This window comes from Rissa tridactyla, chromosome 1 (genome assembly GCF_028500815.1).
Source record: "Rissa tridactyla isolate bRisTri1 chromosome 1, bRisTri1.patW.cur.20221130, whole genome shotgun sequence".
Taxonomy (NCBI): Eukaryota; Metazoa; Chordata; class Aves; order Charadriiformes; family Laridae; genus Rissa; species Rissa tridactyla.
Genome location: NC_071466.1, coordinates 94331877 through 94403965, shown reverse-complemented (window position 1 = coordinate 94403965; position 72089 = coordinate 94331877). Strand labels below are relative to the sequence as shown.

Here is a 72089-nt window from a genome sequence, read left to right as displayed (position 1 = left end):
GGTTTGCATGAACACCGTTAGCATAAGATAAATTACCCTAATCACTGAAAGTAGTTTCAGTAGGTAATTTTGAACACAAACTTCAACAGTTTGTCAGACACATGGGAATGGAGTCTTGAAAAAAAAAAGACTGTACTTACACAGAGAATTATCCACTAGAAACAAAAAAATATTTGAATAGCTTTATTTTGTTTCTAATAGTATTTCTTTTTATTATTTAGATATTGTTGTTGTTATTGTTATTATTATACATTATTATTAAGCATTATTATAGATTATTATTCGTTAGAACGTGGTCATCTAACAAGATTATCCATAGATGGATGTTTTTTCTTTCTTCTTTGGAGCCAATTGTGTTACCCTTCAGTTTCTGTATTTCACCTACAAAACTGGATAGTACCCTTAATTTGAAGGTTTCTGGGCAGCCATGTGTGAGGAAATATATTGGAAAAGATGCCACGTACATTTATGTAATCAGCACACATGGATAAGTGCCCCGATTTAGGCAGCAGGAGATGTACTGTCTACAAATGCGCAAGCCTCGCTTCGCTGGGAGAGCCATGCGTTCCTAATTTGGCAAGCTGATGGCAGCTCTATAATTACTGCCTCTCTCGGTGAGGGGGGTGACCACGGTGACTGGTGAGAGAGTGTGCTTTAGTGGTGCTGTTAAATCTGAAGTGATGTGTCAGCATCTGGGCCTTTATGAAGCTCCTCTAATTCTGGTAACACAAGTGAAAGGACAGCTTTTGGAGGAATACAGCATGTCTCTCCCTCTCTGGCTCCCATGTGGAAGGGTCAGGAGTGAAAAGGGAAGTGAAGACAAGTAACAGCCCCAAAGCAGACACTACACAGTTTAACATTTCAAGCAAAATATAAAGAAGAAAAAAAAAAAAAGAAAAGGAGGAAGAATGAGGAGGGAAGAGGACAGTGAACCTTGCTTCTAGCAGTCTGCCAAACAGTTGCCAGATTTGCATTTGGGTAATTGCTATCTGACATGAAAGGTTGCTTGATGCACTTGTGATGGACTTCTAGCTCAGCCCTTCTGCAGCAGAGATTGGTAAAATACTCTGCTAGTACTAGGAAAAAGTAGGAGCAATACCACAGGAGCAACACAATTAATGTACTTCTTTGAATCCCTGAAGCCAAACCATGAGTCTTACAAACATCATATGCAACTTGCTAAAAAAGTAATTATGTCAGTCTTAATGCAAGTAAGGTGCTACTACTTTCAAGGCTGAACCTTTAGCTGTCTGCACTGGGTTACACTAGAGCTGCTACAGTGAGTAGGGAAATATTGTGCCCAGTGTGTTCCGTTGCAGATATAAAGTGATGTTTCCCTTTATTCTTCGGTTTCTGCAACAGAGAAGATGATGTGGCCAAGCTCATAAGGAACAAATATTCATCATCAGCTTGAGGTATTGCCATTGATTTCCATCAGAAAAATATGACATGAAGAGGGAAACTTGCTTAAAATCGATGTCACATTTGAGCCCGGTATTGTCTCCAAAGCCAGGGATTCAAATCACCATGGCTGTGGCTGAGAGTCCTTTCAACTCCCTCCTCGGCTCTCAAGACCAGGCACGGTGCTGGGCTACACCGTGTCACATCCCGTTAAGTCACTTCACATATGACATGATGCAGCCTGACATAACATGTTTGGAGGGTTTAAAGAACGTTATCTCTGCGTCCACAGGTGCTGAACACCAAGCTACTAAGCCTAAGCATGTAGGCGGCGATTCAGGGAATCAGTGAATAGGGCTTTTCTTCTCTTTCAGGGAGATTACATTAAGGCATAGTCATGAATCATTTTTCACTTACTTTACACAAGTCATACTAGGAGTCTTAAAATTCAGATTTTATGCCTTTAGATACATTTTTGCACCTCCTAAGAATTAGCAACCATGCAGAGAACTCGAGCAAACCCCAGGACTCCAATGCCAGTACAGACATCTGGGTTTGGAAAAACACTCCTTTCGGTATTAGATTTATGAAATCTGGAGTTAGTGAATTTCCAATTGAGATTTTCTACTTATATTAGAAAGCGGTTTATGCTTATCTAACATAGACCCGAGCATAGGTATAGACCTATTTGTATGATGGGTGAGGAGGTTGCAAGGGACTGAGTGGTGACCTACTAAAATTAATAAACGTAGATTCTGTTTCCAACTTTGCCTGTGACTGTGTATGTGATGCTTATCAACTGATTTTTCTCTTTGGGCCAGAGACGATGAAGCAGTATCATACCATAAGATCAGTAGATGTCTACTGATTTAAAGTACAGGGATCTCTTGTCATATTTTCTCTGCATTGATTTAATTCTCACTATAAATAAGCTTCAAAATAAAAGATAATTTGATTTTAAAATAATCCAATTTTTTTCCTGTTCAGAAAATGACAAATCAATACACTTTGACAGCTTTGACATTTTTACGAAATGGAAATTAGATGAAATCAACCCTGTCAACTCATGTATTCTGATCCAAAAAAAAGAAAAGAAAACCAAAAGCAAAGTTCCTGGTCAAGCTTACCTGATAAATTGCTTGCAATGATCTATTTGTCTCCAATGAAGGCAATTAGCTTTACTAATTGTTGAACACATACTCCACTTGAAATTCAGTTGTTACAATACAATTGCATTGAAAACCCATGCAGAGGCTAAAATAGGAATATCTGCATCAGCCTCCCACCCCCATCCTCCCAAATTTCTTCCCTGGTAGTTAGGCGCATAAAGAGCACTTGCCAGCATTGCAATTGCTATGTCGAATCCTGTTTGCGGTGGGACTAGCTCCATGGCTCCAGGCCAGAGAGATGAGCAAAGTCCACGTGGGACACAGGTGTCAGGTGAAGGAGGTCCGCTGGGTGCAGCACTGGCCCAGGTATCTCCACCCAGAGCTCCTCAAACAGGCTCTGGGGCACCGCAGCCCCAGAAGATGATATGGTGTGGGGCGGACGAGGGGCTGGCATGAGGCTCAGCTGCCCCATATTCAGTTCATATTCTTGTCCCTTCTCTGTGCACAATAGCATGGGAAAGCTCTCGGCGGGGCTGCCCTCCCTCTCCTGTTCATTCTGCTCTGTCTGAGCCATCAGCCTAAGCGCTGGTCCTCGTACCCTAATTCCTCCCGTAGCTTCTATTTGCAATAAGCCTAAATGCTTCCATATCACCTGCAAGCAACCCCTCTAGCTACACGGGGTGAGAAACGAGCGGGCTGTATCACAGCTATAGGTGCCACGATGAAAACTGACCACTTCTTTATCACGGGACAGCAGACGGGTGCAAGCAGTGCTGTGAAGCTGTGGGGCATGACAGGCATCGCTCCCGGCCTCCCAAACACTTGTTGCTGGAGAAGTTGTCTCGCTCAGGTGGGAATTCAGAGGTTTTGAGACCCAGGCACATTCCCTGGTTGATTCTCCCCTCTCCCTCCCTCTGTGGTATCCATGCGTTTTCTTCTTACAGTGGTGAACATACTGAAAGCATCCCTCATTCAGAGTGAGATGTTTCAGCCCAGAGCATCCAGAAACTCACAACATATTTTGTTTAGATGCCTGCCTCTTTGATCAGCTGCAGTCACAAGCTCCCATGTGAATCTCCTCGAATGAGCAAGTGAGCGAATGTGCCTCAGAGACTGCCGTGTTCAGGAGAAGGTTGCAATTCCAGCTCAATCAGACCAATTTTACTGTCACCTTTTATTAAAGGCAGAAACCAAAACTTGTGCAGGAAACACAGGTAGGTGAGCTATACTATGCTGAAAGCGCATTTTTATATACATGCACACATTTATCACATGTAGAAGAAATATGGATATACCTATAGATCAGCTTCTCATAATACGTAGACATAAAATGGGTTTCTGTTTTCACTAGTTAGTTCTATTAATGATTTAAAGACAGTTACATATTCATGACCCCATGAATTTAACAGGTTAACTGCAAGAGATAAATGGTTTTAATTTCATTGAATCATGAATACCTCTGGTTACTCAGCTAGTGACAGGAAAGGAATTGCATTATTTTCTTTTAAAGATGAGGGGTTTGATGTGCTCTGACAAAACATGGCTAGTATTGTCACACTGAAACCATCGTTACCATATATTTTTTCAGTCTGCATTTCCATAACTGACAGCTCCGAAACAACCCATATAAAGAGCAGTCATAAATAATAGCCCCAGTAAGGGTATATATACAGTGCTATCACTGTCCCTTGTTAGTGGAGTATTCACTCTTTTATGAACAAGTAGAATAAAATACTTATAACTGTTGAATGAAGGCTTAATATTTTTTAGAATTGCCACGATACCATCATGTCCAGGAAAGCCAGCTGCGCGTGCTTCACACTTCCCTAATGCCTATACTGTGTTTTCCGAGTGGGTAAAACGACAGAAGGAAGAAACTGAGACAAGTTCCCACATACCGAGCTTCCCATCATCTGGCTAGATGAAAAAACACACTGATAGGTGGTGAAATATAGTTTTCATAAATTTTTTAACAATGAAGGCAGGAGACGCAATAGCTTTTAGACTACACTTTAACCTAACTTAGAAGCAAAATGAATAGCGCATTACTGAAGCAGGACGAGGAAAGAAAATGCAAATCCCCCAAACCCTTGGATAATTAGTAACTCACCCAGCTCTGCACTCTTTCTAAATGTTGCATTAAATATGTACATGGAATTCTGATTAACTGTTAGGTTGCTGCCAACATTTTTCTCCATTTGTATTCGCTTTGGACAGATTTCTGTCATGGAAAAAAATGTTTCACATACCAAATATCAGTCTCTGCTCTTGTAATTTTCTGCAATTATCCTAAATTGAGTGACTCCAAACTGATTTTGCTACATGAAAAAATATGGACTCAAAGGATGACAGCAGGAAAACATAACACTTAGAAATACAAGTAATCAACTTTCAACTGTAAAGGAAGTAGAGCAAGACCCACCTTTTGTGTATGGGAAAATCAGTCATTAAGTGACAGCAGATGCCCAATTTGCAAACGGAGCCGTTCCAGACATACCACAGTTGTTTCGTTTAGTTTTGGTTTTAATATGCTATTGATTTTCTAAACAGTTGAGTATGGTTTATAACAGCAATAACCTGCAGGAAGCCAGCCATTACACGGCATAACACCTAGTTTAGAGAACATTAGCTTTTGCCTCTAGTAGTTAACTGAGAAACTAGATTGAAAGGGGGGGTGTTAGTTTTTGTTTCTTTCTTTCTTTTGTTATTAGTAATGAGTGACACTAAGGTGAACATTATTTGCATATTTTCCGGTGCTTTTGGAGTGGGGGGAAGATAGGAATGGTCAACCATCCCTTTGTTTTAAAGACATTAACTTCCCAGTAGTTTTGCAAATGGATCACATACAGGCTGCATTTCATCAATTTATTTAAGCATGTGTTTACTCCCTACTGGAATTACATGCACTGAAAATTAAACATGCATTTAAGGGCTTTGGCTGAATTAGGCTGTTTAAAAGAGCTTTGGTTCCTAAATGAGAGGTGGCAAGGGATTATTTGTATGTATCCTAATGCAAAACATTGGAACCTGGTCTTCATGCTTTCCCCAAAAGCAAGTAGAATATTGCCCAATTTATCATGTGTGTTAGATGTGAATAATTTGGGGGTGTATTCAATTCTGATATTATTAAGAAGCCTTAAGAAAGTTATTCCTACCTTGTTAAAGGATGTATGAATGTTCAAAACTACAAAGTGCAAAAATTATTATAAAAGCATATTTCAAGTGTACCTCACTGCAGGCTGTTGCTGGCATCTTCTCATGCACTGATATCTGCCCTGCAGCATTATTTACTGGCTCCACCTCTCTTTCTCTGTTTTATCTTTTTTTTTTTACCTTCTTTTTAACAAGCATATTGTTTTGCAGCACATTTAGCATGCAAGCTTAGTGAAATGGTCATGTTAGTTATTGATGGTTGTAGCTAATGTATTATTATTCATCTTGTTACAGAGAGTGAAAGTCAATATTTTTTAATCCCGTAACCACAAGACTGTTTATGCTGTGGTGTCATCTCTTGTACTGTGTCCTAATCCATTTCCACAGAGGTTTGAAGTGTTCCAGAAAATTTTGTTGGTTTATCTCCCTACTGGTTGTTTCATTTTCGTATATATATATTAATATATATATATGTGCTAGTGTTCATAGTTTTGACAAAACATATACAGTCATTACACAAAACATAGAAAAATCTCATTTTCCTATTTTGTTTAAAATATGTTCAAGTCAACAGATAGTTAGTTACAGGCACAGACTGTGAAAACGTCCAGACTGGGATATGCTCTGGTCTGTAGATATGAATTACTACAATAGTAATAAAGATCATTTGCAAAAACCTGATTTCTGTACTTCAGTCTGAGGTGCTTGGTTCAGCCCTCTAAATTAATTTCCTTTTAATCAGTACGTGTAAAAAGCTATATGTTTAGAGGAGGCATTATTCATAGAGGAGGCTGTTCTTTTTCTTAGAAGCCTGAAAATTGAAATAACAGCCATACAATTCTCAGCATTTACAAAAGTGAAATATATTGTGTGTTGTTTGTGAGTAGGACTGTGTTTAGGGGTGGTTTTTTCGTTTTGTTTTTACCAGAATGCATGATATGCACAAGATGTACCATCCTTGGAGGATATATTGCTGAAAGAACTATGAAAGCAAAGGGGCTGTAAGCTTTTAGGCCATCTATCAAGTCCAATATTTTGACCACTGTAAATTGTAGTCTTCTACTTTTGACACTATTTTTGGTAACTTTTCAGTGATAATTCAGTGGATTTAGAAGAGAGCTCTAGCATTCAAATAACTGCTTCAAGGTAAGTGAAATCTAAGCTCTAAATAACTTCATACTGGTTGTAGAACACTTTATTACGACATCTCAAAAGCTGTGTTTGGATGAACTTAGTGGAGCTATTAATTACTTTCTGTACTTATTACTATTAATACCATTTCTATAAGCTCTGGAATTAAAAATGTAAATAAGATATTAAGCTGCCTAAGCATTCAAAAGGTTTAAAGGAAAAAAGGCTTGCATCACTGTTTAGTGTTCCAGTGACCTCCAAAGGACTGATAACAGTGAAGACCAGCAAAATCAGACATTGACTTCAAAAAAACATTAACTTGTTACTATCACATATTAACATGTCATATATCTCTCACTCTTCCAAATTCTGATTGTAATTATGGAAGCCGTAAAAATACCATGCATTTCTCCATATTTTGATTAGAATACAAATATATTTACATGGAATCATGGTAAATTGTTGGTGGATGGATATATTGATTTCTTTTAGACTGCAGAGTAAAAGCACAATAAGAAAGACAGGAGAGACAGCACAACAGAAGCTATGGTTTTGGAAAGAGTAGAATGCACTAAGCAAAAGTTGTATTGAGATGTCTAAATCTATAAAGCAAGCTCTGGTTAGGTCAACATCATATTAGATTTTGTTGCCAGCATAGCTTACTTTCCACATTGAATATATTTTTTAAATCTACCATTTTCTTCATAAAAACTATCAGCTTCCATATAAACTGTCCTAAAAATTAAAAAAAAAAAAAGTAAAACTTTAGTTTGAAATTCAGCCCTGCTGCGGCAATGAACAAGTGCATATTCTGCACCCATTTACTCCAGCAGAACTCCATACCTATCATATGGGGTTTGCCTTGTGCTGAGGTCTATTTGTATGTTCTCCGTAAGAGTTTTAGCATTTAATCACGGAATCACAGAATGGCAGGGGTTGGAAGGGACCTCTGGAGATCATCTAGTCCCACCCCCCTGCCAGAGCAGGGTCACCTACAGCAGGTTGCACAGGAACACGTCCAGGCAGGTTTGGAATGTCTCCAGAGTTGGAGACTCCACCACCTCTCTGGGCAGCCTGGTCCAGTGCTCTGCCACCCTCAAAGTAAAGAAGTTCCTCCTCATGTTTAGGTGGAACTTCCTATGTTCTAGTTTGTGCCCATTACCTCTTGTCCTGTCACTGGGCACCACTGAAAAGAGCCTGGCCCCATCCTCCTGACACCCACCCTTTAAGTATTTATAAGCATTCATAAGATACCCCCTCAGATAAGATCCCCCCTCAAATACCTGAGTACAAAGTTTTAGGCTTACTTGTTACCCAAAAAAAAAAAAAAATGCTGCATGCTGCATTTTTGAACTGGAGTCTTACTGTTCGTTGTTGAAAATATTTTAGTATTTTTTACACCTTTATTATTTCATTCAGCTTAGTTGTGCAGTAGAATGTGTGAAAAAACATGATTGCAGGCTGCCGCATGATATGCCACAGTACTGTTGCCCTTCTGGGCACCGTCTCCCCTTTGAACTGCCCTGTGGGCTGCATGGTAACAACCTCAAGAAATGGTCGTTTGTAGGGAAAAAGTGGAGACTGAATTGTGACTGTGTACGTCTTTGATCCCTGCCTCCGCCCGGCCTCACAGAAGAAGTAAGTTTGCAAGTCCACTTCCTGGCATTGGGTCCCTTCGTGGCATAAAGGCTGAGCTCCCCACAAGTTGCTAGCCCACACCAGAGCCAAGCCTCCAACCATGTTCTCCCCTTTCCACCACCCACTCAGGACTCAAATGGGTCCTGCCCACACCGTTGTTCTCACACACAGTAGAAATCATAGGGAACCAAAGGACTCTCCTTTTCCCCTTTATGCCCATACGTAGTGTAGCAAGATTTCATTTTCCCCTGCTCCCAAGGCTGAGATGGCTAACAGTGTGGTGGTCTGTGACACTCTGAGGTACATACGGTAGCAGTGAGTGGCAAAGCTTGAAAAGCAGTGGGCAGAGCTGCTCTGTAAATCATCCTATTCATTAGTAAATGGTAACTCTGATTGCACTTCACTTTACAGGCTCATACATCAGCTGCACACTGCAGCCACTCTTGGTGCTGGTTTGCCAAGTAAGGAACACCAGGGTTGTTAGACTGCAAAGCTGTCCTCTTTCTCCAACATCTGAGGGACACAGGGCTAGCAATCTCACCACTCTGACCCCTCATTACTGACTCATGGCAATAGGCAAAGTAGAAAAGTCAGGCTGCTTCTAGTCAAATGGGAATTTGAAATGTGTCTAGTGTTCTCCAGACCAGTCAACAACGTAAGGCATTGAAAAATGTGTGGTTTAGATCATCTACACATTCAGTCCAAAAGTCATGTGCACGTTTTACACCCCTGGTTCAGCTTTGGTACCTTGATTTGGGATAGCTCGGTTTTGTGTCCTGAACAGCCTGAATTTGATCCCCGGTTTGTTATCTAGGAGGGCACTTGTCGCATTAAAAGATGCTTTTCTACTATTCAAGCTTGTGTGAGTTTTGAGAACTTCTGTTGCTCAGAAGAAATATATGACCCACTGGCGGGCCTGTTTGACAGGCTCCCCCCAGCACCTACATGGCATAGGAGGTCCACTTGCACTTGCTGGGTTTCAGCAAAAGCCTGTGTTGGAAGAACATTAGTGAGCCATACCTGTACAGATGTCTTCTGTGCTGCAGCACGTTCACTACTCACAGCATCTTCATTAGAAGCAAATAATTCTGTGGCAATACCTCAGTCTCTTAGAAAATCAGCTAAAGTCATAACAGCAGCAATGTTTTCTTTACCTGTTTTATATGGAAAACATGAGCTGGGGAAGCTCTCCTGAACTGTGTTCACGCTGAAATCAAAGGTCTTCCTTCTCCTGATGCGTACCTGAAGGCTTCACCAAGAGAAGAAAAGCCCCTTGCGATGGCTGCACTCCAGAAATGCTCCATCCTAAAACTGGAAGGAAGTATTGCACAATCCACCTAGACTAAAACAGATTAAAAGACATACCTATTAAGTGGAACAACAATTGGAAGCAAATTTCAGGATAGTTCAGAAAGAGCTGCAGGAAACCCTGGTTGAAGGTCCATGTCATGCAAACCCAACTAAACCTGTGATGGTGAAGATACAGTGTGTACACTGGAACGGGCACATGATGCTACTATTAGGAATGCCTCCTGCTCCCCGGTTACAGTGTGGGAACTTGTATGTTCCATCACACCACCACCATTTTGCAAATGCACCATGCGTGTTTGGAGAAGCTTTGCTGTTGTACGGAGATGGGGACCAGGAGGTCATGAAGCAGCTAAAGACTTTCTTCAGCTGAAATTGCTTGACATAAACCTCTTGTGAGGTGTGGACTAGATGGCTTTTTCAACTGTCAAGTCTAGGAATGGTCATGTCGAGAGGGTATTGTGCAAAAACTTCTAGCTCTACAGGAACTAGAGTTCTTTGTCAGGTATCCAGCTCTCTTAATTTCACAAGCGCTGGTATCTATCTACAGAAGCTGTTAGAATCTTATGGATGAATGCCTTGTTCAATTTAACAGAAAATTCTAGTAAACCACTGATTTTGAAAACTTCTTGCTTCTGCTTTTAAATAGGAATATGGGGGTCTAACTTTGGATTCTTAATTTGAATGGAAAAGATTAAGAGATTTCAGATCTTACTTAGCTTTTCAATTTGCAAATCAATTTTTATTCCATATATTCAAATACTGATATTGTAATATTAGGTACTTATTTGTGATTTTAGAACTGGAATACTTACTGATTGCCACATTTGCAGCATTTGAATTGTTTTCATCTCTCAGCATATTAAGGGAAAAGGGAACATTTAGGACAGAATGGGAAAATTTTTACTGGGAATTATGCGCTTGCATTGAGAAACCAGAATGCAGTCTGAGAGCAGGGAAGACCAAGGCTGAAGTAAATTCCCTGATGAAGACCAAAAGAACTATACAGTTCTTTTAGCAATACAGTTATCTTTCATGAAACAGAATATTGCATCATATTGAATCTGATGCATAATATAAAAACCAGAAGATTGTTTTAGTGCCTGGATGATTACTATTCTCAGCAGCCACAAGAGAGACAAATCTTCGTCTCTTAATCTCATTAAGGACACTCCAGGTTTTGCTCAACCCTTGAGAAAGGAAATGTTTTAGGCTGCTCTGTAGTGATTGTTTTATTGTCTGCAAGAAAAGTTGCCGACGCCCCTACAGGATCTGCATGTGGGGAGCCCAAAATCTACCTGACATTATATCTTATACAGTCATATAAGGATATGGCAGAAGATACAACAAAATGTTGGAGACCTGGGATTAAAATCTGACCAGGTAAATAAATTGAAGCACATGGAGAAGTATGTGAAGTTGCACGTATGTCTGGAAGGCCCAGGCTCAGCTATGCATTTCTTTCATCTCTGTTTTGTGTCAAGCAGACTCTTAACACTCTTCATGTACTTCTTTGGAGGGTAAATAACAAGAAGTCAACATCAACCATCTGTTGCACATTAACAATTTTAATTTTAATGCAGCCGATGATGCCTGGTTCAATGGTCTTTCTGACTTAGTTGCCAATATCAGCAGGATGAGCTTGATAATTGACAAGAGTATGTAATTGATTGTTGCAGGTGGAAATGTACAACTTATTATTGTATACACTGAGATAAGTGCCTTCAGAGACTGCGGGTTTTGATCTCTAAAATGCAAATTGTTTTGGTTTTGAAAGATGAAATTTGGTCATTAAGGCACTGTCAAAGGCTACATGAAGGAAGAAGAAAACAGCCCATTCAGGAAAATCAAATCTGAGCTGTAAACTAGATATAAATTGCTGGCAAAATCTCTTTTCTGCAGATCAGTTTTCAGCAGCAGCTTTGACAAAGGACAGTGAGGAGCAACAGAAACTAAAAGCAGAACAGGTGCCCCTAAGAAAGTGTCACTGATGTCATCCAAAAGCAGTAACCAGGATCTTGTATCCGATGACAGTTGAGAATGCAGCATAGAAAAAAAAGTCTCGTCAACACTGGTATTGCTTTTAAGCATGATGTTTGGCTTGTTCCACAAGGATAGAGGAGAAATAGGCATCACTGCTCTTATCCTAAGCTGAACGGAAATGGGCAATTCTAGTACTTTTTCAGGGGAAAATACAGGCTTTAAACTCCAGTACAAAAAAAAAGGAATAACCATGCCTTATTTTTCTCACCTTCACAAATAAAAATTTGGAAGAGCAGAGAAGTAGTTGTCTTAGAAAAAAAAATGGCACAAATTTTTGCACCCACCTATTAAAATAGCATTAATCTAAAAGAATCAGACACGTGCTATGCCCTTTAATGTTGAATACACTTCATAATGTTCAAATGGCTGAAGGGGACCATCTTCAAGATTTTCGCCACAGACAGTTAACTTGTGGAAAACATCTCTCATGACTATTTGAAATTTCCTCTCACATAGCAACGTGGTATCTTCATGGTGGAATTCAGGAGCTACCAATTACAAGAGGAGACAGAAAAGATCCAAAGATGCCACGGAAGCATTTGTTCTGATGCTTGGAATAAGATATATGACCTTCCTGTCATATTCAGGAATGATAGATAAGTGAATTGGGCTAATGGAGCGACACAAAGGTGCACTGTAGAGCTATTCATCCAGAAAAATGTTATCTGCATTTTAATGTTATGGGTGGTAGCAACCTTTGAAGCTGGTTTAATAAAATAAGTTTTGGAAGTTTTGCCACTTCATTGTAATGGATGACTGTACAAGAAAGTCACAGCTATAACAATATCTGGTAGAAATACATTAAGTTGGGCAAATACAGCCTGCAGGTTTTTCCGAGCTTTTTCTTTCCCAGAGCTTTTGTGCTACTCATCACTGCAGTATCTAAGTATCCTCTGGTTAATTAGATATGCATGATAGGTTCCTTACTGGGAGCCTGCTTCCTAGTTTAGGAGGTTTTGCTTTGAGTAAACATGGCATTTTTACTCTTCTCCATCCTCCATTAATTTAATGATGGTGAGAAAGCTTCTCTCAAAGAGGCCCCTGCAGTGCACCCTGAATGACATCATTAGTCTGGAGGTTCATTTCTCTGCTAAATATTTCAGCAGAAATTAGAGATTTCCTGCTCTTGCATACTTTGATGTAGGCTCTTTAGCTTACCTTTTCCCACAAGATTGCAAAATACCTTGACAGATTATGGCCAAAGGCTTGGCTAGTTGGACCCTAACTTGCTGAAAGTGTTGAAAGTGAGCCTTATGTTGGTATTAAAAGTCTGCAAGAAGCTCGCCAAGCAATCAAAGCACAGCAGCAGCCCGGACCGTTGACGTGCCATGTATGAACTTGCTTCCACGTTCATCCCTGATACAGTAAGTGCCACAACTCGGTTTGGGACTTCTGACTGTGGGACATGGTCTTGGATGGGGCTCTGCGAGGCCTTCCCAGATGTGACTTTTGTCTGTGCTAAGTGAAAGATTAAGTCTAACAGAACCCCAGAGCTGGACATGTGTCTCACAAATACCATTCACTCAGAGCACAGGCACAACTCCACCAGACTATTGCCCTGTTGCAGCTCTTAGCGCTTCTCTCTTGCCCACATGAGGTTCTGCTCTGGTCTGTATAGGTTCTTACACTGTGTTGGTGTCCTATACTTTTAATGGCAATCCAATTATTTCTTTTTCTTGGGACATTTTTGTGGCTGAAGCCTGTGAATTTGCTTTGCTGAGCTTACCACTTTGATTATTTATCTATATATATTTATACATCATAATCTGCATAATAATAATTTTATCTAAATAGTCGTTTCCTACTCTAACTGGCCTCCAAAAATTGCTTTTGTCTGAGAATTTTGCGAACAGTGGAGAAAGGAAAAATCCTTTCTTTTAAACTGTAAGATGCCATGAGTGGCCACATTTTTATAAAAGCTGTCAGTTTTGTGAATCATGAAGAAATTAGTAAGACTGCAACCTGTCTGTCGATGGCTTGTAAAGAACTTTGAATACATTCATTTTAATGGCTAATTTTACCACTGTTAGCTCAATCAGCACAAGAATTATATTTCTGAAAGCTAAGACAACTTGGACACATTATCCAAATTTCTTTCCAACATATTGGAAGCAAAGCAAACTGCTGTGTTTACCGAAGAGGACAGCTTTGCTGTGAGAGTTTATTTTTATTCCTCTTCTTACTCAGTTACAGGGAAAGATCCTATAATTATCGACTACCTTTTAGTGGTGATTTACTTGCCGAAGATTGATTAGCACAATCAGTCACTCTAAAGCAATTTTCATCACCAAATATTAGATGGTTTCTGTTCCTACTTGATTAGCAGCCCTTCTGCAGGTTACATTGTAGATGTAATTCTATAAACATGGCTTGCAAAGTGTTGTTATATGGCAAATCCATACCTAAATATAGAAATTCTTAAATATTTATGGGTACTAATTGTGTGCATGCGCATGTGCACACGCGTGTGTGTGTTGGTATATATGCATATGAAGAAAATCTGAAAATATTGGTTATATTCTAAATATGGAGCTAAAGATTTGGATTCAAAGATTAATCTTCCATATATGTATATGAGTAATATTTTTGTTTGATCTTATCATCCTGCCCCAGCATAATCTGGGTAAAAAAAAATATAATAATAATACAAAAAAATAAAACCCCCTTAGATATGCTTAGCATTTGTCCTTAAAAGTACAGCTAGCTTAATACATTTTAACTCAGGAATTGCGTTCAGATTGTTTTGGGTTTTTTTATTTATTTGGAATGCTTGCTTTTTGAGCTATTCTGTTTTAAGCTTTGGACTTTAAAGGCTGCGGTGTTCGGCTCTGTTCTCTAGGGCTGACCTCACACGAACTGCTTCCCCAGCTGAAGAAATCATACGTAATTCCTACCCTAAAATCTCCCTCAGATTGAAAAGAAAGCAGAAACAACCATGTTCAAGTACAGATTCAGCAGAGCTGCTAAATTGTCTGCAACTCTAGGTTGTAAGGCAATGTGTATAGTATAGATCAAATAATAAAAAAATCTCTTACAGCCATGTAAATAATACATTTGCCTATAAAGATGTTATACGTGCATTAACAAAAACCCAGGTCTAATGAGCAACTGAACATCGTTGATTCTGCTTCTCGGTGCAATTTCCTATGCTATACAACCACGAGGGCTAGAAAACTGCAGGTATGTGCACAGGAGGCACAGAATATCTGCCAGATGGGAGGTTTCATTGCTTTGAGTAACTTCTTAACCTAGGGCCATCTAGAAAAAAGGAAAGATGCTTCTACCTCCAGACCATGGCCTGGGGCAGCAGTCGTTGCTCAGTGAGGAGCAGTGATTGTGCTGCAAAAGGAGAGGCGGAATGTGAAGCCTGTACAGGGGACGAAGGACTTGGGAGAGGGATGGGTCCAACACAGGCAGCTCTAGTAGGAGCCTGCCTCCCACCTGGACTAGCAGCCAGCGTGAGGATGTTCCCAGTCTCCTTCAGTGGCCGAGATGAAATTATTTCCTGATTTCCCAGAATTTTTTATTATTTTTTTGGCAGGGCGTGGTGGTGGTAGTAAATTTAGTATTTCATTTTGCCTTAACTTTTCTTGCAGCGCCAACTTGGCTACTCAGTTCCAACAGCGGATAGAGCATTTTAGACCAAAACAGGAGAAATGAACGCCTTTTGAAGTTTCAGCGGACTTTCTCAGTCTTCAAGTTGGGCAAGTCTTCCTGGCTTGGCACAACCCAGCCCACAGTTGTGCATAAGAGAATATACTCTCCTGTATCTCCTACTCCCCTGCAAGTCACAATGGCAGATAAAAACAGGAAGGCAATCTTGCACTTAAAAATTAAAACTGAGAACTACTTCTTAATTTTTCTTGAGTTGCTAAATTTGTAGCCCTGTTTTCACTGAAAACTTAGCTCTGTTTATATCTCTTACATAAACACACAGTCCCAGAGGTAACAGTTTAAAAAGGATTCCCCCGATCTAAAGACAAAAACCGCATGTTCACATAGAGGTCTAAGTTTGAATTCTTGCTTACCAAGTGGCAGAAAAGACTAAGTAACCAGGCTAGTACACACAATTCCTTTTTCTAAGCATGGTACCAGGCTGTAAAATAATAATAAAAAAAGTCTGAGGAAAGAAAGGCAGAATATGTAAGCTTTTAGAAAGGTAAAGGCAACTCTGTTGTATCACTGTAACACACACAAAAAACATGACAGTATCATCACAAGGAAATGTTATTATTCTGTGTAATTTTTGTATTCTTTCTAACAGAGAGGCTTTAAGTCACTAATGTAGATCCTAAGTTAACAAAAAGAATAGGAAAATTTCTTGAGTCTCCAATACTCCATTTTTTTCCTTAAATATACATATTTAGTTCTAAATGTATAGGATAATAGCAAATATAGCATAGAACTTTTTACAATGTAAGAGATGTTAGTAACAGGAATCGCTGGTATGCTAAACTTACGCTGTAGGCTCTTTGCAGACTTTTTCTGCAAACTCTCGCTGTTACAGGCAGTGATGGTAGCAGGCAGCATGCAGCGTGGTGAGGCGTTTCATGTCAGGTCATTTTCCATTTCTGGGTTGCCTCTGTGCTACTAGTAGTATACACGTACCACAGTTTGAGACCCCTAAATTTATGTCAGGAATCTGGCTGAAAACAGTGAGCTCATGTAGAAGGACTGCAAAAGTTTTTATTTAGCCAAATGGGAGATGCTGAGATTATTTTAAATAGTATTTGTGGCAAATCACTATATTCCAGTTGAACAATAATGAAGAAAAGTCACTGATCTGTAATGATTTCTGTTTCTTGTAAAACCTTTGATTATTCAGGTGGAGAAGATCTCTCAGATCATGCGGTATGACCTCCTGAGTGCAGCATGATATTCCTGTGCAGTAAGCCAACAAGAAATGTATCTAACTTATTTTTGATCTCCATTAATGAAGGTGACTCAGGTTCATCAGTAGAAAGCATTTTTTCCATTATCTAATTGCTTGTCTGCTAAGAAATGTTTCATTTTATCTAATTCTGATCTTTTAATTTTGCACCATTAATTCTGATTTGATTTCTAAAAAGAAAGCAAGCAGTTATTCCTTTAGCTTTCTTTTCAGATGTAAGCAACTGGTAAATAGTTTCAAATATAATTAGTAATGCCAACTTAGTGCTCCAAAATATATAATAATCACCTTTGCCATGGCTGTGTTTCAAATGAGACCAAAAAAGAAAGGGGGGGGGGGGGCAACTTAGATAGGTATGTGGTTTAAAAAATAGGCTTTAAAAAAAGATCTCCTGAGTAGCCAAGTCTAAAACATTAGTCACAGGAACCAAACCCAACCTTTTATAAATAATGTATTTCCTCCTGAAGTGAGGGATACATTTAGGTTTTGTTAGATCTGAGTGGATACTTTCAAAATACTCTGGCAGACAAAATATTGGCAATCATCTCAGTTATATATTTGCACTGAAGAACATACTACTGAATTAGATTTATTAGCACAAAATCCCATGATAAGCCCTCAAATCCATTTGAATGCTACCTATAACTATTACAATTTACAAAAGGAGTAATTAGAAAATGTATAATGAACCTTTAATTCAAATCCCTAAGCTTGCCTTTGAAATGTGTGCTGTAAATAGCAAATCATATAAGACATCAAATCAGGAAATAAGAAGTGTCTTCTATGACTTGTTTTCGTTACGATGCAAGCTCAAACTTTTGCAAGAAACCTTTTAAAAGATAGGCAGGAAGTGAAGGTTTTCTGCTGAAGAACATTGCAAATTCCCTTCTCAGTGAGTGATTATGAGCATTGCCTGATGTCAACAGCCAGTGTAGTTGCTTATACCCTATTCCACTCTCCTTTTAAGTCCCAGGCTTATATCACACTGTCTTCTCTAAACTCATTGTAGTTGGGACTAAAATGTGCCGATAAGTCATAACGTTTTCCTAGAGACCATCTGGCGTCCAAAGTCACGGGAATGTTGGCTGCTCTGCCTGACCTCACATGCAGTTAATCTTAAATGTGTTACTCTTCCTTTAGTGGAGGAGAAAATGAAGTCAAGAGTGTCTCCTTCGGTTACAAAGAAGACAAGTTTAAAAGAAAAAAGAAACATTTGAAATAGAGGCCAGAACAGTTAAGAGATAAAACCTAACCCTGTGGAGCTGAGGTTGAGAGCTTGAAAGCTCCTTTCTAATTTTCAGACGAAGGGCAATTATTACACAGCAAGCTTCAAATTCAAAAAAATAACAGTAAAAGTTGCAACACGAGAATTCAGACCACAGACGAGTGATGATGGAGAAACACCCCTTTGTTTTGGACACGGCGGAATTTTTAACGCAGGTCTTCCTTTCCAGGGAGTGAAAGTCCTGCCTGCTGCTGCTGTGAGGGGTTCAGCCCTGCAGCCCCTCTACCACCAGATGCTTCCCCAAGAGCTGCCTCCCTGCAGCTGGTGCCTCTGCTTGTCTAAGAGCACGTGAGGGACACATCTCCTCACCCTGCTCTGGCAGGATGCTCTGCGTTGTCCCTCCAACAACAGAAGCCAACTCTAGCAAGGGCAAAGAGGATTTATATCACCTTCAGGAGGTGTGACACCCTGAGCCTCGCCAGAGGCTGCATCCATAACCACCACCTTGACAACCAGCATCTGCAGCCTCTCCTGTCTGTACAGCTACATGGGGATGTATTCACCTAGCAGCATTCTCAGGTCATTTTTTCCTCTTTCCCTTCAACACAAGACTAAATCCATAATTGTAAAGCTGCTCAGAGGGATGGTGGAGAATTATTTCTTCCACGCTTTAAGGAGAACTCTAGCATGTAGACAATGCTTAGACCAAATCCTTTGACCACATTTATCCTCATTCTACAGGGAACTGAACAGAGCCCTTGTCTGCCAGAGTTTTCTGCCAGTTTATTCATATAATCAGACATGGTTACTTTATTTGTATTTACTTTTATCCACTGAAAGAAAATAGCATTCTTTTTTCCAGAAGAGATTAATTTTATTTCATTTTTTCCAGAGAAAGCAGCATACCCCAAATTGGAAGATATACACTTAAGGACATTATAACACTGAAAATAATAAAAAAAAAAGCAACCACAAATCCAGCAAGAAGTCTGGGGATTATTCTGAAAGGCAAATAATAAAACAACATTTTACTGGTGATGATGCCTATTCTAGACAGACAGTGACAGTTGAGTGTCAGTGATGGATGAAGCAATTCCTGTGTGTGTATACACAGGCACTAGCAAAGCCACCAGGACTTTGTGTTCTTTCCAGTAATGTTAATTGGGGTTTTGCCATTAAAATTAGCTTGAGCAGACTTAGGTCCCTAATTACCATGAGTCTAATTGTACATATCCACAAGAAAGAATTTAAATAAGCAATATTTTTAAGCCTCTTCAGCTATATGAATGAGTATTTGACACCCAACCAAACGATTTTAAAGTGAGATAGCCAGAGACCTCCCAAGCTCAGACCTAGCTGGAGACCGGGAACAAATTTCCTTCCAGAGGCATTAAGCATATCATTGCAGGGTGAATTGATGCCACCTGGATAAAAGAACCCAGATGATCTGCAGATGTCAGGTGTCCAGTCAACCAAAAAAAAAAAACCAACTCAACTGCACAGTACTGAAGATGGATATAGCATTGTCCCACCTTGGCTTTAGACAAGGTAAATGCCTGAAGAGATCATTAATGCTGGGGGATAAAAGAATGAAATATTTCTCTGTGAAGTGGGTGTTTTTAATCAAATGGCAGATGTATGAAGCTGCTATAAGATTTAGCACATTATAAACCTTGAAAAGATATATTAATAACCCTACCATTGGTAGTATATGTAACTACCACTGTTACATAAAAACACATGCACATCCTCTTATTTGCACAAAATTACTGCCATTAAAAAAACATGTGCTGATGCACCAGTGTTGTGACCCTTTTTACCTTTCATTGAAGTACTTGTTATGTCTTTGACTTACTAAATTCTAACATGGGGAAAAGCATTTAAAAAGTACTCTGGTCTGAGAGGCATAACTGTTTCAGAGACTGATGTTTAACATAAATGACAATTCATCTTTTCTACGCCAAATTTCATAGCTAAGCACTGTAATCTATTTCTTTATTGTAACCATTTGATAGCAATCTATGCACAATGCTCAAGTCTAAAACTATTAGATCAACTTTTATAAAAGAAGTTTGGCTGACAGACAAAGTCTGGAGAAGATAGCAGATTCCTGCTAATAGTTGTACTTCATGTGGGAAATACAACTTACCTGAGTGGGACTAGAGTACCAAGGTGTTCATGAGAAGACATATTAATAATGATTAATTTAAGGCACTGAAGTCCCTCTCAGGTAGCCCCATGAGATATGTTTTTCATCCTACACCTTTAAAATGAGCAGGGATAGCAGCAACGCAAAGATAATACCACTAAACTAAAGTTTACTTGGGTTTCAAAGTGATCTTAGGTATTTTGAAGCATCTGAGATTATTTATTTCAGGAGTTCCATATTAATACACAAAAGTACATATTTTATAGTCAATTGTGAAAAGTTTTGCCTTTATATACAGACCCATATCTTCTGATTTATTTATCCTGAGCTATATCAAGGTTAATAGGGTTATACTAAATCTCTTTACCTGTGAATGCAATTACCAAAAATTTGACATGTAGTTAAACAAGAACCTTCAGGAGGTCCTGCTGCTGGAGTTAAATCCAGTTGGTGTCCAGTCACAAGTGGTATCCCCCAGGGCTCGGTGCTGGGGCCGGTTCTCTTTAATATCTTTATCAATGATCTGGATGAAGGGATCGAATGCACCCTCAGTAAGTTCGCAGATGACACTAAGCTGGGCGGGCGTGTTGATCTGCTTGAGGGTAGGTTGGCTCTGCAGAGGGATCTGGACAGGCTGGACCGATGGGCTGAGACCAATGGTATGAGGTTCAACAAGGCCAAATGCCGGGTCCTGCACTTGGGTCACAACAACCCCATGCAGCGCTACAGGATTGGGGCAGAGTGGCTCGAAAGCAGCCCATCAGAAAAGGACTTGGGAGTGTTGGTTGATAGCCGGCTGAATATGAGCCAGCAGTGTGCCCAGGTGGCCAAGAAGGCCAACAGCATCCTAGCCTGTATCAGGAACAGTGTGGTGAGCCGGATTAGGGAAGTGATCATCCCCCTGTACTCGGCACTGGTGAGGCCCCACCTCGAGTACTGCGTTCAGTTTTGGGCCCCTCGCTACAAGAGGGACATTGAGGTGTTGGAGCGTGTCCAGAGAAGGGCTACAAAGCTGGTGAGGGGTCTGGAGGACAAACCTTATGAAGAACGACTGAGGGAGCTGGGGTTGTTTAGCCTGGAGAAGAGGAGGCTGAGGGGAGACCTTGTCACCCTCTACAACTACCTGAAAGGAGGTTGTAGAGAGATGGGGGCTGACGTCTTCTCCCTGGTGACAAGTGATAGGACGAGGGGAAACGGGTTCAAGTTACGTCAGGGGAGGTTTAGATTAGATATTAGGAAACATGTTTTCACTGAAAGGGTTATTAAACATTGGAATAGGCTGCCCAGGGAGGTGGTGGATTCACCATCCCTGGAGGTGTTTAAAAAAAGGGTAGATGGGGCACTTAGGGACATGGTTTAGAAGTGGCTCTTGTCAGGGTAGGCTAAAGGTTGGACTCGATTATCTTAAAGGTCCCTTCCAACCTCAGCAATTCTATGATTCTATGATTCTATGATTCTATGATACATGTTGCTATATGAGAACCTCCCTGTTCAAGTGCAGACATTAATTTTTACCAGTGTTTATATTAAATGTTTGATTCTGTGCCACAATAACGTAAATTGAGGGGAACAGTGGGGATCAGTGCTACTCATACTATGTCTATATTATGCATACATCTGGGGCTTTACCAAGACAGAAGGATACGAATTTCTGACAGTTACTCTTTTCTTCCTCCCCTTAAAATAAGTGTGGTATAAATATGTATTTATAGGCAGATTATGGTGGATAATTTAAGCATATTATATGTATGTTGTATGTGTTTTATATGCGTGTGCGTACATACGTTTGAAGGTAAAGTAAAACCATGAAATAAGAAATATTCCTTTTATTGACATTGTTTTCCATAACCAATAGGTATGTTAAAAGGTGATTAAAAAAACACTGCAATTCAAATAGATTATCAGGCAGTTCCCTCATCTAAATGAATGCCTATGTTTCTGGAAAAAGTTGCCTTTTTAATAGGATGAAGGTACCTTCTGCTGTGACTAATCTTATCCAACCATCTGAGAAAGGCATAGCAGGAAACAATTTATTGAGTGTAATTATTCAGTATGCAGGTAGCAGCAAATAACAAACACGAACTTCTTAGAGTTTACAGTCAGTAGAAGAAATACCTAATTACTCAGGATTTTTGCAAGTCTCTTTTTAGACCAGAGTCAACATCGAGCTCATGATCATCGATCATGATCTCCAGACCATGATGCACTATCTAGGAATAGTGCACCATGATCTGCTGTGGAAAGACTTTGGAACAACAAATCAGCATTGGATATTGTTGCTGTATTTCTGTGACAGAGATAAAATGGATAATATAGTAGAATATGGATAATATAGCAGTCTCATTTTATGAAATAGAAGAACTCATATTTACTCAAACAAGTTGGTAATACATATATAAAATAATCTTAATTAAATGCTTCTGCTGTATTGTCCTCTTCTCTGGCTACATAAAATGTATATTTTTTCAATTACAGTATTTTTGAATCTATCAATTCATCATCGTCTAGATGGCTATTATCAGAAATTATATGAGCTTGATATATAAGGTGGGTCAAAATGTCCTTTAGACTTCATAGTCCCTCCAAAAGGAAATCAAGTATTCATTACATTGATCTCTTCAGCATATAAAAAGGGAGCCTGAATGTGCCTTCCAGAAATTTGGCATGTGCAACGTACAGAATGCTAAAACTAATATTCCTCACTTCCTACTATTCTGCTCCCTTTTTGTCTTATTTGGCTGCTTCAAACAGCAAGATGACTATTCTGGTAAGAGGTTGGTTCTTATTTCTTGGCCTCATTCTCGTAAGATAAGAAGTTACTGGAAATAGACTATAGCTGTTGTTCCCCTGAGAAAGAAACTTATTTTTGGAATGGGTTCCTCCCTGTCCCTCACTCTATCAATGTCTTTCAATACTAATTTACCTTCCAAGGACCTGAAGATCCTTGAATTTTACAATTTCATTTTAATCCCACACATAGTTTAAACTTTTTTTTAAGTCCTTGGATATGTAAATGCATTAAAATAGTAATTTACAATTTTTAATTAAATATTTTTAAAGATATTTAATTTCCTAGTAATAAACTGCTATTCTAAGCATCTTTATTCTAAGCATTAAGGAAGTTTAAAGCAAAGACAGTGCCGGTAGCATCATCTCTGTTTTGTACTTCCTCTTTCAGAGCCTTGAAATATTTGCAAATATATCACCTGGGTTGTTCATTTTATACTGTCTTTTAGATTCTTTAGTGGATATGCAAAGAATTTGTATGGCTGATAATCCTATAGACAATGCCACAGTGCCTAGTGTTCTGAAAGCTTGACAAAAAAAAAAAAATTGAATGTGCTAAGGGGCTAGTGAACAGTCACACTGGTTTTGGCATATTTTTTTCCTTGTTTTATGATATTTTTAATAGTGGTAACAGCTGTTCCGATTGCAATTTTATATTTAAAATCAAATTTAATCACCTTTACCTAAATGCAGACTCAATTTTGTCTTCCTTCTTTATTGCTGATACCACATCAAGAAACATAGAATAATCCCCCAGTAATAGCATGTTATTCAAGAACGTTCAGTGGGTTTCTAGGTGACCTGGATGTGTTATTGCATGGTATTTCATCTCCTTCGTTCTACCTCTTTTGCTTGACACAAATATTATTTAAACTGTAGGCTGGTCTCTTCCCATATCTTCTGCAGTTTTCAATGTCTTTCCTCCTATAAATATTCTTTGCCTTCCCTCTTTATGGCTCTTCATTGTCATGGTATGAGCTTAGTCCCATTGCTTCTCTCAGTTTTGTCATTCTCATATTTACAGTATCGGTGTTATTGGATGTGGTATCTCCTCTGATGCTAGCATATACATCCCAGCGCTGCTTTTTTATGGTTTTTTTTGGTTTGGTTTTGTTGGTTTTTTTTTAATGCTTTGGATTGGGTTATAGCTTCACTAGTATTAGACTTTGCTCTGACAACTTAACATGCCTTGCATCTATTATCTGTCCCAGCCTAATATTCTTTGTAAAGCCCTGTACTCACAGTTTGATCACTCTATGAACTGCATCAAAAATAAACTCCATTTTTCCTTTTGCTCTTTCCATTCTCGTTTAAATGTTACTTTTTTAATACGGTATGCCTAGTAAATAGCATCAATTTTTTGTGTCTTTATGTGTAATCCATCTTTTGATGTCAGTCACAGATAGCACATAGACTATCAGGTGTCCAAACCTTTGAATTCAGTAATACATGACTGCATCTGAGTTTCCACGACTGATTACTCTTAACGTTGTCACAGGGATTACAAATCCCATTGTATTGCATTGACATTTCCGCAGTTTCAGTTTAGCAGTTCAACCTTGCTGCTGTTTCTTGCACATTCTGAATACTTCTTTGTACATTATCATTTCCTTCATCATTTTGCAGGTATTCCTGGTGTTCTATTTTTTTTTTATTTTTACAATTTCTGTTCAGGATCCTTGACATTTAATCCCCATCCTTCTTGAGCTTCCACTCCAACCTTCTTAACTCTCCGCTGCATTTCTTCCTATTACTTCCCCAACTTTTCATCAGCTTTCCTCACAGCTAGCAGTTCAAAGGCATTTGGAAGACCGTTGTATTTTTTTTTTTAATTTCTCTGTACTTTCTTTCTGAAGAAAAAGCACATAGTTCTGAAGCAAGGAAAAGGCAGAGTTCCCAGCCTCCTAAGTATGAAAGGTCAGCCTGATCCAGGAGCTTTCAGAAAACCTTATTAAACTCTGTCTCCACATTACATTGTCTTTTAAAGTTCCCGAATGCAAATGTGTAACAGCCACCAAAAGCAAGAACAAATGCATATGGCTCATTAATACAAGAAATAAACCAATGCATAGAGTGGAAGTCAGAGTCATCATTTGAAAGTGCTTTGAGATAGGAAGGCTGCTGAATATTTGACAGAAATTATTGTCTCCAAATTACATGGCTATTTCTAATTCTCACAACAGTCCTTTGTGTCCTCCCCCCGCTGGGAACTATTATTCTTGTCACAGAATTCATTAATTTTAATTAAGAAATCAATTTGAAAAAAAAAAACAACCAACCAACATATTTTGCTACAACATTTTGAAATTCACATTCTTCTTTCTTCTTTCTTGGAGTGTGAAGAGGAGACAAATTCAGTATGACAAACGTTAATTTGCATAGTTTTGAAGCCAGGGACATGTAGTCACTCCAAGTCAATATGGAGACGCTAGCTTATCGTGTCCACGTACACTTGTTCATACACAGCACCATCTGATGCTTATGTGCTAAACAGAAATACAGGCGTTAAGCTAAAGTTGTCACACAAATTCAGCAAGGTTTGAAAATAATTATGGCACAGACAGTTTGGATCTGATCCCAGCCCTCAAAGATGTCACACAATTTCCATAAAGTTGAAACTTAAAAAAAAAAAAAACCCACAAAAAAAACCCCAAAACCCCATAAATTTAAAACTTGGGGTGGCTGTAGACAACAAAACGGAGTTAACTCACTTAAAATAGCAAGGAGTGGAGAATTATGGGTAAATACTTTGAAATTAATTTCTATTTTCATTGGTAATAGTCAGGCCAAATTCTGCAGTGCTTAAAAGTGTGCTCTCTGCTAACTTTCTTCTGGCAGCCTGTGAGGCTGGTTCCAGCCCTGTTCTCTGCCAGATGGAGCGCAAAGAGGGAAACATCTGCCTGTGTCTGCCAGGGCACTGAAGACATGTCTAACCTAAAGTATGTGAATGCTCCTTCCAGAGCGGGAATTGGTGCACAAAAGAGGCCAGATAATATTCTCTTTTCTATCAGGGTGCCTTTATGTCACTGCACTCTACCAAAACAATGCAAATTGCTATAGATGAGAGGTTGACCCAACGCTGCTGTAAAATCATTGACGTTCACACGGAGAACTTCCCTGTCAGGCACACTATTGCCGGGGGGAGGCAAGGTAGTGGGATACGAGTTGATGTAGGCCAAAAAAAGAAGAACAAACTCTTCCAACCAACTCCTGTCTCACGGCCTTCTTTCGCAGTGCTGGGAATTAATCTGTTTTCGGTATAGTGCCACTGTTTCTAGTTATTTTTTAGATCCCAAATGCCATTTTTAAAAAGCCAGACATAAGACACAAGACAGCCAAGGAATCTGTTCTTCTCAGACCCCAGACCTGCGCTGCCAACCTGCAGCTGCCTTCATGCAAAGGCAAGCACCCAGCACGTGGCTTCCCCGCTTCCTAATGCTCCTTGTACATTCAGGCTGCGCCCATTTGTGAATCGGTTCCTTCATTCTTCACACTGATGGGGCTCTTCAAACACTTGAATCCTATTCAAAACAGAAGGGCAGTTTCTAAGCCACATTTTGGAGGTGGCAGCATGCGCAGCGCGAAAGGTCTATAGCCGTTCATCTCAAAATGAGCAGCGTACCACAGACATCTGTTCTTAGTGCGCCTCTGCAATACGCTGCCTACAGCCAAGACGGCAGCAGCAGCAGGGTGAAAACCAGCAGCGCCGGTGCCAGCAGTTGGCTCTCGTCCCACCGTGGTCGCAGAAGGACATAAAGCTGTGGGTATTATATAACGTTTCTCTAAGTGATAAAAGAAAAGGGAAAAATCTCAGCGCACCCCTGCACTCCTGGAATTGAAAAGGAACTTGAATTTTTTTTATGTATTGATTTTTAAAAAGCAATACCAAAACACAACTGTTTCAAGGGGCTGTGAAGGGGATAAAGGGGAATGAAATGATACTGAAAAAAAGTATGGGATATTTATTACCAGTGCTTGTTCTGTACCTAGTCTGCATTCGTAACGTATTCATCTACTCAAATCAATACGAGTTTGGGGTATGCAAAAGAATCTGGGACTGGGTTTAATTTTCATGCTAGTCAAAGTGATTTTTCTTCAATCTATCATATACTATATTTGACATATGGCTTTTCTCTCAATCAGTAATTGACTGGTACATGCTTTGTGCTCCAGTGAAGGTAGATTTAATTCAGTAGACAAGAGTGTGAGCTATTTTTGTCTTTTGAATGACAAATTTCATTTTTCTAAGTTGTGTTGTAAAATTGTTTCTACTAATTTCACATTCTTCACAAGCTCTTGGGTCCCTCATTTCATAACTAATGTTTTACTTCAAGTGAACACGGATCTTGAAGACATTAAAGGTGTCTTGACATCTCTCAATAGACCATGACAGCCTCCTTCATTCTCCATATTTCTTAGTGTGGAGATATCCAGTGAAGGAAGAAACACAGGACTGTGGTAAACAGTGACTCACTGGTTTTTTTCAGTGATGTTTCCACTGGATTTTCATTACCCAGATTAAGTGGACTAGGGGATTGAGCAATTTACCTAACCAGCTAGCAGAGATGCGCATGTTAAAAGAAAGTGTAGCAGTCATTTTCCATGAGATTTTTTTTTTTTTTTTTTGGCTCAAACTAATTTTTGGCTCAAGATTAAATTCGTTTTTATGGTTTTAAAGGAATTTTGAAACTTGATTTCGTGTGCATTGTTTCTTTATGAAAATGAAGGGTTTTGATGAACAAAACTCATAAAAATAGATCTAGAGAAATGTCCTAATTAACATCCACTATTTTTTCAGTCTTCTAAAAATTTTGCCCTATTTGCTGAAGCTTTGTATTCTATTATCTCAAGAATTTATTTTAAGTTCTTAAGACTGCTCACTGCAAGCCATTCTTGGCTGTATTTCTGACTGCAAGCATCCCTTTACTTTTATTTTTACTGCTTCTTATATGACTGAGAGAAGCCAAATGAAAATCTTTTACTGGCAGTCTTAATATGAACAACATAGCAACTGGAGCTGTAGAGTACCACTTCTTGGCTAAAAACAAGTGGTGAGTGTGCAATGTGGAGGAGGGAGCAGGAGGAAAGGGAACTGCTGGGTCTCAATTTTCTTTTTCTTAAATGTTAAATATGCATGAAGTTAGTCTGACAGGGAGGAGATTACAAGAAATAGCATGGGTCTGAAACACGTGCTATAGATTCTCAGAGTGACCAGAAAGAACAGTCAGGAGACTGTCCTTTCCCTCATTTAGGAGAAAGATATGAACTAGCTGCTTGAAGGCAGTGCAAAGTACAGCTGTAATTCTCCCATGCAATAATAAAACAATAGTCTTGCTAGACTACTAATAGGGATTAAAGAAAAAAAAAAAGGGTAGTTAGAATTAGCCTCCAGGATTGTCCTCAACAAGCATTAGCTGCCGTTCCTCATCTGCATTTCTACTTAAGGGCAACACAGAAAGAGAGGAACTGTAAGGAGACGAAAGGGCTGGAGTTTAGGAAGAAGGAACTGCAGAACTGCTGCTGGGCGACATCTTGTGCCTGGTATATGTCGTGCCAAATGGACCACAGGAAGGTAAAAGCCTGGGGGAGCACAAACCTGGGATCGGTCTCACACCTGGAATAGCAGCGGAACTTCCAGCCTTGGCTGTCCTTCCCACTAGCAGGGGAGCTAGATCCACTGGGTGGACGCTGGGTAGGAATGGATTTCTAGGTGACCTTCACATGAACCAAAGTAATCAAGGTGCCTAGATATAGCACAAATCCTCACTTCTTGCTGTGTTTTGTAAATTCCCATATATCCGTTTGTTCAGATGCTGATTTTTGTCATTAATTTTAATTAGATTAGCTCTAACATTGCAGTTAGAGGCATTCTGTTAATATAACAGAACAAAATAAACCAGCTTGCTCTCTCTAAACACTTTGCCATTTTAAGTGGAGTACCAGGAGAAAAAAATGAACCAAAACAAAACAAAAACGAATGTCACGTTACAAATGCAATGAAAAAACCAGCAACATCAATCCAGCCAATGAAAAATGCATTTCTGTTGATGCTCGAGGGCATATGAGAAGTGTTAAAATATATGAGTGAGGAAATGCACTCAGTCAGATGTACAAATGACAACGATTTGGGGAAAGATTCAAAACATTGTGAAAGAAATTCCAACAGGCATCAACAAGCAGAACAAATACACTTTCTCGGATATGATGTCTGGGAGGTTTCGCAGTAGCTCATTTGACCATATGAGGTGACGATATATCAGGAGATAACATTTTTACAATCCCAGCCTCTGCAGAAAAAAAAAGGATATTAAAATTTGCAGTAACGATGCTCATCTTAGTTTTGGATAAACCAGTCCCACTGAATTTTCTGTGCGTCACTAGCTCAACCATGTATTTTCCCTTGGTATATCTACCACCTGTGGCAAAGAATAGTTTCTACTTACCTTTTTTATATTCTTTAATATGTCATATTCAGCTTCATCACAGTCTTCAAATGACATTTTATTTTCTTGTGTGGAAATAACACTAGTTTCTATTCCTACTAAGGATAAACTTTTCCCATGCTTTTTCAGTATCTGCCTCGTTTTTTTTCTCAGTGACTGTGCACTTTGTGGCACAGCCAGTACTAAACCACTACTGGGAAACTAAAGGTTTTCCTCTGCTGCACAGTGACAGGTTCTCCATGGATAACGAAAATGTAGTAGCTCTTAGGTGGTGATGCACTTCCCAGTTTGGGTGCTATTTGGCTTTAGAATCTAATTTAAAACTGAGCATGCTAGCAGCAGTGACCTCAACCCATGCATAATTCAGACTCTAATCCACTTCAGGGAAAGACAACTGAACTGGTGCTTCAGTACTACCGCTATTATCGCAGGGTCCAGTCCTAAGATGCTATGCATAATGGAAGAAGTCCCACAGAAATCAACATCTTGCTTGCATGGATACTTGTTTAAAGGTTGCAGGGCTGGAACTTTCTCAAGGGACCTCTGCCGCGCAGTTCTTCCTATTGGCTCTGCAAAGAATTGACAGCAGAGGTAGAAGGCATCTTGGTAGATATGGGGACTGGGCTTCAACTGCTTGTTATTGCTCTCATGTAAGAGTCTTGTTCGTGACAGAAGGGGGAAAAGGCTTGTCTCCCTCAGTTTTCCTTATGCACTGTCTATGATGTTCAGGTCAATCTCTTCAGCTCTTTGACTTGGAAGGACCCTTGACTAAGTATACAGTAGTTGCAGCTGTGATTTATGACAGCATGAGAAGCACTCTGCAAATTTGCAGATAACACTGAGCTGAAGGGGGAGTAGCCAATGAACTGGAGGGCGGGACTGTCGTTCTGAAGGACCTGGTCAGGCTGGAGTAATGGTCTAGCAGGAACCTCACAAAGTTCAAGAATGCAAATGCAAATCTTGCATCTTGGGGGGGATTATCCCACGTACCGGTACAGCCCGGGGGGTGATCAGCTAGGAAGCAGCTTTGCACAAAAAGACCTGGTGGTCAAAGCAGGCAGCAGCTGAACAAGAGCCAGTAAAGGCAGCCAACAGCATCCTGGGCTGTCTTAGCAAGAATGTAGCCAGCAGGTCCAGGAGAGTGATCCACCACTTCTATTCAGCAGTTGCGAGACCATTTCTGGAGTGCTCTGTCCAGAATTTTGTCTCCCCAGTACAGGAAAAGTATTGACATACAGGAGTGAGTCCTGAACAGGGCAAGGAGGATTGTCGGAGCACTCAATGTATGAGAAGACGTTGAGAGAGATGGGTTTGTTCAGTCCAGAGAAGTAAAGGTTCAAGGAGACCTTATTACTTCCTGACCAGAGGACACAAAAATGATGGTGCCAGACTCTTTGCAGACTTGCGTGGTGATGGGGCACGAGGCAATAGAGAAAAGTTGGAACATGGTAAATTCTGGTTAGATATTAGCAAAAGCTTTTTTACCAGGAGGGTGTTCAAACACCAGGTCATTGGGGCACAGAGAGGCTGTGAGATCTCCATCCTTGGAGATGTTCAAGGCCCGAGCAACCTGATCTGATTAGACCTGGTTTTAAGCAGTGGGTTGGGCTAGATGACTTCTGAAGGTCCCCTTCCAGACTAAATTATTCTTTGAGTCTATGGCTTATGGAAGTAGTGGTACAATGTATGAGAGAGAGGGAGAGAGAGAGAGAGAGAGAAAAGAAAAATAGAGAGGTCAGAGAGAAAGGGGGAAAAAAAGGTTAAAATAGTCAAACCACTAACTGGAGAAAAAACAGCAGAGAAAGCGTAAATGCTGATATCCTAAGAAAAAATATCTCTGTTGAGAGACAGGGTGTCATTTTGGAAATTAACTACTACTTTTTTTTTTATAGCATTTTTACTTTTTACTTTTTTTTACTTTTTACTATAGCGTTTACTTTTATAACATCCTTTAGTATCATAGAAAAATACTACTTGTTGGAAATGCTTTAAATTAGCATTATTCTATTTTAAATTATATGTAGAATAATACATTGTATTTTAAAAGGTATTGTTTTTCCCAAGTGTATCACTTAGAAGTCTGAAAATGACAAGATTTAGACTGATTTAATTCAGCTGTTTCTACGTATGTACTGAATGATGTTAATGGTAGCATACTAACTTAACATATGAGCATGAGCTATGTTTCCAGAGGATCCCTGCCTCTCCAAGGAAATGAAGCAGGCAGGCAGTACTTCTTAGAAGCTTTCCTATTTATTTATTGCATTTTACCTCCATACTGGCTTTTTATTGAGTACAACAGTATTAATTCTGTTGGGATACTTCTGTGGCCTTTGTGACTTTAGCATATGGGTTCTCATAGACAGTAATGAACACCTCTGTCAGATCTGGAGATGGTATATTTTCTCTGTTTCATATGAGGGACTTCACGTACAGACTGATCGAGATTCCTTGAAACTGTCCACTGATGGTAATACAAATTTGGGTGCTTTGCACTCAATATTTGAGACTACAAATGATATTACAAGCTTGTAATATCATACGTGTTTAAAACATCCTTGCAATCGATTTCATTTGTCAACGTGAGCTCCAAACCTGAATGCAGGCAAGTCATTCAGACTTTTCAAAAATGAGTAATTTGTACAGTGGAAATCCATGTTGTGTAAAATTACACTGACCCGCAACTTATGTCATCAGCGAAGGTTAGGTTTTCGTAGTGACACAGGAGAGATCCTTATCACTTGAACTAATAGCTTCTGTAGATATTCCTTCTGTGGACTGACCCCCCCCAGGGAGGCAGGGCAGAGACTTTTCCAGTTGATTTCATATCCATTCACTAAAGGAAAAATGATGGTCACAGTACTCCTTAAGTCAAAGATAAACTTCCGAGGCAATGGTGCGTATTACTTTGTGATGAACTCTGCTATTTCGGGTTTTCCTTGCTGTCTTTTCCTATTTTGCCTCTATTCACGTAATCTTTGCTTGTACATTTACGCTGTCTCTGTCTCCTTCTTTCCAGCCCTCCTTGCCCTTCTGTGAAGGCCAGGTTCCCTCCCTAACCCTTGAACCCTTGATGTCTGATGGTGCCTTAGGACCAAGCCGCCCCTCCACTTGGGCTGTTTCTCCCATCCTCCTTGAGCAAAACATCTCTGAGGTGGGGGGACATGTCCGTTCCCACAGCCGGCTCTCCCAGGTACTTCAGGAACTGTGGGTGGCCAGAAGGCAGAGGCTGGAGTGTGCCCGAGCTGATCCATTTGCTGATACACCATTCTTTCAGACACAGAAGCCGTAAGCAGATGCAGCATGCTCACTACAGATGAAATCCTTGGAGAATTTAAGATGCAAACACATCTCTCTTGAGCATAGGAAACTGCAGTGCGTTGTGCAGGTTGTGGTTGGGTTTGTGGGTTGGGGGAGCTGTATGCCGGCTTTCTGCTTCTCAGTGAGAAACCTGTTGAAGTTGTTTGTTTTGGGGTTTTTTTGTAGATAGTGAAAACATATATTTTTCAGACTACATATGACTGAACTTTAGGTGGAACTTTAAAAAAAATATAAAAAAATCAACCTGAGGCAGCTATGTTGCAGAGGCAACTCCAGCCCAAACAGCAAAGGTTTGATAAAGTAAAAAGAAATTGACTCTTGTACAGAAAGTGCTGGCAACATTAACTATAGGCGCCAGTGCTATTTCTGTATATAATATCCCAAGTTTTCATATATACTGGTCAACTGTTGACATTTTCTCCTCCTTTTAATGAAATACTAGAACAGAACCATGATCCTGTATTTCATACAGTCCTGGGACAGTGTGTTTCGCTTGGAACACCTATGTTCTTTATTAATTTTAAAATCCTTTGTCTTTTTTTTAATTATATTTGCCATGTTCTTCCAATAATTAACATTTTACAATTGGGAGGCAATACCAACATGACTCAAACAAATTAATTGGCTAACACAATTCATGTCTGGTACATACCTACGGAAATAATACCAGACATCAAAAGAAACCCACCAAAACAACCAATCACAAAATCCAAAATCCAAAATCCAAACATCTAATTTCCCTCCAAGTTCTAGCAGTAACAGGTAAAGGAAATGCATTTCTTCTTCAGGATTAATGACAGACTGGCGTTAGCTGATTCACTGATACCTATGGCTTAGAGCCCTTAGAAACACACCTAGCTTCTGCTAACATCACACTGTTTGTATATGCACTTTGATACAACTACTATGGTATCAGGGTACTGAGCTTTGATGGTTGTGTTTTTAACAGAGGAAGCACCTAAATAGTTAAGAAAACGATAAATCATTGCAATACACTTAAGTGTTCTCTAACCGGGACAAGACCTCATACCTAACTCCTATAAACCGCCATATGAACAAAGCTGTTTGTGCTCCAAGGAGCTTGCAATGTAAATAATATTCTTTCTTTCTCTTTCTGCCTTAAAGGACTATTAACAGAGTGAAATGAAACTTGGAAGAAAGTTGTGTAAACCATTAGGATTTAGTCCTGCACCTTTTGAAATTAATGAGAACATTCCCATAGTTGGATGAAAGAAAGATCATGATCTCAGAAAGAAAACTGAAGCTTTGGGGGGGGAGGGGAAAAAGCTAAATAATATTAACAGGGATATTATAATTAGAACTTATGGGACAGATTTTTTTCTGTTTCTTCACTAGATGATAGCTTTCCTGGCTTGATTTTTTCCCTTACCGTTTTATAGTTCTGACTCAAATGTAAGTAGCAGCATTTGCTTTCAAATCTGCGGGTTGACTCTTCCTCCTCTTCTTTTTTAATAACCCTTAATGGACATTAAACTCTGTCTCCGTATCTGTGTGTGTTTCTATCTCATGAGGGAGAGCTGCTTTAGACTGTGAATTATACTAGTACCCATGTTTAATAACTAAGCAAAACATTTGCCCTTGACATTCTCAGCACTGTAATGCTAATTAAGCAAAATAAACAGAGATGAAATGAAAACTGGGTAAAGTACTCATCCTTCCTCAAGATTTAATTTGGGATCAGAAATGCCGCTGACAGGAGAGGGAAGCGGGAACTGCAAGTACGTCCACGCGTGGACAACGAAATGCTGAATTATTATTATTTTTTTTTTAAACCTTCCGCTAATAACTTGCGATTTAAAGGTCACTTCAGAAAAGGAATCAAGGTCAGACGCGGCTAATCCTGCACCCGAAGCGGCCATTCCTTTCTCCCGCTTCCTCGCCCCACCTTATCGCCGAGCTGCCAGCGGGGGCGGCGGGGACCGGGGCTGCCCAGTCCCCGCTGTCCCCCCACCGCCCGGCACGGCCCGGCACGGCCCCCCGCGACACCCTTCGCTTCCACGCGTGACGCCCGGCCACACGCACGATCGCGGGGCCGCCGGGCGGACCGGTGCCCCCTCCCTCCCGCCCGCCCTCTCTCCCTCCCCTCCGGCGGGGCCGGGGATGGAGGGGTCGGGCGGCTGCCGGCGGGGGGAAAGTTGCCCAAACTTCTCCCCGGAGGGGCGGGGCGGAGCGGAGCCGGCAAGGGCCTCGCCCCCGGCCCCGGCGCACACGGCACGGCGGCTCCCGCCCCTTCCCCGGCGGAGCATGGGCCCGACCCGGCCTCGCCGCGGCCGCCACCTCCCCCGGCAGGGGCGGGCAGGGGGAGGAGCGCGTCGGGCCGGGCCGGGCGGTGCCGGGGGGGGGAACGAGGGGGGGGCTGCTGCACCTGATACACCGGGGCGGGAGCGCGGCGAAAGAGAGAGGGAGGGAGCGGCGCTGCCCGCCGCCTGCGAACGCCTCTCCCCGCCGTTAGTCAGCGCTGGTCTCGCTGCTTCTCCCTTCTCCCGCCCCTTCTGCGCGGAGCTGGGCTTTCGCTCCTGTTCCCCTCGGGGCCGGCGGCAGCGCGTCCTCCTCTTCCTCCTCCTCCTTCCCCCTGGGCCCCATGGCTTCGGCCGGCAGCGGCATGGAGGAGGTGCGCGTCTCGGTGCTGACCCCGCTGAAGCTGGTGGGGCTGGTGTGCATCTTCCTGGCGCTGTGCCTGGACCTGGGAGCCGTGCTCAGCCCCGCCTGGGTGACGGCGGACCACCAGTACTACTTGTCCCTGTGGGAGTCCTGCCGCAAGCCCGGCAACTTGGACAGCTGGCTCTGCGAGTCGACGCTGCACAGCGGTGAGATACGGCTGCCCCGGGACCCGCCCCGGCTCCGCTCCCTCCCCCGCCGGCAGCACCCTGACCCCCCAGCCGCCCTCTGCCTGGCCGCTGCCCCGTCCCTCCTTCGGCCCTTTCTGCCTCCCCCCTCCCCCGCTTCCCGCTCCCCCGGCCTCACCCCGAGCGCTGAGACTTACCGCTAACACCCCCCCACCCCCCGTGCCCTGGCTGCCCCGCCAGCATCACCCGAGCCGCCGCTCCTTCATCCCCCTTTCCCCCCGGCACTGTGTCACAGCCCCTTCCCGGGGCCATCCCACCACCCCGAGTCGGAGCAGTGCCCGGGGCCCTGCCCCGCCACCCACCGCTCCCCCTAGGGCTCCTTGTCTCGCCCGCTGCCGCCCCGCACCTCCTCCCGGCACCTTTGTCCTCCCGCCCTCCGCGCCCCTCCCGTTCCCGAGCTGCTTCGTCCATCCTCCTCATCCTCCTCCCCGCTTCCCCGGTCCCGCCGCTCGCTCTCCCTGTCCTCCTCATCCTCCTCCCTGCCTCCCCGGTCCCGCCGCTCGCCCTCCCCGGGCTGCGCGGCCCCGGCCCCGCTTCTCCCCGGCTGGCGGGTTGGGGGGAAGGTGGCGGCGGTCTGTGTGCATGGCGAGTTCTGGGGGTGGGAGGCACTGGGAGTCCCCGCTCGCCTCGTCCCTCTGCCAGCGAGGCGGTCTGGGGCGCAGGAGAGACGTGAGGTTGGCTTCTGTGAGCGAAAGGGGTGGATGATTTCCTATCTGGCTGATTTCATGTGTGCCTTTGAGTCTGTTTTCACGAAACATTCCGGGTTTGGACTAGTTCTGATGATTTTTCCAAGTGGCAGTCCTTTTCGTATAGTGAGAAGCTGTTGGGGATCAAGGATCTTATAATTTACACACACCCCCCTCCACCCCTATCCCCCGAAGTCACTAGTCGTGGAAAGCTGGGGTTTCCTAACCAAAAGCGATCGCTATTTTGTCCCGAGTGAGGCCGCCTGGGCTCTGGCTCTGGCTCGCTCTCTGTCCCCCTGGTTGTGCTTGTGTGTGGCTTTCTCTAGCAAGTACTGATCTTCCCATCGCCTTTCATACTCCTCCGCCTTCTTGCCACAATCCCTCTTTCGATTTCTTGCTGCTCATTCGTTCTTCAGCTTTCTAGGTCTTTGGTCATAGATTATTTTTTTATTATTATTATTTTTTAATGTCATTTCACTATTGCTTGGAGTAGTAAAAAAAAAAAAAGGTTGTGAGTGATAAAAACAAGCTGCCTGTTGAATATTTTTCAGTAAATTCTTTTGTGGTACCACAATTGTTTAGGTTTTCGTGGTTTGTTTTATTTACTTTATGCCTGATAGCAACTTCTGGAGTCCCAACAGAAACAGTGACAAATGAAGCCAGCCTCTTCCCCCCCCACCCCCCGGCCCTTTTTCGTCCCCATCCCTGTCCTCCCCACACACATGCTTGCATGGCTAAATCATCCATTTGGATCGCTGTGCTCTCCGGTTGGGTAAATCATCCAGAGACAAGATGTTTCTTTTGGGAAAGAAGGCAAGGGGCTGGCTGTATATTCTAGATGCTTTCCTTTCTCCTTGCTTCTCTGAAATCCTTGTATAGGTTCTGGGAAATAACTGATCTCTGCTTGAGTAGAAATTGCACAGGTTCCTTTGCTGCTGTGCTCCCCCCCCCCCCTTTTTTTTTTTTCCTGTTGTTGTGTGGAGTAATATTTGAGGGTTTGAATGTTGTTTGGGGTTTTGTTTTAAATCATGTAATGCCAAAATGACTTGTAAAGAAATGTCGGTTTCAATCAGTTACCAGGGCATCTACACAAACTTTGGAGAGCTTTCTTTTCCTTCCCCAGTATAAATGGAAATTTATGTAGGAATGTCAGCTTCTACGTGTCTCCTTAGCAACGTGAATCCTTTGCCCCTTCTCCCTGTCTCCTGAAATAGTATCCCCTTGATTGCAGAAAGACTTTTCAGATGGCTTGAATGAGAACCTGCTCCAAATCCCGCCCCCCCTCCCCCCCAACCTCCGCACATGCTTTATTGGGCTCCCCCCTCAATCCATCTCCCCCCCCCACGCATGCGTGTGTACATACACACACACACGCAGAAGTGGGACAATAAGAAAGCAGGACAGCTTATGGAATGGCCTTAAAAAGACGCTAATCTCTCTTGTTGCTTTATTGGTCACCTGTCTGTCGATGGGAAGGTGGAAGATGAATGGGTGAGCACGGAAAGGAATGAAATGTGGTTTTGTTTGGATACTGAGTGCTGAAAATTTGCCCTCTCCTGGTGTTTTCTTCTAGCCTGTGCAACAATTCCTGCCTGTCCAGTTTTATTCAAGTTTCTTGAATGAGCTTTACTTATTTTCCTTAGATACTTTCCACTCAAGTGGAGCCAGGTTTCACAAGCTGCTGGAGAAGAAGTGAATGATTGTTTTATTTGAGGTGACTGGAATAAACCCTTCATTTTCCTCATGTTTGGCACACAATGCTGTACTCAGAGGAGACCTGAAATACGAGAAACTGTACTGTTCTCCCTTTGCCTTCTGTGTTACGGTTCCCATTAAAATCAATGGGAAGGCTCCCAGTAAGTTCACCAAGTTGGATTGGGCTCGTATTCGAGACCATTTTGTGTGCTTGCCTTAGTATTTGAAGTGCACTTTCCTCCTACGTCAAGAATATAGCAAGCGGTATATTTTGGAGAGAGTAGAGAGCTCCCACAGGGAAAGCTCTTTTAGCTTGATACCGGTGCAAGCAGCTTTGCAGCTAGCTAGCTGTGAAAAGCTGTAGTACACACAGGAAAAAGGCATCTGCACCCATGGTTTTAAGAGATTTACTTCATCATCCCTTGAAGGAGAGCACCTCAAGTGGCACCATCAAGGGCAAGCTCATGTTAGAAACTGTTAAAGCATATTCGAGGCTTAATTAAAAACCTTTGTTGTAATTAGATGTAGGACCCCTGACTGCTATCAAAAGGGCAACTTAGTAGTGGAAAGCAGAGGGAAATGTACAGAGCATTATTACATTGGCTGTTATAGCAGGAGATAATCCCTCTCGGTTTTCCTTGAGATTTGCTAGTGGTTGGAGTATGTGTTCTTGCACTGTTTTGAGGGCTTTTTGTGTAGCTTGCAAACGATCCTTTGCTCTTGCACTGCTTTTAAAGTTGTGTGAGTGCTTCATGATACTGCTGGTTCAAGTATGTAAAATAGTCAAACTAATTTTTAGGAATCTGAAGATTATATCTTATCTTAATTTACTTTTCCTCTTTTTGAGTCTTTAGGGTTTATGTAAATCACCTATTCAGTTTTTTTCCTCGTAATTGCAGGAGCAGGAAAGTTATTCTTGCATATCCCTTGTCTGCCTCTTCCCATGATGAAATTCTAAAATTCCCACTAATAGCGACTTCAGGAGCTGAAAAACTAACAAAGTTGCCAGTATGGAAAGCTTCGTGATAAAATCTTGAGATCCAGCAATGCTGCTTTACAGTTTCACCAGCTGTCTGGGCATAAAATTATTTTCTATGATCAAAGCTTAACTTGGCTAATGCACAAGTTGTCTTTAAGTCAGCTGTATTTTAAACTCATGTGCTAAACTAAAAAAAAAAAAAAAAAACCAACTTGCAGGGTTTGGAGTGTTCCTTTGGTGTCTCGAAACAAAATTTTTTTTTTAGACCTCATTTGAAGTGGTTTATGTTTAATTTGTGATGGTTCATTTGCAGATTTATCAGGAGTTGAGAGTTATGTATGAATATTTATTTCTATCGCAGCATCTGCCTAAAATTAAATGTATCTTTTGTACGATGGTGTGTTCTGTCTGTACGTGTACAGGTAGTTATCTTCTTCCTGCAGAATTAATAACAGTAAATTTGAATGTATGCAATAGACTGCAGCCATTATAGTTCTTTAAATCAAAGATATGTAAATATGATGTGGAAGACATAAATGGTTCCATAGAATCTGATCCACAGGTAAACGTTGTGTGTTTTGGCTTTGATACATGTATATGCTATTCATAGAAAACAATGGCTCCTTCTCAGCATTTCAGTTTATTGTGAAAATAGCATATATAAAAGTACGTTTGAATGGTTTCATACTGGTTAACTATACTGAATCTGATTTATGGGGGGGGGGGGGAGGATCTGACTTGGTAACTTCTCAACCTGTGTATGTGTTTATGCAATATTCAGTTTTCTATAAGGTCATTATACTCTTAAGAACTGTCCATGAATGTTTAAAAGACAGAACAATATCAAGGAAGTAAGTGCAACACAGTCTCTGTATATGTTGAAACTTAGTGGCAAACACCATAAAGGTAAACTTAACTTACAGCATAATGCAGTAAAATAACTTGAGTCTATTTTTATGCTTATAATTCTGTTTTAATTTATTTTTAAAATAAAGCATCAGAGGCTGCTCATTTGGTAGCACTTGAAGGGGTTTAACCTTAATTATACATTAGATGCAGATACGTGAATTAACATGGCTCAATAGTCTTGGATGGTATCTGCTTGTTTTGAATCTAAGGAGTTGTTCCAAGGGGAAATTGCTTAGCTCAAAAGCAGCTTCCTCATTAGAAGATCTGGATCATTGCTCAGAGTTGATGTTGACACATATTTGTAAGAAGCTCAGCAAGGCTGATAGTTTGCTATAAGATGTCATAAGAAGAACAAGTGTAATTTTATTAAGTCTGAAGAAAGTGGCTTATACAATGTAAGGAGCAATTAATAAAACATTCCTTCTGGTTTTGAAAACTGTAGTCTGTTGTTTTGCATAGTGCTCTCTTTAATAGTCGTCCCCAACACTTCATATATAAAATCAAAAGCCACGCTACTTCAAACTCACCGTCTAAGATCCTGAGCAAGCTGAGCTAACTTTGAAGTTGAGTCTGACTTGGAGATTAGCCCTGCTTTCCATGGGGACCTGGACTAGATGACCTCCAGAGGTCCTTCTCAACCAAAATTATTCTGTGATTCTATGATGACTGATACTCTGTTTATGCCTGGTATCTTCCTGGCTCCTTCAATGTGTTCAAAATGCCTTGAATTTGTTAACTACCTGTCACAGTAGCCCCAGATAGACTGTTTTAAGGTACGCTCCCTCTTTTACAAATGGACCTGTTATTTTAGCCTCAGATGTCCAAAGGCCATGCTCTGTGGGCACAGCAGATCCCACTGTTCAGTAGTCTGGAACTTTTAGTAGGATGGAGGCTTTCACCCACCCTCTCCAACCAGCTAAGAGATGTGGTTACAGCACATCTGTGTGTACTGCACACTGTGGGTTTATCTGATCAGATCAAGAGCAACATACATTTTGTCATTGATAATACTCGTTTTTTTGTTTTTTTTTTTAAAAGGAAGACTTCCAGCCTTAGCAGGCTATTGGTACTGCTGTTGTTCATTGCAGTTTTAAAATCATTAATGTATCCTGTTGCTTTAAGTCTTGTTTATTTAATAAAGAAGTCTTGCACCAGTAAGTGAAAAGATGTTCCTTGTGTTAGGAATGATATAAGTGGTTTAAATATTTGATGAGATTTTATATTTAGAATCATGTAGAGAGTAACCTTGCCTCTGTTACTGATTTGTGGCCAAAGATGACCACATAAGATTCAAGGTAACAACCAGGTGCTCTTATGTGTTTTCACTTGTTCCATTTCTATAATATAAGGGCCATCATTTTGATGGGAAGTACTCCTTGAACTATTTTAAATGCTAATTGTTTTTCTGAAGGAACAGTGGAACGAGTTTTGAAAATTGCAAAAGATTGCCAGTTTGCTTGAAGAGCATCGGTAACTGTGCGAAATAATTACATTCCCGCTCCAATATGAAGTGTAATTCTTCCTTCTTCAGATTGCTAAAATGTAGTAGTATATATAGAAGAGGTCAGAAAAGGTGAGCTTTTCTTGAAAAGCTTGTGTAACACATCTCCCACACTTCTCTCCTAATGACATAATTCTAAGATTTCCAGGTTTTTGTGAGGTTCTTGGAGTTGTGGGTGTGTGTTTTGTTGTTTGGTTTTTTTTCTTGAATGAGTGAATATCCAATAATTAAAATGCCACAGTAGTGAGCTCGTCTCAGAAGAATGCCTTGTATCCAATGGAAGAAGTGCCTGAGAACAGGCTGTACTATTCTGTGAATGAATTATAGATTACATGACTTTCTGTAATGCTGTGCTTGTCTTGAAGTCCTCTGTTGGCGAAAGTGATGTGCGATGCATGTTGCCTTTAAATAATAAAATAAAGATCTATATAATGGCAGCACTTAACTCTTTATTTGAAGGTGCACTTCATTTAACGGATTTTACGCCATGATTTTAGAAATACAGGCAGGCTACGGCTCAGAGAGCAGCTGTACAAAAAAACCCTCAAAGTGTATATATTTTGTATAAATAAGGAATGTAAGCTTTAATCTTCAGGAGAGATGTGTGTCGTGGGCAGATGTGCAAGCACCTGCTATGTTTCAAGTTGCTCGTACATCTGTAACCCGCCCAGGCATTAGACTGTCTTGTCTTGCAAAATCTGTCCTCTTTGCACAACAGCAGAGTTGCTTACCATAATTTTATTGCTTTTGTTGTTCCGGGCGATCTCCTGTAGAGACAGGAGATAAAACTTGGGGTGGTGTCAAAGCGCACAGAAAGTTTGGGTCCGGCAGTCTCGGGGCCACACACAGTCTTATGGACACGGCAGCTGAAAGGGAGACATCAGGCAGATTAATGCCATCTGTATCTTAGGAGATACTGCCATAGAGTTGATCCTGAGAAACTGAGACCATTTCTTCTTTGTGTGCTGCTCTCTTCTCTGGGAACCAAACTATCCCCCGTGTGCCCAGTGGCACCTTCAGGTGGAAGGCAGGAGAGCTCTGCTTGCCATTGAAAGGTGAGTGGAGCCTGCACCACGGCTGCCTAGTGAGTCCCCCTACCATGCAAGCGCATCCTTCCCAGGCTGAGGAAGGTGGGTGGTAGAGCACCTACTGCCCAGAGCATCCTGCCAGCGGGCTGTTATCTTGCCTGGAATGGAGCTGGCCTCTTCCCCTCTGATCATGGTTATCTTGCTGTGGAGGGAAGGAAAGCCGTGGGAGGAGCCTGAGCAAGAGGGATGCAATTCTGTAGGTGGCTGCAAAGGACTTTTCCCTCGACTCTGAGAGCCCTGAGTCTGGTCTACCTTGTGCTTGGCACTCTTTAGATGTTGGTGGAAAGGTTTGTAAACAGCACTGAAAAGGTGGAAGGGACCAATTAGGTAAGAGGCACTTCAAAGCAAGACTCAGATTTGGGTTCCCTCCTACCTGGTTGTTCACAGACCCTATGGATCTCATGTTTGTCTTTTTCCAGCTTGGGTCTAGCAGACGGAAGACCTTTCAGTCTACCCTAGTGGTTAAGAAATTCCTCTGGGCAATGGGAGCAGAGGTTCAAGTCTGGAGTTGGAGCTGGGAAGCAAAGACCTTGCAGTTTCTGAGAAGTCCTCTAGCCCCTGGTATATTGCAGCTAATTACTCAGCTGCCATCGTTAGCCATTAGCATCATTCTGTGTCTCAGCAAGACATAGGTGGACCTGGGTTTGTCCTAGTTAGCTGTTTTTTGGACACGTCTCTGGGCTTGTTCTCTTTTCCTTTGACTGTCTCTAAATGACTTTCCACGCGGCATCAGGAACACTAAATCATCCTACAAGCGTCTTGTACAGTAAATGGAAAGTGACTGATGCCTTCTGTGGAGCCTCTGAATCGTCCTTAGGAGGCACTTAGGGATTTTCGCACCCAGCATAAAATGCTCAAATTTCTTTTTGGGTGTTGTCAGAATCCTGGTGAATTAGAGCTGTGAGAAAGCCTTCACTGTTAAGCCCACCTGTGTTGTGCAGGACTTGGATTATCGAGGGCTTTGTCCTGCATGCTGCTGTGTGTGGACGAAGACCGATTTCTTAGGTAATAGCTCAGTGCATAAATCTCCTCTTGAAGAAGCAGCAGAAAATGTCTTTTTTTTTTTTTCTCTTCCACAAACAGCTTCTTTTTAACGTATCTGTGACCTCACATAATATTTCATGTGTTCAAATTCATGGCTTTCAGAAGAAAGCCTTGTTGTAGCGTGTTTGAGTTCAGTCTGAAGGAAATTCTGCATTCAGCCGCAGCTGGCTGGTTCCCACAGCTCTGGTAACGCTTTTTAGGTGTCTCAGTACTTCGAGGATACACGCACAAGCATTTTCGTACTTTAGAAAAATCTTATTCTCAATCAATAAAATAAGAAGAAAATGTAAAAGCCTGAGTATGTCTGTGCAGCAGCTAGCAGTAGTAGTCATACTAGACAAACTGACAATGAGGACAAAATATTTATTTATTGTGATTTTTGTACAAGGCTCCACTGTGGAAATCTGGGGCTAGAGCAACTTACTGGAGGTTTGGTATGGATCCTGCCAGGAAGCGCTTCTCTCTGCAGTGTGCAGAAGTGTATGCTACAGGGTCTCAAAACTCTATACTTGTGGGCTGGCTGTACGAGAGTGGAGGAGTGTGGACCGAGTAACGTATGGACAGTGGGCTTCCCGGATTTAGCCAGTATTCCCTTATCCAGAGCAGAAGTCATCTGAGCAGCTCCTTAAAAACCCATCATTTTGGCTCAGGTGAGGTTCCAAAGGACTGACTTCTCTGTGGAATAATTTTATGTGAGAACTTAAGGGTGACTGCAGTACTTATTTTGCGCTCGGTATTTCCACTGAATTCAGTGGAGCTTGGCCTTACACAGAAGTGTGTGCATCTGGTCGTGCTGAAGGAAGAGGAAGTCTTACTGACCGTGCAACAAATGCACTTCTCAAAACTAGATTCTACCTTTCTGGTTTTATATAATCACTACACTTTTAAAACTTTCATTGGCTATTTGATGGCTAAGTTGATGAGTGTTTATAAACTTAGAAATAGTTTTGAATATGAAGCAATTAGGATTATCTCTAGCTATCTTATTTATCTTAGTTGATTGTTATGACATTCAGTGGGTTATATTTAATTTTCTATGCGTGGGTGCCTCAACTTTCTATGCTTTGTTTGACATGTTCTTTCAAATTCATTATTCTTGAATTTGAATGCGGTATTACAACTTCTAAGAATACTTATTGGCTGAGGGCAGATAAGTGGAAGCTTTGCAATGAATCAGAAAAACTTACCTAAGAGTGTTGTTCTGTTTTGTTGCTTACCAAGGTTTTGTTTAGTGCTAGAAGGTCAGTTGTTACCTTCATCGTGTAACAGCTGCGTGCATTTTCTTACTTCAGCCTCCATGAGAGGACTTGGTGGAGAACCATTGTTTGAAAGAAAGGAATACTTAATTGTTTCTTAAGAGATTAATTCAGTTCACTTGCTTCATTTGAAAGAGCCATATACACAAATGTTTCACATATTCCACAATATGTTTGCATGTCTACAACTTCTTTTACTGTATGTCATGGTTTGGGCCAGATTGGACAATAGCGAGACGACAGACAAAATGTTTAATTTTGGGGGAGCTTGCTGAAAACTATGAAATCTATGACAATGCTAGCCTTTTGCATTGGTCTTTCTTGTGTTAAGAAATGACCTATTTATTAAAAGAAACATTTCAGAACTTTGAGATGTTTTCTTCTTCTGTTATGGCTTTTCCTGATTTTATGCTAGTACTGAAGTATTATTTCGCCCAAGAAATAGAGCAGATAGAGCTGCTCTTAATTAAAAATGAATATACGGCTTAAAGCCTTAAGTCATTTCATTTTGGGGGGAAGAGGGGAGGAGAGTCACACATTTCAATGTGCAATTAACACTGTGATTCTGTATCATGAGGAAACAGGCAGAATTTCCAAGGAGCAATGAGACCAAGCTGTCCTTACAAAAAGGCACTGACTTACTTATGTATGAGACGTTAACTGAAAAGGAACATTATCATCATGGTTTGGGGGTTTGTTTATTTTTTTACTAAAGATGGTAATTTTTATAAATTTTACACCATATATATTTTGAAAAAATCTGTTAAGTACCGAGGTTCGTATTTATATATATTTCCAAATATTCAAATCCACATCCCTAAACTAATAGGAAAAATGTTGTAATAAAAATTATGCAAACGCTACCATCGCCGTCAGAACTGCAGTATGTATTTCCCATGGCTATAGACATTGTGATGCTTCTTGTGCAGTAGAAACACGTGTTTGGATTTTCAGACCTAAAAATAGTATATATGAAGTGAGGGTTTTTGTAAGAAATCTTATCTTGAGTTACTTAATGACTGTCAAAATGTATTCATTCTAGTTGTTCAGATGGGATAGGTGACAGCATCAGTGTAGTTCTTAACATATTGCTGAGATCGTGAACACTGAAAAAATCTGAAGTCATGCTTTCTGTTGACACTACAGTTATAAACCAGCAAAGCAACTTAATTTGGGCATGACTGTGAGATGAAAGGGCTTTTTAAAATCTAAAAGTTTATTAGGATTTGTAGAAGTGCAATTTTAGTAGTTCCTGACATTTTTCTTAGATAGTGGATGTATAGTGTAAATAAATTGTAGTGATGTATAGCGAAAAATACTGATGTACATTCTTAAAGTGTAACCAGATTGTGTTTTGAATCCAGGAAACTAATAATGATCATCTATAAGGTCCCATTTTGCTCATGTTTATGCACGTTTTCTATCTCTAAGAACAAGCAGCCTCGCTGAACTGCCAAGGCTCCTGAACTGAGTATAGTAACTTATTTGCAAGATTGGTGCGTGCCTAGAAATGGTGCAAGTATACTTTGGATACTCTAAAGTAGGCTTATGGCGTTTATGTTCTGTGTACCAATAACACTATGTAACAGAGCAACCTGCTGTTCCCGTTTTGATGCTGTGTGTTATAAATCACTCCTGGGTAGTCCGAGGAAAACTACGGATTTTTATTGTAGAAAACTGTGTTTGCTGTATGTGGTTATATTGTTGTAGCTATCTAACTTACAGGGTGTTCTTCCTTCAGAGGCAGCGATTCGATTTTCTTTGGATGTTTCTTTTCTTTTGTGTAAAGTCCAGTGGCCTGGATTTTTTCTTAAAAAATAATTGCTGTTAAGTACAAGGCCCATGCAGAAGGTTTTACTTCCTTAATCCAACATAAGCTTTATTTTGTCACCAGATTAAATGGCTTTCAGAATTGAAAGTTAAGATTTTTCTAAGATGACAAGGAGATTTAAACATGTAGTTTCCATGGTAGTCAACATAGGAAAATTCATTCCAGTATTCTTTGTGCACTAACGCCTGACCTTCATGATGTTCTTTAACCAGAATCCTTCTCAGCTGCAGCTCAAGGTAGAGGCTGGTGGCATTGTATGCTCTTGTAAACAGAGGCTGGAGGTAAAGTAGAGAGGCAATTCCAGACATTGTGGCCCAGAGCACAACGTTCAGCACCTGATCCTCAGCTAGTAGTGAGGAACATTAAGACTCTCAGTTTTTTTGCCACTGTCAACATCACTGAGTAGGTTCTCTTAGTCAAGAAATTATTTTGTTTTAAGCCAGATCTTTTTTAGTTGGGAGTGTAGGTGTTTTCCAACACTGATTTGTCCTTCTACCTCCCACGTCAAAACTATAGTAAGGTAGTCTGTCTATTTTTTAACCTTTCCAAAGTCCATAGATATATCTGTCGTGGAAGCTAAATTATATTCTAACCCCACACTCCTATCATCTTTGCCTTAGTTATTTTCACTTGTTTGGTGGTCTTGCCAATGTGGTTTTGGAAAGCAATAGGACACTCAACTTTTTTTTCCATTTAGTTGAAAGGTGTGCAGCATTGGAGTAGTGTTTGCATTAGACTTCGGTGTCTGATCAATGTGAAGACAACATTTAATATTTTATTATTTGTAGTGGCTTTCAAAAATCTTAGTTTCTGAGTTTTCCCATCTGGCACTTTGATTTATTTCATCAATTTTGTATGGCTTTTAACTTTGGGGCGATATGGATTTATGTGTCTAGTCTTTGTATCTGTGTAATTTTCTAGTGCAAGGATTCCTTTCATGTTGTTCCAAAGTGGTCCATTCTGTTTATTTATTTCTGTATTTTATATCTGTAATGCACTCTGATATTGGAAGAATACTTTCTAAATCATCAGTACACTAACCACTTGGTGTTTCTGAAGGATCATGGCAACATTAAAAACCACTCTTCATAACATTCCCGTCCATAACTAAAATCGCATTTCCAACCCAATAATAGTAAAGCAGTGGGACACAGCAAACTGACGTTAAAGCTTGCATGCTTAAGGCAGGAGAAAGATTGTTCCCAGCCTTGGTGTTTGGTCCAGTAAGAAAACAAGGAGTTAAAAGAGCTTGGAAGGTCGAGTACTTAGTAATTAAAGTATTAGTAAACATGACCGGTTTTCTAAAAAGAATGAAAATGAATGTGTGTACTTGCACCAGCACACCTTTAAAATGACTTTCTCGTTTAGCAATGCATTTATACCTCTTCTGTTCGCTTTCTTCTTTTAATCTCCTTCATCCTTTTTCATATAGTATACGAAGGCTTTGTGGTGCTAATGGCTGACAGCCTTCCATTCCCAAACCCCACAGCTGCACTGTCAGTACCTTCAGCAGCTTAGCTCCCTCTTGAAGCTGGATGTACTGTTTTTTTCAAACACGGAATTTTGCTCTTTTTGAAAAGAGAATGTGGATTTTTGTTGTTCTTCTTATTTTAGTAACCTTAAGATCTCCAAATTTATTTTGGAAATAATTAATCTTATTTTCTTTGAATTGTGTAACACATTCGGCCATTTTGTTCCAAATATCATATGGATTGCTAGTATTTTCAAAGTAATGAGATGCATTGGATCCATAGGTCTTTTTTCCACAAGCTGAGTTTAGATGATCTTCCTTGAACTACTATTTAGTAGTCATAAACAGTAAATAGTGATCTGAATCTTTTTGTTGATGCCCGTTATTGCAGAGAGGCAAGGTCTTAAATACTGTTTTGCAAGGAGAGACAGCACGAAGCCTGTGCCTTTCTAAAATCCTACAGATGCTTTTAAGTTAGATCTTTGATGCTGTATAGACCCGTGGTGGCCATCAGCTTGCAAATGGATTTTGTTTTATATGGTATAAGACAGCAAGGATGTTGTTTGTAACTGCATCCATTATGTATGAAAATAACTAGAAAATACACTGGGCCAAGTCCAGAAGTTGCTCTGGGGAGAAGAAAAGAAAAACTGACACTTTAGGATAACCAATGTTTTAAAACAGGCTTCGGATTTGACTCAGTCTACATCTAATGATCAGTACTGCCTTTATAAGGGCTTAACTTTCACCTTTTTTAGTGTTGAAAATGATTTATTTTTTATTCCTTCGAGCATCTCTTTACCTTAGTTTTGTTATTCATATTATGTGTCCTTGGTACTTCCCAAGTGAGGTGTGTATGTGACGATCCTCCATGCATTTCCCTTCCTATGTCACCCTAATCAGCTCAAACAGAGGTTTGACTTTCATCTGTGGGAAAGGTACGACAGACTGGGGTCAGCTAACACACGCTAGCTAATCCTGACCCAGCCTCAATTGCTCATTCTAAATTGGACAAAACCAGGGGACCAAATCATTCAGTCTTACCTGAGCCAAAATCCCAGCGAGGCCAACTAAGCCTTGGAAAAGCGTGGGAGGTTGCGGCACTTTGCTCCTGAGTTGCATCTGTTGTATAAAGGTGTTTCACTAATTAGGAGAAAAGGAATCCAAAGCCCAGTTGTTTATTTACCGGAGCTGTGATGCAGACTCCTCATATTCTGCTGTTTCTGCCTATGGGCTTGTTTTACTGAAATTGTACTATTATTTTTTCCCCCCCTCTCTTTTTCACCCCTAGACTGGCAGATAGCTACTCTAGCTCTGCTGTTGGGTGGTGCTGCCATCATTCTCATCGCTTTCCTGGTTGGGTTGATCTCTATCTGCGTGGGATCTCGGAGGCGGTTCTACAGACCAGTCGCAGTCATGCTCTTTGCTGCAGGTAAGCAGATTACTGGCACCATTATGAAAATTTCATGAGAGCAGCTTCACTTTTGTGAAGGAAGACGTGCCTTGTTCTGCATACTAATTCAGAGGCATTTGGTTTACTTCTGTGTTAACTCCGGTGAGGTTTTTCAGGATACCGGTTCCGCACAGCATCAGTCATTTTTGCAGTTGCACATAATGGTTCATAAACAATTATTTATTTGCATTATATTTATTGTTTTGTGACATACATGCAGCAGGGGCAACTACAGAGGATAAATCTCAAAGTACTATTTTTAGTCTGTGACTTTGTGCTGCTTGATGTCCCCATTTTTATTCTTCATACAAAGCCATTTCTGTTATTTTAATGTTCTTGCTTTTACAATTTTAAAACAGGATAATTAACGCTCAAATGTCAACCCTTGAAGCCCTACATGTGAAAATAAATAGGATTGTGTTGCAAGGTGTTTATGTATGCCTCTGTGCCACGAGGAATTCATTTTATTGTGTCAGCTTGCTTGCTTGGTTATTAATTTACCAAGCTGTCACAGTTCAGTCCCTGTTTGGTTTTAAAAACATGAAAATGGAACAGTTTATATAGACTATCACAAAATCTTAAGGGAGACCTATGAATCTGAATTGTCCGTAAGACTGGTCTAGTGAGGTATAATTACAATATCAAATCATTTCCTTTTGTACACGCTGGTGTTTTGGGGCTTAGTCAGCACTGGTGTTTCTGTTTCTCCTGAGACTCACCGAGCATGGTTCACCTTCATCCTGTCACTCATTTCTGCATTGGAACCAGGAGCTTAAGCCCCTTCAGATAGCACGTAATGAAGAGGATGACAGAACCTAGTCTTTGGGATGTATTAAAAAAAAAGCCACTTACAAGGAAGGATGTGAAAAGATAACGGGCGCAGAATTTGCAGGGTATTGAGGGATGAAACAAAGCTCCAGGGAAGGCTCCTGCTGCCCCCTGCTGTTAACGATATTTTGATTGAGCCACAGCTCTTTAAGATGCACTTTTATTTGCTCAAGAAATGTTGGTAGGTTGTATTTCGCTTGCTTTTAGCAAATGAATGCAACCTTGGCTCGGATTTCCTGAGCGGAAATCGTATCTTTTTGTTCTATGTGTCGTATTGCTTGCTAGGTTGAATGAATAAAGGCACTGGTGCCATTATATTAAAATTTAGTATTAATTCTGAGGTTATAAAGCATGCTGGGCAATTAACTTTGGAAATGGGGTTATTGAATTTCTGTAGTGGTTCCTTATTTGGATTTTGACTTAATTTCTTGTAACAATGTGTCAATAACTTAGTGTATGGCTGAACAATTACTGTCTTGCCATATTGCTTATATAGTATATAGCAAAGTTTGTACTAAAAAAAAAAAAAAAGAAAGCAAAAAAAAATTGTCAAATCCCACTGTTTTTCTTAATGCTTAATCTATTTTCCTCTGCATAAAAGTAGTTCTGGTCTTTACTACAAAAGTTAGGAAGGAAGGGACATTTAAAGCTTACTTGGGTCAAAAAAGGAAAATACCTTGGTGCTTTATCTCATGAGTGGTGTTCATCTCTTTCCTTTGCCTCTGTGTGTGTGTATATGCACATGTATTTTAAATAGCCATGACCTGAAGCATATAAGAAGAAGAGAGATGTTGAGGCCAAGACAGCCTACCCCATTCTTCTTCATTATCTGGCAATTCTGAGGAGAATCCTTTTTGGGACTTGATGCTGACATTGTTAGTGTCATTTCCTACAGATCTTATCTTGGATGGCAGCTATTTTTAGAGGTGAATATGGACTGGCATATCTTGGAAGAATTACGGAAAGGGTCTTCTACTGAAAAGCGGAAAATTAAGATTGCAGCACAGTTGAATTTGTGACTTATGCATCTGTCCATGGATTCAAACCTTCACCTGTGGATTTCACAGAAGATCTTTGAGGATAAAACCTGCCCCAGCCTGTGAATCTGCTGACAAGACCAAGTATTCTGTATGACTCTGGTTAAGACTCTACCAGCTGCCTCTGCAGGAAGGACATAGGATGAATTGCCCAGAGATAGTTAATGATCTGTGTGAGTGTCAGGTAGAAACCATCACTGTGTGGGAGAAAGGAAAAAATGGAAAAGTGGTTTCCAGGCACTTTAGTACCAAAACAGTTGGCTCCAGGTTTTTTTTTTTCTTCTAGTTTTGATTTTTTTGTTGTTGTTGTTTTTTTCTCAGCTTCAGATTTCAGTTAGCGACTCTGTAGGTGAGGAAGAAGATTGACTGACTAGGACTGGAAGACTTGAAAAAGCAAAGGGACAAAAAGATAACACAACCTAGATACTGAGAATAAGCCAGCAAGTGATCAACGGATGTGAATGTGTTTAAAATATGTACTGTCAGCTCTGTCTAATGGGGAGAGGGACCGGAATACCTCAAGTAATGGAAAAATGTGCAGCAGTTGCAGGACGCTCTTGTGTGGAGCCACCTTGGCTCATACAGCTCTTCCCAGCATTTCTGGTTCTAGTAGAGGTCACTAGTTTATGTACTTGCTGGGGCATCTTAGTGCTCATGAACCAAACTGTCCCTGAAAGCTGCATCCTCAAAAATACAAGCTCGCAAACTTGTCGGTGTAGGAGTCTCATGATGTGGTTACCAGATAACTGAGTGCTAACTGAGCTTTAATTTAGGGGTAGAAAGAGGAAGTGCAATTGTTGAAAGTCCGTAAAAGCAAACAAAAAGGTAATTTAAAAGACACTTGCCTTCTGGGGCTATGTTTCACCAATGTTTGGAAGAATAGCCTGTTGAGGTTAGTAAGCTTTTAACACATTTCACAGGATGCTTTTACATATAAGCTAGGGAAACAGTGGCTAAGTGAAAGTATTGGAGGTGAGACAGTAAAAAAAAAAATGATGGCAGATAATATTTGGAGAATACTTAGAGGATCTGTCTTTCCATTCTGACAGAGAGTCAAAGCACAGTCTGGCTGGATTGCATCCTGAGTTCTGTGCTATTACCTATTTTCATAATGATGGGGAAGATAGAATAAAAGGCTACTTGTCAGAGTTTACAATGCAGCTAGAAAAAATTGCAGATACATTGGAGGACAGAATCTGATTTTGAGAAATTGATAGAATGGTCTGAAAAAGTAGGACTGACTTCAGTAGGATGTAGCGCAAGTTGCTACAGGGCAGCAAAAAGAACCATAGCATCAAAGAAGTAATGATAGGAAAGATACTCTGTAGGTCATGTAGTCCAACCGTCTTGTTGAGGCAGGAAAATCGCTAACACTAGGTCAATCAGCTGCAGCTTTGGCTGGACCAGTCTCGAAGAACTCCAAGGATGAAGATTCCACAACCTCTCCGAGCATATTGTCCTGGTGCCATACTACCCTCCTTATGATATTTCTTTCTTTCCTGATGTCCATCCTCAATTTCTGAAACTGAGATTTGTGTCCATTGCTGTTACCTTAGGTTACCTGACACTGCAAAGAGGAGGTGGTAGGTTTTTTTCTGTTGAGGCTGCAGCTACATTTTTGGCTAACTGTAGGATGGTTTGAAATAGGTCCTTATCCACCGTCTCATGAGTCTAAAGAAACCTAGCTCCCTCATCCTCCTCTTAAGGATGATTTGCTCTAGGATTCTGATTATCTTGGCAGCTCTTTGGACCCTTGTCCTTAGTTGGTGAATCCATGTTGGCTACCAATTGCTGCTTTGTTCTGCATGTGCTTGGTGGTGGATTCCAAGAGGATGTACTCCATAATGTTTCCAGGGATCGAATTGAGGCTGACCAGCCTATAATTCTGTGTATTTTTCACTTCTAGCCTTTTTAAAGATTGACACAACATTAACCATTTTCCATTCATCTGAATATCTCCTGGTCAGTGTTTTTGCGTAGGTGATAGGGGGCCCAAGATCACATTGGCCAACTCTTTCATCATCATTGGGTCAATTCCATCTGTCCCCATAGATATGGTTGCAACTTTAAATCATCCCTAACTTGCTCCTGCACTGCTGACACCCTCCTAAACCATGCCACTTAGAGGTTTTGGAGAGTGTGTCATGGTGCATCATCTGTCACTAGTCTGACTTTCCTGTCCATCATGATATAAATATGTTTTCTGAACTACACTTTGCAACTAATGCACCTGTGGAAATCCTTCTTTATTACCCTTTTTGCCATTTCCCAGCTTAATGTTGGGCTCCAGCTGGGCTTCAAACTTCCTGATTTTCTATCTAAGTATCAAAACAGTGCTTTTATACTCCCCTCTCATTGTCTGTCCTTGTTTCCTGCTCCTGTGTGCCCCTTTTCTTGCACATTCATTGAGAAACTCCCTGTTTGACCAGCTGGGCCTCCTGCTGAAATTCCTGGCCTTCCTGTGTAGCGGGCTGGTCTGTTCTTGAGCTAACAATATTTTCAAAATCAGCACGGAGCCCCTCTCTCTTCATGCTGCTTCCCAATTAATTGCACAGGTTGTATTAAGTACAAACAGCTTTCTAGTTAGCAGTTGCATGTGTGTTAATCTTTGAAACAGCAACTGAGCAGGAGGAATGGTGTAGAGAACAGAAATACAGAACTTAGTAGACAGCAGCACTGCTTCAATAAATATAGACCAATTAGAAAGCCACATTGTAAGGTTTTCTGGACAGCAAAACTGTTATAGTCAAACATTTGAACAAGGAAAAAAAAATTACATTTTCCTAGTTTGAAAGCATTTGTTGTGGTTTTTGCATGTTTAATATGGTGAGTACATATAATTGCATATATTTTGTGTAAATGGAACAAAACTAGTATTCTTGTTCCTGTGCAATTGTCTTGCAAGCATCATAGTGCTAGTCATAAAAATGAGTCTAAACTTGAAGTGAATAGTCTAGTTTGAGATGACTAGTCTTTTTTGAGTAGCATGTTGAAGTGGAATTTATTTTTTTTCAAGGTTTCTTTTACAGCCTTTTTTTCTACAGAAAAAGGCTAGTGCTTTTGAAGAAACGTAATACATACACTTCCTATAAGCAGGTCAAAATAGCATGAAGTTCCTTTAAATTCATTGGAAGCAGATCAGTAGTTGCAAGTATTGGTTTTAACATCTTTTTTGGGTCATACTGGTCATTTTTCATAGCTTCACTAACTGTTGTTTCTAGCCTACACAGGTCTCTTCCCCCTTTACAGGGAGCAACAATGATTAGAGGCAAAAAAAGTGCAAAGCAAGGGCAGTATTATGCAGTGTAGTTGTTTCCACCGGCCAGTTGCTGCCAGCACTTTCTTTGAGTTTTTCAGTAGTGTAGCTGGGCCAGTAGTAGCAAAAGCAGGAACCCTCACTGCAAAAATGTCTAAAATGCCTGTTGTGGGTGTTGCTCCTTTAGCCGCATGTTCCTCTTCCAACAGAATCACTCTTCTGTTTTGTTTTGACAAGTCCAATCTGTAAAATAGAATTCAGCATACTTCATGTGTTAGATTGAGGGAAGATGGAGAGCTTCCTTGGTTGGCACTTGACGTGCACACAACAGAGCAATTCCTGGGTTGACTCAGCAGAGATGCTGCGGCCCCAGTTTGGGAAGCCACTGAAGAACTTGCTTATATCCATCCATCTCAGGAAATCCTTTTTGACTTTGAATGGTCTTAAAGATGTGTCTGAAAGCTGAGCATATGTTCAGGTATTTTTGAGTGTAATGATGCTCTCATTATACAGAATTGGAATGCATAATCTTTTCATAAGTGTAGGCGCTTCCCCTAGTGTACCCTGTCAAAATTTCTCCAGTGTTGCGCAGTGTTTTGCGAGCTGGCATACAAAAAATATATTAAAATGGAATAACGTGAAGTAACACTTCAATAACTTTAGGATTAAAAAAATCCTGTGGATTTTAGTATCCACATCAGAAAATCCACTATGTAAACATTATTCAGATTGCCAGTCTCAAGTAAGAGTCCAAAGACTAGTCTGTAGGCTAAGTGGACGGGGAGGGGAGAAGAACTTTTCAATGAGTGTTTTGTAAAGTGTTATCACCAAGGATGAGTAGTGAACATTGGAAATCGTTTCCCCATACCAGTCTCCATCCAGATGACAGGAGAGCGTTAGTCTCCGGAGCTAATGAAAGGTGCCAGTCTGACAACACTAAAGAGTGCGTGGGGGACTTAAAAGGCAAATGAGAGATTTTGTGCAAAGTGTTCAAGCAATAGGAGAATACAATTAATGTTATTTTCCTGTCATTTCTTAGTGAAATTTCAGAAGGCCTTCTGTAGTCCGAAGCAGTCTTCCTTTCTGTTATCCACTGGCATTTTATATTGGCGCTGGCTTTATAACAATTCTCTAAATAGCGTTCGTTCTTCTTACGATACCTGATAAAGTGTAAAAAATGACCCAGTCAGTGTTAAAGAAAGTAGTTATTATGGCATTACGTTGCATACCATTGGACTTTCATCAGCATATGTCTCAGGCCTGCAAATACTTAAGCACGTGCTTAACTTTGTGGATGTGCCCACCGTGACTGTAATCTGGGGGCTGGGGTGGCTTCCAGAGGCAGCCACGTGCTGAAGTCTTTACAAATCGCTAGTGTAAAATGCTGGAAGGGAGCGTTGCCATAAGGCCATATCATATATTTGAGGGGCAAAAAGGATGTTTTGTACATTCCTCTGATGTTTTGCCCTTTGTGGGTGGCAGAACTAGAGGCCTGAAGAATCCCTACATCATACAGCTTGTTCATGTCTTCAAACCAAGTGTAATTTTCACCTGCTTACTTTGGAAACTCTTGTCCCAATTTTCTGTTAACAGTGCGCCTGAATTTAAAAGAGAATGGATGACGATGAGACTGAAATCTTCTTGTGAAAACTGGGGTTTTTCATCTGTGTATTTTCCTTTTCAGGTTACTGTATGTGGTTTTTTTTGATGTAGCACAATAATTAACAGGTTTGCTGAATTCCACGCGGCAGATGTGTGGATCAGGCTGCAGATCTGGCTCTCTCAGAGGCAGTGCTGTAGAGAGTAATGATTTTTAAGCTTTTTACTGCCTTGGATTTGATCTGTTTTGTTAGCTTTTTTTCATCACGAGGCATTTCTGACCCACCCCCTAAATTCGTAATAATAATAAATTCGTAATGGCAATGTTTTGCCAGTTGGAAGTTTAGTGACTGTTCAGACTTTATAGATTCCTTGGTATTCTGTGTAACAATATCATTAATTCTGATTACAGTACACAGTAATGCATATGAAAAATGTAATTCAGTGAGTCTCTACTGAACATAAATAAGTATCAACTACTACAATGAATTATTTCTAGGCTATTAAATTATTTGATTCTGAGCTATATTTCTTAATATTCGTTTATTCTTGATTCTCATTTTGACTTATTTATAAGGGTTTTAGAACAAGTGTTTGTTTATTCTTGCTTCTCATTTTGACTTATTTATAATAGCTATAGAACAAGTGATCTTAGTTTTGTTATTATGGAAGGAGAAATGACTGCAAACCGAAATACAAAGGAGAGACAGAAAAGAATTGGGAAAAGATTGCTTTCGTTGTTTATTTCATGGACACCTGAAAAATCATCATTATACCATAGCAATAACATTTGTTCATCAAAGAGGGAATACGGAGGAACTGCTCTGTTCTCTGTCAATGAAACGAAGGTGATTTTTTCTTCAAAAGGAGCAGTACTTACAAGCTAAAAATGCACCAAGAGCATTTTAAATGTGAATTTTAGTTATGTGATGTTTTCCTCGTTTTATGGAAATTAATTAAGGCTTCTTCTGACATTTGTTGGTTTTTTTTCTCTTTCAGTTGTTCTTCAGGTCTGCAGCTTAGTCCTTTACCCAATCAAGTTCATCGAAACGGTCAGCTTGAAAATATACCATGAGTTCAACTGGGGCTATGGCCTGGCTTGGGGCGCAACTATATTTTCATTTGGGGGTGCCATTCTTTATTGCCTGAACCCTAAGAACTATGAAGACTATTACTAGGATCGTTTAATGGAAAGAAAAATAACAAAAGGATTACCCCATCTTTTCTAACTCACAGTTTTTTTAGAACACTTGTGGAGCACCAAACAGTCTGCTCTGTTGATAAAATAGCCTTTGCCTTTTGGGTGTGAACACTATAACCAGCTTTTCCAACCATTTAAAAGAACTGCAAACACTAGGATTGCTGATCTTACATAGGCAGATGCTGCAAGCTGCTGATACATAAGCTTCATTTTTCCTGACAACAAGCAAAAGGATCTACGTGACACCGATCATTGTGAGAAAACTAGTTGGAATGAGAATGCAACGCCAGCATCTGCTATTGCCTTCAGGGGAGCAGCTGGTATAGGCTCCATTTAGAAGTTTCCCTGTATCATAGCGGATTCAGATGTCTGATAAGCAGGCAATGGCATCTTGTACAATAGGCTGTGTTGGCCCCTTGTTACTTGCTCAAAAAAGCTCTTAAGGAATTAGTTGCAAGCGACTGTGTTGAGGGCAGTGAATGTAACTGGTTAATGACTGGTCTGATATCTGCATTCAACAGTCTTCTGGGAGAATAATAATTAAAAAAAACCCAACAAGCCACTAACCGCACAGGATTTCATGAATTGGTAATCGACATCACCGTGCCAGCTGTAGCAGATTGTTGAAGGAAGTCCAAACCCGGAGACATGTGCTTCTGACTGTGTAGTTGGAAGTTGTCTCAGCTCTGAGTGTTTTGCTGGGAGGGTGGAAGTAAGGGGGGGGTGGAAAAAGACCTGATCTGTCCCCGAGGCATCTAAAATGCATGAACGAATTGCAGTTGTCCTAAGTACCCGTTTAACTTCATGAAAAGAATGCATATGGAACAAGTTCAGTTATATTTTTGAAAGATATTTGTTAGTATAAATGAATATATATAGTACAAATACAAATGCAGAGGGAGAGAGACAATTCGTCTTAAAATTGTAATATGAGCTGTGATGCAGTGGTTAAAATACTAACTTTGTACACATTCTTGAGAGTCTTGGATTGGTACCCCCAATTACGGCTGTTGTTGCAAAATAAACATAAAATGGTTTGTCTTCTGTATATGCCCTTGTACAGACTCTGTGTTATGGGAAATGCTTAAAAGTTCACATCAAGTTAAGGTAGAACTGGACGAAATAACTATTTGCTATTCCATGTGTAATCTAGTAATTACTAAAAATTGTTTTCTAAGGCTGTTGTAATGAAAAAACTGCCATTTTTTAAAATCTGGTTAGGTTGCAAGTGTCTCTGATCATCAAGAATGCAGCTGAGACCCCATCATGTCCATCTTAAAGCATTAGCACTGCAGGAGGTAATCTCTTGTTTATAAAAGCTGAGTTTACAATGGACTGGCTGGTGATTATGTACATCTAATTACTCCTTGCTTAGTATGTTTCCCACTTAAAACATCCAGAGACTGTACACGTGAAATGAAACCCAAGATAAAATAGTGAGAACTTTTACATGAACTTAATCCGCATCACTTTTATTTTTGTTTATGATTTGCTTATTTGGATATTTTAAATTAATTATGAGCATATTTTTATACAATTCTAATCTTTAGAAATGACTATTTTTTTTAATGGAGAAATTTAAAATATATTCTGTGTGAACCTCTGCAGAAGCAGGTATGCTGGGGTTGCACGCCCACCTCTATACCAATGGATTTGCTGGTGCTGTGGAAAAGGCTGCTGAATGACTCGATGTTGAGACCGCATCTACGGTGTTAATGCCTGGGCCACTGTTCACAAGGCACAGAGGTTCTGCGGCCACCGTGGGACCACAGGGCTGCCTTTAGGGGGTTGTTGTGAAAGTATTGCTGACGTACGGAGATGGTTTATAAAACTCTGGGGCTCTCGAGTTAAATCTTTACTGCCATGGCAGAATATTCCGTGTCAGCAGTCTTTCCAGGACCAGTGGTGATTAATTAGATTAGAGGGAGCAAAATGATAGCTTGACTTGGAAGGGATTGTATGGCAATGCCTGGAGAACAAAAAGGATGGGAGGAAAAATTATGTCTACTTGTTTCACAGGTGCCAGAGAGCATTTGTAACTCTGCTTTTTTTCCTGAGACTGGCTTAAGGCGGATATTCAGTATATAGTTAACTCTGTATCTTTCTGAACAGCTGTGTAGTTCTGCTTTTATTTAGCAGCATGGAGAACATTGTAGTTTGGCATGGGAATTAGGTTTACGTAGAGAAGCCCACTGTGAGAAGATGTCTGTACCTTTCTAGGAGAACAGTGTTTCGGTGCTGATGTTGCGCAGCACTTTGCCTGCGCTGACAAGAAGGTGCAGTGCTGGACCCGTATCATTTCTACTAATTTATCAAGTAGTTTTTCTTTATGTAGAGTTTGAGCGAAAACAAACGTCAGGCCTAAGGCATATACATATTAATGGCATGCACTCCAAAAGTCACCCAGCTCTTAATATGAAAGATGTTCAGGCAAAAAAAAATCTACAAACGTGCATGCCCAAAGACAAGGTTCTTCATTCATATTTGAGTCAGAGATCTGATTTTCAGTCTCAACGCCTGCATTTCCTCTTGAAGATGATGCAGTCTATTACGACTCTCAAACTCCTCAGGTCCTTTGCGTTTGGGTGTCTAGGATTGGTTTAGGTACCTACCTTTAGCTTAGGTTGCTACTGCCATTTCTTTTTTTTCCCCCTTACCATTGCCAATTTCAGCAAGCATTCTGTTTCTCGGCACTGAACTAAAAGTAAATACGGCATTACACTGATTTTTTTTTTTCCAGCCACAAAAAGGATACATATCTGTGTCTTGACTGTACGTACGACAAATCCATCATTTTGTACGTTGTGCTTGTGTCATGCCACCATTACTTCAGTTGTTTGGTTTTATCTCACTGGCAGGATGATTCTCTCACACAACAAATCCATTTTTTTTCTTCTAAATATATATGAATAAATATATATATATAGCAAACTTGCAAGCAGGGCTAGTTATTTGTATTTTTTAAGCTTAAAGTATACCGTCCGGTGCTGACAAGTACCTAGCACCTCTTCTGGATTTCTTGCACAACTTCGTTTAGCTTTTGTAAATTTTAAAAACAAATATAGAGACACCTGTGTGTTTGAAATATAAATGATATATATGGATTAGCATGTAACTGTATATTATTAAACATGCAATGAACTGGCTGGTAAGTGAAGTCTAATCTTATGGCTAGCAATGTAATTTATTCAGACTGTATTTTTGTACAGAGCAGTGCACACTAACCTATTGCCTCTGTGTCCTCTATAATGCCTAAAACTGTGCCTAGAAATTTCATTTCTGTCTTTAAAGGAAAAAAAAAAAAAGAGAACTAAATGCTTCATGTTGTTGATGGTTTTTCTGATGTTGTTCTTTATTTATTTTTGAGAAGTGTATGGTATGTTTATTAAATGAATCCATCAAAATATGGTTTGTTTTAAATGGTCATTGTTAGCAGGGAAAGACATTTTTTTTATCAAGACTTTTAAGTTTGCAGTTTTAATACCATTTCTGCATTTCACGATTTTCGTAGCTTACATGAAGTTATATGTGAAAAGGTAACTGAAATAAAAAAAATTGTTACGCTAACCAAGTGTGCCTGTTTTGCTCCGAGTGGAATATATATGTACGCAGCTGAATCTGGCCCTGGTTTTCTGGTGGGCAGGCTGAGAAGGAACAGTCTGCTTAGGCTGATGAATACGCTGGTATTCCGTTACCATGCTAAAGGGTTCTTATCAAAATACACAGGGGGAGAAAGGGAGAGGTGCAGGATCTTGCTGATGTAACCCCTCCCTCTCACCTGGCCATAGAACAGGTGTCTGGGTGTCACAGAGCCCATACTGCCTTTAGAAATATGGAAGTAATTGTCACCTCAGAAAACCAAATTGCTTTTAATGTGGTAAATAACAAGGCCATGTGTTGAAACAGGAATCTATACTGAGCGCCTTGTTCCAGTGGGGGAATTTATTCATTATATACAGGTTTCTTTTTTGCAATAACATTTTTCCATTTTGATTCTGAAAGCCGGGTTACTTTTCACCTTGAAAAAAACCAGATACTGGTTTTGAACCTGAAAAGTGGTGTTGCAAAAAATGGAAAACCATGTTTAAAACATTAAGGATGTGATACTCTGTGTTGTTTTGACTGGTAACATACTGTTATCCTCTGCATTTCTGGGTCCATCTCAGGTGAGCAGGCAGCAGCGTGGAGAAGACGGCTGCCAGCAGAAAGCGATAGGAGAATTGAGGGGAGAAGCCTTGGCTTCAGTGGACCACTGCAGCGAGCGAGTACAGCACGTGGGTGGGGTGCACAGAGTGGAAATCAAGTGATGGAAAAGGAATTCAGAGCCAGGGAGTGAGTATGATGGGTGTCAGGGAGCAGGGGAGGGAGGGATGGGAGGGTGTCTGAAGATTTGTTTTCTTTTGGACTGCAAGCACAATGAGGGAGGAAGTCCATAGGGAATGCGGGAACTATGAACTTGCAGCCACTGGGGACTGAGGGAGCAAGCCAGAGGTGATGGAAGGCGTATTTCTTGAAATCTGCATGAAAATACTGGATGTCGTGGGTGTGGCTTTAGAGGGCGTATTGCCCAAGGGTTTGACTTGGGCTTAATGCCCAAATTCTAGGTCATCCGTGTGCCTACATGTTGGCACAAGGTCAGAGGGGCCCACGGGCTTACCAGAGGAAGGAACTAAGCGTAGTGTGAGGGTGCCATACTCAAACCTTGTCTATCCAAACGTGTTGAATGACAGGAGCACTGGCCTGGCTGGCATGAGCTGGCATGCCCTCGGTGTACCAAAGACGTGCCAGCACACTTGACGGTCTTGAGCAGCATGTCACAATGTATTTGGTATCCGCCATAGAAGTAGGCCTGCACTCTGCTGCTGAACCAGATGGAGTGCAGCTGGATGTACGGCATGTTGTGAACAAGAGAAATGTGTGGAAGATACTATATGAGCCCAAGTTTGTTCCTACCAAAATGCAGTTTGAACATGAGCAAACCAAAGAGTACTTGGCGGAAACAAATGGTTTGAGGTCTGCAAGTGATGCTGAAAACTCCACTGTACAAACTCGGGCAAAAGTAGCCAAAGCAAAACTCCTGGGGACTTTACAAAATCTTTTAAGTTGATATTTTGGTGTTTTTTCTGTGGACAGGGAGTCATAGTTGTATGCTTGCTTGTTCTGTATCTTGAAGGAGTACCTCCCAAATCAACGTCTTTGTGTTAAAGGTATAGATGCAGTTGGATTTTGGAGATACAGAAGAATTTTCTGCTGTGTTCGTGATTTCCTGGCACCCTCTTGATGGAAAGCAGTACTCTTGGGCTTTTCCAGCAGGCAGTATCTTTGAAGAAGACTTTAAATCTTCCAGGTATCCAAAAAAGCTGAGTGTTTGTCTGGAATTTGATGCGACAAGCATTGCAATCTACAGGAAGGCTGAATTTTGTGATTTTTCTTTCATTCAGTTAATACTTAGACCAATTTTTCTGATTTGTGAGGAGAAACACTGGGTGCAGGCAACCAGGTGGAAAACAGTAGTTCAGTGTCTCATTAAGAGCATGGTTTGTACATAGTTCCTCTACAATAAACCAAATGGGTCTGCAAAGCCGTAGGCCATTGTTTACTCTTAGAGTGACTGGTTTGATTGGTATATAGAAACTCATAATTTCTCTGAGGAATGTATGAATTGTTAGTGAGTGAAATACAGGCATCCAACTAAGTTTTGAATTGTAATAGCAAAATCACAAAAGGTATATTCAACAGTATCTGCTACCCACTGCTGCTTATTTTACTTCTCCAGCCTTCCTTTCTCCGTCCCTTTTCTTTTGCTTTTTCAGGCATATGATATCATACTATTGAACTATCAGATTTGATACATAAATGAACGAATATGTTAGGCCTGGCACTGCAAGAGAATATCTAAATGCACACAGCTAGACAGCAGGTGTTCATAGTGGACAGGAGCCCAGGGCATGTTATCGCTGATGATGGGTTCATCTCGGTGGAAGCAGCATATCCTAGGACAGATGAATGGTGACTTCTGTGTTTCAGGAACTGTATTTGAGTTGGGTTCAGTTCCTGACTGCAGTGTAGATCCTCTGCCTTGCAGCCTCCTCCCCCTCACCTGTGAGAGGGAAGGTAATAATTCGGCACCTTTCCGTAAAGGATGCTGAAGAGTGATATGGCTGAAACACCTGAAGTGTGAGTATTGGGACAGGCTGCAGAACTGTTTTGTGTATCTGATTATGGTTACCGTAGTGGTACCATGTATGTTATGACACTGAAGAGGTTGTACAACAGGGCAGCAGAGGGAGGAGTTGTGTGTTTAACTTTTGTGCTCTGGATGGGATCTAATCCTCTTCTGAAAGGAAACCGACCTTCCCACGGGTCGACCAGGCATGCTTGGCGTGGATAAGGTTTTGAAGCTCAGGGTAAAATGAACAAAGAGACAGTGCGTGCACAAGTGAGCAGTAAACAGGGAGCCTGTTGTCCCATGTCAAGGTGAGAGACACCTGGGAGAAGTAAGTGACCTTCCCGCATGAAGAAGAAACAGACGCAGAGCTGAGCTTCAAGGGTGACAAATACTAAAAGACTCCCAAAAGATCTGTAGAGTTAGTTTCAATTCCCTGAGAGGTGATAGACTGCAGCTGGGTTTGGAGACTTTTGTCAGCTCAAGTCCTCAACACATTCCCACCGAATGTAAGCTTCCTGCGATGCTTTTGCCCTTGTAAGTGCCTTTGGTCAGTAGATAGATACCTTCTGAGCATCTCTGTGTAGGGTACTGCGCACCATAACTAAAACCTGTCCTGAAGGGAGATGTGGACCACTGTGCAATGAAACTTAAGCTGGGCAGGACACAGTAGGATTTGGGATGGTCCTCAGTCCTGCCACAATTCAAGACTAGGTGCAGACAGCCGTGTCTCTTGGTGAATACGAAACTAGCTGTAACTGAGATAAATCATAACAGTACAGCAGGGTACAAAAGAATTTCTGCAGTAGCAGACAAGCCTTGGTACATAACCATGATGAATGGATTCATAAATGCCTTCCTAAATAAGAGGAATATTTTCTGACTGACTCAGAGCTGCTGTGGGCCTAAATATTACCTTTGTCTCCAGGTTGCTGTTCTAAGAGCTGTTGCCAGAGGCAGAATCAGAGCCATTATCTTAAATTATTTTCAGTGAGAAAAAGTCATGTTTCTTCTCAGAGAATTTTATAATATCAGAATTATTTAAAATACTTAAATGTATTCAGGTTGTGAAACTTCAACTTTTAAAAAATAATTTCTTAGCTGCTACATCTGGTTTAGGTTTTGGGTTCTTTTTTTCCCTTTCACCTGCTTATCTATTTTTCTCATCAATAGGAAAAAGAAAGCTAAAATATTTGAGCCACTTGGAAGTTAAGAGAATGGGAAAGCAAGGCTGAACATTATACTTATCTTGAAATAACAGGACTAGGGAGGACTAATTTCAGCTCCATCAGCTGATAGCTCAGTAATGAAAATGTCTGATGACACGTCTAATGAAAAAATGAAATGAATAGCAACCGAGAAATGTGTCCCCTCTTTCCTACACACACAAACTTTGTTTCCATCTGTTCCCATCTCTTCCCTTGATGCTACAAGAAAAGAAACAGTTATTTCAGGATTTGTCCTGGTTATCATCTTTTGAAGTAAGTATGCCTGTTGTAAAGCTGTATAACAAAGTACTTGTAAAACCAATATCAAGAATTTGTAATGGAAATGTTTAGAATACCTAATTTCCAAGACCTAATTGGAAGCAACTTAAATTATTACATCAATAAAGTTTGCTTGAGGGGAAGCCAAAAGGGATTCATGTAATGAAATAAGAAGCCTTAGCTGGAGAAAATTATTTTCACTGCACAACATCTGAAAAGCTTTGCAGCTGTTGGATTAAAAGAAAAACTACTGAATTATCCCGAATTTTTTAACACATGGACATTTTAACATAAAAGATCATGCAACTTGCAAAAGGAACAGGCAAAAAGAAGCTGAGAAGCGTTAAGTGTGAACAGATTGCACTCCATTTGTTTGAAAACAACGCCTTACCTGACTGAAGTGCAATGCCATTATACTCCCTACCAAACATCTCGTAATTCTAACACGCGTATTTTTATGGCTGTTTTTAAAGCCGTAAGAGTGTGACAACATGGTGGTTTAGGCCTCGGGTTTTAAAATCCCACTTCTCTTGGGAACCGAAGGTGCAAATCCAATCTACACTCAGCTCATGCCTTCATCCTGCCTGCGATGCTATTTGCAGCTTGCGATTCTCGAGTCTCACGGACAAAAGCTAAGCCCCAAGATTTTGACTGTCCTGTGTCTAAACAACAGACGTCTTTGCAGCAGATGTGGGAACGGGGTCTGGGAGGGAGCCGTTTCAGTTTTCTTACAAATTCTCCCTCTCGCCCTGCAGTTATACTCAGACCTGTGCCTGTCTGTGGGAAACGACTCTACACACCAGAGGGGTGGGCAGTCCCGCACCGCTGCTACTGAAGGGCTTCGGCCAGCTGCTCTCACACATCTGGTTTTTCCCTGCTCGAGTCATATGCATAAAGAGGAAGATTTGTGTGCGTAAAATGTGAGTAAGTAATGGTGTAACCAGCTATGCTGGTGTTGGCTGACCAAGTCCCAGCCTCTTTAAAAAAACATTGAAATTGTCACTAGGTGGGCAGGACTCTGGTGCACATGTGTGTCTGTAATAAATGACCTACACTCACACACTGAAGATGATGAAGCTTTTTGCATGGGCAAAATATTCTCATTAAATAAAATATATTATAATGTTGGCAGGGAAGGATATGTAAGTCATATCCTAGACTGATTCTGTATACAGAGAAATGGAATACCATCAAACACACACACATGCTTTCAACATATAAACTTAAAAAATCAGAATATATATTCTAGAATCTATATATACATTCTAGGATGCTGTTAATGCCATTACTTTTTATCAGAGCATAACAGAAGACAAAGTAGGTGGCCATCTTAGTAAGAAATTAAGAACAGGGAGAAAAAAAATGAGAATAAAAAGCTAGCAAGCCTTAAAGTTTCATTATTAATGGGCTACACACCTTTCCCACAGTAACTGGCAATTGGAGAAGGTTTTCTCAAATTCAGATTTTAATGAGGAAGTTTTCTTGCTCATCAGGTAAAGTTTAAAGCTAACATTGCTTTGCAAACTTTATTTTCTGAGAGTTCTGAATAGATACAGGTTAATTAATAGCTTACAGTAAAGCTCTTCACACCTCTGATTCAGTTTTGTGGGTCTCCTGCAGCTGAAGCTCCTGAGAACAGTTACACTAGTTCTTTTAAAGATCCCATTTTTAGTATTGCAGCAAAAGTTTACAAAAAAGTCAGATCAGCAGCCTCTGCCTCCCAATGCAGTCACATATCTGCGGAATTCAAAGCACGGTTCTCTAGAAGCTGCTAATTGCCTGTCAATCATCTGGCACACTAGCAGTTCACACAATTTTGCTATCGACCTAGCAGATTAATAGTATAACCCAAACAAAGGAACAAAGGCTAAACTGTTCAATTGGGAAGGGTAATGTGTGGTCTTTTCAGGCCAAGATTAACAGAGAAACAGAAAAATGGTGTTCTTTGTAAAACTAAAGCTGCAGTGACCTTAACTCTGGCAAACAGACTGTATGAGTTCAGCACTATTTGCCAGCAAAACCTGAAACGAAACAGCAGTGTTAAAAAAAAAAAAAAAAAAAAAAAAAGAAAAGAAAAAAAGGAAAACCCCCAAACCTTATATTGAAAGATCTTTCCAAGCAAAATGAAGTAAAATTAGAATTAATTTGGTTCCACTTTTAGGAGGCAGCAGCATAACTAAAATGATTCACAAAGCAATGCTAGCAACTGTTGACCATTATGCCACAGCCTTATGCTGAATGTATTTTTAGCATTTGTGTGAGTCTATTTTCAGGACAAAACAGCACTGTTTAAAAAAGGGTGTTTAAATTTTCCTCTGGTATCTTTGGGACTTGTATTCTTGGATTGAGGTCAATCAGAATAAGGGTACTATTATTACTGAAATGAACATTTTTATAGTTACTTGTATATTCATCGTAGCTAGGAATTCCAACCGAGACCAGGACTCCAGTGTGCTAACACTGAACCAACACCAAAGGCAAGCCCCTGAAAATTTTCAGTCCCTCTATACTGTGGACTTTCCAGTCAAAGCTTCATAATTAAGATTGCTGTGAGATTTACTCTCTAAGCAGAGCAACGCTGGATGAAGAGAAAAAGGTGACTTGTGTGTGGACTGACTGCTCCAAAAGGCATTTATTGACATTTACTTGGTATTAATTAGCTACCATCTGGAAAGAAAAATTCCTTTCAGGAAAAATGAGAGAATATACAAAATGGGCCTCTGCTCTTCCTTGATTTCTTGAGGCAGATTTTGTTTCCAAGGGTGTAATAACATATAGTTCTCCCTTTACCTTTAGCTTCTTGTTCCTGCTCACCGTACCATGTCCACAACCTCAGTTGTTCTAATTCACTGTTTTTCCAGGACTGCATGATAAGTATGAGTCATTGAAGTGATCCACTACACAATGAAGTGGTTGGGAAATGGGTATTCTCAGCCCAGACCATTTCAGCAAGGGTGAGCACCAGCAGGCGGGCAGGGGGGAACTGGCACCAGCTGCATTGCTGCAGCCAATGCATCGCATTATCACACTCTCAGTCTCTGTAGTGTGACCCCTTACTTAAAAGAACAGATATTCTCTTCATTGCTGCTGTTGCCAGTCCCAAATAACATCTGCTTTCCAGGCCAGATGAATCAGAGGTCCTGGAAAATGTTAAAAAGCAAAAATCAGAGAGTCTGAAGCAAGAATCAGCTATACTGATGTAGTCTGACCTCCTAACAGGCCCAGAAGGTTCCCCCACTAATTTCTGCAGCAATTGCTTAAATTCTGTTTGAGCAGTACCTCCAGCCTGTGCATTGCTCCCAGTGGCTTTGGCTTAACCTTGTAATGTCTTTCTCGCTTGTAGTCTCATGATCAGCTTAAATCTTCATTTGCTACCAAAGGGTCAGTTCCCATCAAAGAGTAGGCACATGTTCAGTCACCTTCTCATGTGCCCATGTTTTCACATCCATGCTGTTGTGCACCCAGGACGTCGCAGCACCTAATCCCAGGGTGGATGAAACCCAGAGCTGTTAGATTTCAGCAGGGCTCCTGTTCAGGATAAGACAAGGCCAGGAGTGGACTGTGAAAACACATCCCAAATGTCCTAAAGATTTGAGCTTTATCAGAGCCAAATGAAAGGAGGAGCAGGAGTGGCAGTGTGCAGCTGTGTGAGGAGGCTGGTGTTTTACAGGTAGTTCCCTCAGGCGAGTTCTCTGCATCCCCGGGAGTGCGATGGGATGAAACACAGTCCTCGGCAAGCAGCAGCATTGGGAGTTTGTAAGATGCTTGCAGATATTTCAACTTGTGGCAGGAACGACAGCGTGAGCCGCGTGTTTGGAGACCTGTCGTGACTGTCTTAACTGTCTGCAGGCCACCACATACTCTCCCGAAAGCTTCACATACTTCATATGGAAACCTGATGTTTTCCTTACTGATATCCTATTACACCAGTGGCCTCCACAAACTGTACAGTGGAAGAAAACGTAGAAGTTAGCTTACCTTTCAAAATAATTAATTAATAATTCTTGCGACTAAATGTTGGTCTGAAAAGCACAAGTCAGATAGTCATTCTGAATGTTTGGCTTTGAAATTTCACAATAATTTAAATTATCTGTGTGACTCATGGTGCTGCCATTTTCAGTCCCTGATTCAATGCACATAATTCACAGAAAGGGATTTCTAAAATGCAGCCCCAAGGTTGGAACAAAGTTTTGTTTTCCATGAATATTCTGTAATATTAATTTCAAATTTTTCGTCGCTAGAGATATTCAATTCAGTAAACTCATTCATTGGCCTATAAATTCTTGATGAGTTATAAGGTATCAGCCCTTCTTTAGTGAAGGATGCAATTAGCACTATTTCATCTTATAGTCATAAAAAGAGGGAACTTCCAGCCTGGAATCAGAGCCAGGAGACTTTCGATTGCAGTCAAAGAAACTAAAGTAAGGGCATATATTAAATTCACGTAGGAGAATATTTCAGACCTTAGAAAATCAATTGAGAAGTAATGAACATAGATGAACGTATAAAACTTGCAGAAACTCTCATTTATTCATTGTGAGCTTCAATAAAGGGCATCTCATTTGTCTGCTACAGAGCTGGAGCAGGATGGATTACACTACATAGTGAATATTTTGTTTTGCATTTTATTGATCTGAGGGGGAAATACAGATTGTGCAGTAGAGTATGAACTGGATTCAAAGCCACTAAAGTCAATGGAAAGATTTCTTTTGACTTCAGGGGGTTTAGAGCAGCTTACATCTGTGAAGCGTAAGTTGCACAATCAATGTAAATTGGTTACACAGTCTTGGACCAAAGTGAAGAATATTTTCTGTCAGGCCCAAATGAACAGTAGCCTTTTCTTCTATGAACCTAATCACATAGAATAAAACTACAATCCTTAATTTAACAGATCATCTCAGATAGGAGGGGTTACATCCAGTCTGTGTGTGCCCATGGAGGAACGTGCATGCGCGTATCCTCCCACCTTGACTTTCAGGGCTGCCAAGAGAATATGGGCTTAAAAAACCTAATTTTGGGGCAGAAATGGTTAGGTGCTAGATGCAAATTTTGTCCACCCTCTTAGAACAATACCTCACAGATATGGGTGTAACCCTAAAATTACTGTAACCTTAAATGATAAGCTGAACTGTACCCAATGGGTTGTGCTCGGATTAGGAGCACTCAGGGGTATAGTTGAAGAGAAAAACATCCTTTTGGGGAGACCAAGCACCAGATGCTGGGAAGATGAGGGACATTAGAATGGGTATCCTTTGTCCTTATGACTGAGTCTGATTGAAATATCACCAACAGGCAGAAATTTCTTCTTCTCAGCCACCTCCGTCAGTTTTTGAAGAGTCTAAAGGTAACTCTAAAACTGAAGGAAAATAGAGACCTCCCATGTCAAAGTACAGACAATGGGGAATGGATGCTGACTCTGCGGAGACGCTGATTTTAAAAATTTGTGGCCTATATCTTTTTGTTCCATTGATATTTTAAGGTAGATTTTTTTAAAGAGCAAATGAAGAGTAGGTAACATTTGGAAGAGCTACTGAACTACACTTCCAGTTGCATCTGATTCTGACAGGCAATAACTTGAATCAAAATTGCCAATTTTTCTTTGCATAAGTGCACAAAGACCATGAGATAGCTCTTTTCCTCTTTCCCCTTGTTTTCACTTTATTTGAAGGGTACAATTCTTTGTACCCCAGAGGAACAGAACAGGTTTCTCCTGATTCTTGAATCATAGAATCACAGAATGGTTTAGGTTGGAAGGGACCTTAAAGGTAATCTAATTCCAACCCCCCTGCCATGGGCAAGGACACCTCCCACTTGACCAGGCTGCTCAAAGCCTCATCCAGCCTGGCCTTGAACACTTCCAGGGATGGGGCATCCACAACTTCTCTGGGGAATCTGTTCTAGTGTCTCACCACCCTCAAAGGAAAGAATTTCTTCCTAATATCTAATCCCATCTATTCTCTACCAGTTTAAAGCCATTAACCCTTGTCCTATCACTACTGATAAAGAGTCCCTCCCCAGCTTTCCTGCAGGCCCCCCTTCAGTACTGGAAGGCCACTATAAAGTCTCCCCGGAGCCTTCTCTTCTCCAGGCTGAACAGCCCCAACTCTCTCAGCTTGTCTTCATAGGAGAGGTCCTGCAGCCCTCTCATCATCTTTGTGGCCCTCCTCTGGATCTGCTCCAACAGGTCCATGTCCTTCTTGTGTTGGCAGCCCCAGAGCCGGATGCAGTACTCCAGATGGAGTATCACAAGAGCAGAGTTGAGGGGGAGAATCACCTCCATCAACCTGCTGGCCACACTTCTTTTGATGCAGCTCAGGATGCAGTTGGCCTTCTGGGCTGCAAGCACACATTGTCAGCTCATGTTAAACTTCTGATTTACCAACACCCACAGGTCCTTCTTGGCAGGGCTGCTCTCAATCCATTCTCTGTCCATCCTGTATTTGTGCTTGGGATTGCCCTGAGCCACTGTCATGTCCCACCTCCCAGTAAAGAGGGGGGTAAGTGACTTCAGATTCGTAAATTCTCAACGGTGTGGACTAAGGTGAGATAAATCTCAAAGTCCATATACACACATTTATTAGCTTCCCAAAATGGTTAGTATAGGTCTTAACAAGCCCACAATAATTGGTGAGGTATATAATAAATTATGGTAAGTGGTGAGGTATGCATTGTGTTACTTAACAACAGGTATAGGACAACTTACCGCAAGCGGTACTTAAGGTTGTTACTTAACAACTCTAACTGTTACTTAACAATTCTAAGAGAAAAGAGAAACTGAGGGATAGAGAAAGGAAAAGACAGAGATAAAGAGATCACCGGTCCTGGTTCCCGCGTCTTTTTCAGGGAAACTTCCCAGGCGTAATCTTCTTCTTTCTTGGAAAAATCTTCCCAGGCACGGTCTTCTTTTTTGGGAAGAATCTTCCCAGGCACAATCTTCTTTCTTGGGAAGAATCTTCCCAGGCACTATCTTATTCTATTGTTTCTTCTTTGTTCCCCCCTAGGGGCACTTATTTTCCCCTTTTATGTTTGCTGAATTAGCATGGTCCACCGCCCTTGCTGAGGACAGCCTCGTCTCAGGTTTCTCCCTTCTCCCAGGTGACGTGTAGCATGATTTGGGTGGAGAGACGAGTGCCATA

At 40.8% G+C, this 72089-nt stretch overlaps 1 protein-coding gene across 1 annotated transcript; it reads left to right on the top strand.

The window, feature by feature from the left end:
• Positions 1–34981: 34981 nt before the first annotated feature.
• On the top strand, positions 34982–60867 carry TMEM47 (transmembrane protein 47). Its single transcript, XM_054188322.1, has 3 exons — positions 34982–35427; positions 49218–49358; positions 57099–60867. Exons 1-3 carry the CDS (start codon positions 35202–35204, stop codon positions 57275–57277), a joined length of 546 nt encoding a protein of 181 aa, XP_054044297.1. The 5' UTR covers positions 34982–35201; the 3' UTR covers positions 57278–60867.
• The last annotated feature ends 11222 nt before the right edge of the window (positions 60868–72089 follow it).

Bases quoted from the DNA above. Each gene is read 5' to 3' on its own strand.
- TMEM47 (XM_054188322.1), top strand. From the start codon at position 35,202: ATGGCTTCGGCCGGCAGCGGCATGGAGGAGGTGCGCGTCTCGGTGCTG. The intron at 35,428-49,217 runs GTGAGATACGGC...TTTCACCCCTAG, and splicing joins CGAGTCGACGCTGCACAGCG to ACTGGCAGATAGCTACTCTA. The intron at 49,359-57,098 runs GTAAGCAGATTA...TTTCTCTTTCAG, and splicing joins AGTCATGCTCTTTGCTGCAG to TTGTTCTTCAGGTCTGCAGC.